At 41.5% G+C, this 63,308-nt stretch overlaps 2 protein-coding genes across 2 annotated transcripts; both read left to right on the plus strand.

Annotated features, from left to right (window-relative positions):
- Positions 1-18,615: 18,615 nt before the first annotated feature.
- Positions 18,616-38,229, plus strand: LOC307267025 (uncharacterized protein). The gene is made up of 12 exons (XM_080049205.1): positions 18,616-18,784; positions 19,563-20,407; positions 20,624-20,804; positions 25,377-25,516; positions 28,130-28,695; positions 29,329-29,602; positions 29,722-29,917; positions 31,889-32,073; positions 32,593-32,688; positions 33,770-33,934; positions 34,863-34,956; positions 36,107-38,229. Exons 2-12 carry the CDS (start codon positions 19,588-19,590, stop codon positions 36,168-36,170), a joined length of 2,781 nt encoding a protein of 926 aa, XP_079905331.1. The 5' UTR covers positions 18,616-18,784; positions 19,563-19,587; the 3' UTR covers positions 36,171-38,229.
- A 275-nt stretch (positions 38,230-38,504) lies between these two features.
- nlrc3 (NLR family, CARD domain containing 3) lies at positions 38,505-54,202 on the plus strand. Its single transcript, XM_080048712.1, has 19 exons — positions 38,505-39,032; positions 42,766-42,933; positions 44,956-45,219; positions 45,325-47,071; positions 47,164-47,250; positions 47,545-47,628; positions 48,169-48,252; positions 48,363-48,446; positions 48,573-48,656; positions 48,796-48,879; positions 49,000-49,089; positions 49,568-49,651; positions 50,077-50,160; positions 50,662-50,745; positions 51,261-51,344; positions 51,485-51,568; positions 52,445-52,528; positions 53,291-53,374; positions 53,811-54,202. The coding sequence occupies exons 2-19, from the start codon at positions 42,810-42,812 to the stop codon at positions 53,899-53,901; spliced, it is 3,411 nt and encodes a 1,136-aa protein (XP_079904838.1). The 5' UTR covers positions 38,505-39,032; positions 42,766-42,809; the 3' UTR covers positions 53,902-54,202.
- The last annotated feature ends 9,106 nt before the right edge of the window (positions 54,203-63,308 follow it).

Below are 63,308 nucleotides of genomic sequence, written 5' to 3' on the forward strand. Positions count from 1 at the left end.
GTGCACTGGAAAGCGAACAAACAAAGGGTACGTGGACCGGGCTTTAAATAGCAGATCTGACCCAAAAGTTTCTGGTCGGGCATGTCCTTGTGGTAACATTCACAGTTTGATTCCAGATGTGGATCTGGAAAATTATTCTTTATTAATTATGAGAGTAAATGTAATGAGATATAGGATAATGTACTTACTTGTTAGTATTTTAGCATAATGTTCTATTTGCATCATGAGTGATACCTACAATGATTAATACAATATAATGCGTATAGCTTCTGTTGCCCCCACGAGGAATTCTGAGTAATTACAACTTTCTGCGCATCTACATGAGGTAATCCTTAAGTGATCGTGAATGGATCATTATTCCTTCTGCTGTACGTCCAGGTGTTTGCAGTAAGATCAACAACTGAAACTTTACGTGGATGCTTCTTGAACTCCTACACCAGTGTCGGGGTGTGACACCAGTTTGTAAATGCTGCAATACTGAGAAATACAGAGAGGGTTTTGTGGAGCTGATAGGCTTTATCAACTTTGTGTCAACTAATTTGGCAATGGCTTGAATGTAACCAACATGCATTTATATGAAGAAGTTACGCACTCTAGCTTTAAATCTGATCCAAATGAAATTCCAAGTACAGGCCAAAGATGGTCTTAGACATTGAGTTCCCGTGACAGCCTGTGCAAAGATTTCACTTATCCGAAAGATAATTTTCCTTTTGCACTCTCTGCGACTTAATGTGATGCTGTCCTAATCCTTTTCACAGGCCGCCAAACGTTACACAAATCCTGGAAGTCGACAGCATTAGAAGGACATCAAATGAGCAGCATTTTGTGGAGAGGAGGCAGGGCTCTGATGTTCAAAGCTGGTCTATTGCTCTGGAACTTATCTCTCATTAATCGGCTCTCTCTTATCTTCAGGGGGGACAATGAGCGTCCAGAAATGGAAGTGGGTGAGAAAGCAGTGACACCATTGCCTCTGAATGCTTGGATAATTACCTTATGATAATTTGCAGACCTCACAGAAAGACATGCTGTTTTGAATGTATTCTTGACAATTCATTTCTGCGTTGAAATGGCTGACAGCATTATCGTTTTAAATAGGGCTCACACATTTAGCTTGAAGGAAGTGTTGTGGCTTGCATTCCTGTCTCTCCCTAAATGCCCATATGATGGGTCTGTCACAGTCACAGCCCGCTGAAGCTCTTACATCACCATCAGCGTCAGAGATTCCCCAGTCTGGATCGCTGAAGATGGATCACAGCTAAACTGGCAGTTATTAAAAGAAGACCAAAAATACTCTACCTCGCACTCTTGTAAGGGGAATCGGAAATTCAGTCATTAAACATGGTTGAAAGAGGGACTCAGGGTGGTATATTTGTCAGCTTAATATGATCTCAAACCTCTGTGGAAAGCTTTTTCCTCATTTTTATATATATATATATATATATATATATATATATATATATATATATATATATATATATATATATACAATCATATGAAAAAGTTTGGGAACCCCTCTCAGCCGGCATTATAATTGACTCTGCTTTCACAAAAAAAATATAAAAGTGTTATGTCTTTAATTTACCAGGAACAGCTAACTACTGGGATGTTTTCCAAACAAAGATTTTTTGAAAAGCAGTATTTGGTTGTATGAAATAAAATAAAATGTGAAAAACTGGCTGTGCAAAAATATGGGTACCCTTGTGGTTTTGTTGATTTTAATGCCTGTAACAGCATGTAAAACTGATGACTTTAAACACAAAGTTGGTTGGATTATGTTGTTAAGCCTTGAACCTCATAGAAATGTCTGTTTAATCATGAGAAAATGTATTTTAGGTGCCTAAATGCAAGTTGCACTTCTCTTTGACTCTCTGCTGAAGTGAGACAGGATGGGATCATCAAGACTGCTCCCAAAAGATCTTTAAAACAAAGATTATTCATTATCATGGTTTAGGGGAAGGCTACAAGAAGCTTTCCCAAAGGTTTCAATTGTCAATTTCTACTGTAAGGAACGTTGTCAGGGAATGGAAGGACACAGGCACAGTTGCAGTTAAACCCAGGTCTAGCAGACCAAGAAAAGTACAAGAGCGGCATATGCGGCGGATTGTGAGAATGGTTGCACACAACCCAAAGATCACCTCCAAAGACCTGCAAGAACATCTGGCTGCAGATTGTGTATCTGTACATGGTTCAATAAATCAGTGCAATGTTGAGAGGGGTTCCCAAACTTTTTCATATGACTGTACACACACAGTGTATTTTTTGGTGGTTGGATACACCATTTACAATATCCATCTAGTGTTTTTTTCAGTCTTGTTTATTTCTCCCTAAGTGTGTACTGTTTATGCCATGCTCTTTATTAAAAAGCCATGGCTTACCAGGGAAGTGCCATCTGTCGTTGGCACACTTGATCTTGGCATCGGTTCTGACGAGCTACTATAAATATAATCAGGGCATATGTGGTGGAAACGCACACGTCTGCAGGGATTAAATAGGAACGATGTGACTGTCCTACGTGTAATTTCAAATGTGGGAATGTCAATATTGACACCACGTTTGAGAGTCTGTATGCAAATGAAGCTTGTGTGCAAAAATCCTAATCGATGATGCCCGTTTAAAGGTGGATTCAGTGATTCTGGAGAAGGCTTGTCATCGTTCACTTTTTGTCCAAATCAGTGAATATCTCCTCATGATCCCCTTCCTTACTGTGTGTGAGCTAAAAAATCCTGTGTTGATACACAGCCTAGGCTCTGTTAACTGGTATATTAACAAAGGCCTCAGTGCGCAAGGACAGTTAGTGGAGCATGAGGAGATATTCACGGATTTTGACAAAAGGTGATATTGACAACAAGCCTTCTTCGGAATTGCCAACTCCACCTTTAAGTACAAAAGAGGACGATGACTGCAGAGAAAGCATAAGGTGAGAAAGTACTATCGCTGCTCCTCTGTGTACAAATGAAACACAAAGCACCCCCCCTCCCCTTCCAACATTCACAAACAGACAGTCCCCTATTGCTGCTTAGGAAGACCACATCTTAATCTGCATATCAATTGTATTCTTCTGGACGATTGATTTCCCAGGCTCATGCCTCAGCGCAGGGGTCTGTGTGTCCGTGCGTCTGCATGTTGGAGAGGCAAGCTGAAGACAGATTTGTGTTCCTGGACCTCGGCCCCTCTTAACTATCCTTGTCTGACCCATTTTCCTTGGCACACGGATGCCGTTGGGACAGCAGACAGACAACATGTGGAGGGGAGAGTGATGATCCGTGGGAAGAACGTAAGTGGTTTAGGGGGGAAAGCTGACCGTGTACAGTATGTATCATACACATTAACAATCATTTTGCAGTAAGTAGTAACACAGATATTCAGTACAGCTTTAGTGTTAGGTTCAGAATGGGACCAGGACAAGTCTGTTTGGGATTGTCTCCCACAGCAAGACCTACATTTGCCAAACCACTTTGTCCTTCAAAGTTTGTCTTCGAGTGTCACATGGGCTCATTGTTGCTCTTTGTGGCAGTTGGAAAAAAACGTACACTACAATTGCAATTTTCACCAACTGTAGTTGTGTTGTTATGTATGTAATCACCAGAATGAGAAGACACTGCACTTGAAAAATGTGCTTTGACGAGCAACAACAAAGGGAGATTCATACAGGAAGAGTTTTCAATATTATAATAGTATTAAGGATAGTATTTTTGCACAAAGGTTGTTTAAAGCTTTCTGTCATATTTATATAGATATTTTACATAACATTTTAGTTTTTTCTATTGTTACAAACTTGTCTCCAGACAGAGGTTGGGTCAACTGGTCAGCTTGTTTAACACTAATGTCCATACCACCTGTGACCAGGGTAATACAGGAGATTGTACAAGTCCAGGTGACACAAAAAAGTGTCAGAGCAGGATTTCTTCAACATGTTTGATTCTTCTAAAGTCTAAACTCCGGCCCTCATTCCGAACCTCCTCTATTGGAACAAACTGGTAAGTGTGCCTGGTGAGGACATACTGGTGAGCATCGTCCTGGGAGACATTAGGAAGGACCCCTTGGACACGCTGGGGGGCTGCATGTTCCACGTGACCTGGGAACATTTGGGATCTCTCAGGAGAAGCTGAGCAACATTCCTAGGGAAAAGGACGCATCAGTGTCTCTGATCATTTGCCAGGGCAACCCCATATTGAGATAAGCGGTGAAGAAATGGACGGATTGATGGATGGATATGTAGAAGGTTTTAGCATACAATAATTTTCAACGAAAAGGATGAAAATTGTGGCAAAAAATGTAACACACCTAAACCGATGCATGAGAATCATCTCTCTAGCAAGCAGAAATGAACAGATTAAGCAGCCCGTGTTCCCTGAAGAAGTTTGCCTTTTTTGCTAAGCCTTGAATAAATAAACAGCTACACCGTGCAGCAATACATGTTAGAATACCTGCAGGCAGTGATATAAGGAGAGTTCATGTTCTATGCCTTGAGACAAATATAGAAACAGCGACATAAAAATGGCCGTCACAGCACTGAAAGGAGCGCAGAGTGAAATGGACTAAAAATATTGTTAAAAGATCAGCATGACTAACACAGAATTATCAAAACGTTGTATGTGCCCATGAGATTAACAACCACACATACACACCACTGAGACACCAGAGAATACACATTGTTAGGACTTTCTGATGTTGGGTTAGAGTTTTGTGTCTTCCTGGATAAGACTTGTGTGGCTGATGGTGAAGAAACAAGACCCTGTCGCTCTCACAATCTAATGAGCACCTGGTGGTGAACTCAACAACCTTCTACATGATTACATTTGTACAACTCATTAGGCAGCCATAACTAAATGTGCAGGCGTGTAAGAGGCGACGCTATTTTGCCTGTGACCTTGCAGACTGCGAAAGCACAAACGGGCTCTGAGCATTCAGAAGCAGCCTTAGGCATTATTTTCAAATCTGCTATGATCATTCTCAGCACAGCTGGCGGCGGCCAATCCTGGCCTCCGCTGTGAAAACTATTCCCAGCATAGTGACCAATCAGGACTCCCGTCATCAGAGCAGGAGAGTTAGATTTAACAATCGATTCATTTCTGCTGACAGCCTGATGCCTAGGGCAAAAGTGGCAAAGAGGGAAAAGTGCTCTAACCTTCAGGTTTCCATGAAAAAAGATAGAAGAAAAAGAGACTTTGGTCGTTGTGGGTAAATGAAGATGCTGAAATAGAATCAAGTATTTTCAGTCTACATTTGTTATGAGACATACTTTCATGATACGCAGCTTTTCAGAAAATACAATTTTATAAGTTCACTTTATAAACACTTAGTATTCTCCTCAGAGCAGAAGACGCTGACATTCATGCTTGCAGTTACCTACACAAGAGAAGGTTGGAAACATGCTGTATGGAGTTTTTAGTTCTCACAAATGTTGTAAAGGAAGAACTGTGATACAGGACTGCATGTGCCGTTGAAACACACTGCACAATGAACACTCTCTCCAAAACAGCATACATGTAGAGTATATGCCTAAATATGTATGTGTTGTCATGCATGAGGATTGTTATGTTTGCATAAAAAACAATATTCAATAAAAATTGTTTATGCATGAGGATTGTTACTACTATTTCTCTGAAAATGGAAATCACTAATTATGCATGCAGAAATGCACTGCAAGCCAATTAAATGACTTTCAAGTGAGCTTCAACTGCTGAAATGTCTGACATTTAAACGTGAATAATACGGATGCCAAGTCCACCAGGTCGCCTTCAGCTCAGGGCAAAAACAGAAAAGGCTTCCAAACAAAGAAATATCTTGATTAGTTCTTTTTCTGTAGCAACTCTTCACTAGTGAGGAAGTCAAAAATAGATTTCCCACGTTGCAAATAGAGAGATGAAAGGGTGGCGAAGAAAGCCACTTTGGGGAGAGAAGGCTTTCCAGGCCAATTGTAGAAGCTTCTGTCACATCAGCACGCATGGTGCAGTGTCTGTAGACTTTGTGCCAGAAGAAACAGTCTCCTGTGGGCAGCAGTGAGGAAATGAAGTGTGTCTGAGATGAAAACATTGGAGAATTTGAATTTCTTTCAAATTGTACATTGTACAATGTATATTACATGTACATTTGGAGCAAGATCTCAAAGTGGACTCACTCACTGACAAAGTGACACCAAACATTGTTTGAAGCTATGTGAAGTTCCAAAGTGTAACGCATTATCTTACATAATTTCCCCCCATTCCCTTTCTGGAAAGCCATTAAAAATTAATGAACCCTTAGAAATGGTTGCTCTCCAGACTATAAATTCAATTTTTAATTATTATGATGCATTCAGGCGGGTAACCTTCCAAGGACCGCATGCAGCTGAACCGCACAAGATATGAAAGCAGTTCCTGGAAGAGGATATAGCAAAGGTGAATATGTGCAATTGAAGCCAGAAGCACTTTCTATGCGTAAGTGCATATACAGTATGTAATTTATGTTCCATGTGGGAAGGTGCATTATGGCAAGATGGGTTTTTTTGTCATGCAGTGGCTTGGAATCCAAGACAAATTTTCCTTTACAGGACAATTAAGTATATCTAATCTTATCTTAAGCCACAGCGATACTCATTTATGGCGGTTCATGCTGTGGGGGGCTTGGTCTCATCGTCTGTGTAAAGTAGGATTTTTCATGATTCTTAGGCAACTTTTGGATAAATTGCTTTATATAAGTGTCCAAAGCACTAAAAAATTATAAATGCTATATGATTTGTCACATTTGTCTCAAGAAATATCTCTATTATCGTGCACTTTGATACATTTTTTTTCCTCATGCCTTATTTTGGCTTGGCCTTGATTTAGTAGAGTAAGCCCTCAGCAAACAAAACGCAGACACATTTTTTACCTACAGCTACTGTGCTTTGCAGATAACTGTGAGAAAACTGCTGAAGAAAACAAATGCATGTGTTCTCCTGTTTTGGAAAAAAGTGGAGTGTACTGCTCTGTAGCTTTTACATAACTCAATCTGACAAGGCCCAAGTGCGCTTCCTCTCCCATATAAATTTCAAATAAGTTCGACAACATTTTTGACACAACCAAGCGATATAGTTTTCTAAATGAGCTCATGTTAACGCTACACATATAATCCTGCTTTCTCACAAATCCATGTGGAAAACCTGATCATGACAGGGCTTCATTTTCCTGGCCTAATTTTCAGCCGCCAAGAAATGTTGATCTCAGTCGTGTATTTTTTTCAATGTATTTTGTCTGAGGAGGCATACACTGGGCACTCTATTGCCTTCTTCTCTTAATAAACAGAAATGAGATGGAATGTGACATTTTAAATGCATTATGTATTGTATAGCCCAATCCCCAAGCAGGGGTACTTCTTGGCATGACTTATTCTGCAGTTGCCAGAGGGACTAGCTGAAGTCATTTGAAAGAAATGGGGGGTGGGAGGGGGGGGTTGTTTTTTAAATATAGCCACATATTGAATAAGCCATAACCCAAGCCCCACATTTAAATGTGCATGTGGAAACTAATTAGCAAGCGAGCAGAGACAGCAGTTAGCTAAAAGTATTGGATAAACAAAGGTATGTAAGTATTCAATAAACAGTAGAAATAGAAGTGAAAGGGTGAAATGGCTCAAAAAGTAATGGTAAGATTTTTCAAATAGTTGGCAAAAGTAATGTAAAAATGGTTCAAAAGTATAGCTTCTGCCCAAAAAAAAGTGTGAATGCAAATTTAACCCAACCTAAATCTTGACAGTATTGAATTAAAGAAATGTTGTGACAATATACTTGATTATTGTGACATATGTCAGTGTTAAAATAGATCCAGTTTAAATCAAATGCACACACTAGGAATATGACAGGAGGTGTGGATGAAAGGACTTAGGGTGGCTCTGGGGGATGTCTGAAAAAACTGTTTTAAAGCCAGTGATCTATATTTGATACATATTTTATATTCAACTGACATTCACGTTTGCAGCAGTCAAGGACTTTTCTGTGAAAAAGGGAACAAGTTTTGCAAAAGGAAATTATACTTTAAACATTATTGTCATGCTGTGACAGAGTTCACTTGGTAGCACTGATCTAATTAGATAAAATATCTACAGTAGCTGGCTTTAAGCAAAAACACACTTGTTCAGGTCCACCTCCATGCTACTTTTTCGGCCCACTTTCCTCCATTTTGAGGATATATTTGTCTGGCTGAAAACTGGGCCAGAACCTTCCCATGAGCCTCCACATGTAGACAGGAATAAGATTTATTACCCAGAATCCCCCACCGGGGAACACTGTCCCCTGCCCTGTCTAGGCAGAATCGATGAAACATGGATGGGAGAGGAGAGGAGAGGAGAGGAGAGGAGAGGAGAGGAGAGGAGAGGAGAGGAGGAGAGGAGAGGAGAGGAGTGGAAAAGAGCAAGACAAGGAGGGGAAGTAACAGCTATTTTGGATTATGGCATACACCCAGGAGAGAGAGAGAGAGAACTTATTGAAAATAAAAGAAGCTGCAGAGATAAAGAAAAAATAGGTAAGCAAGATGGCAAAGTTTTTTTAGACATAAAGCTATAGGCTACACATAACAAGATTAATCTCTGAACACAGTGTTTCTCCTACCACTTTTTGTGCAATTTTACACAAGTTTTGTGCGAAATAACAACAGAAGTCATTTATCTAAAATCTATTTTCCTATTTATCAGGTGCTATTTGATTAAATAAATGAAACATTTTATTTATCTAATTTAGGCCTATGTGAACGAGACGAGGATGCTAACGTTAGCTCTGCTGCTAGACATCTTATCTGGATTTCAAACAATGGACAACCAGGTGTCTAACCAGGAGGCAGTTGAAACGCTTGAAAGTAGGCATCTAGAAAAGTGCTCAAAACAGCCTGTCCTATGCCAAATAGGTGAGATTTGATTGACTTTGTTCGTTTGTTTTTTAATCAAAGAGAGATCGTTGTAAAATAATTTTTAGTTGTAAAGAGAAACTTCTGTAAATAAAAAAAACAGTTGTACAGCATTGCTGTTGTACCAAAAATAATGGGGAAAAATGTGTGGGCCTACAGCTAACGTTTCACGGTCTGTAAATGCTTCAAAATAGAGAGGAGGACATATATGCATGCGTTTTGAAGGACTTGTTTCTTTTACCGCAAGCCTTTTCACAATTTCTTTTTTTAAAGTAATGTTACGTTGATGTTTGCACTAAAAAGTAACCGACAAGAAAAGCGGCTAATCAAATGTCTTGTTTAGTGCTTGCTTCTATTAGTTGAAATACAGTCATATGAAAAAGTTTGGGAACCCCTCTCAGCCGGCATTATAATTGACTCTGCTTTCACAAAAAAAAATATAAAAGTGGTATGTCTTTAATTTACCAGGAACAGTTAAGTACTGGGATGTTTTCCAAACAAAGATTTTTTGAAAAGCAGTATTTGGTTGTATGAAATAAAATAAAATGTGAAAAACTGGCTGTGCAAAAATATGGGTACCCTTGTGGTTTTGTTGATTTTAATGCCTGTAACAGCATGTAAAACTGATGACTTTAAACACAAAGTTGGTTGGATTATGTTGTTAAGCCTTGAACCTCATAGAATTGTCTGTTTAATCATGAAAAAATTTATTTTAGGTGCCTAAATGCAAGTTGCACTTCTCTTTGACTCTCTGCAGAAGTGAAACAGAATGGGATCATCAAAACAGCTCCCAAAAGATCTGAAAAACAAAGATTGTTCATTGTCATGGTTTAGGGGAAGGCTACAAGAAGCTTTCCCAAAGGTTTCAATTTTTCGACTGTAGGGAACGTTGTCAGGAAATGGAAGGACACAGGCATAGTGGCAGTTAAACCCAGGCATGGAAGACCAAGAAAAAAACAGGAGCGGCATAGGTGGAGGATTGTGAGAATGGTTGCACACAACCCACAGATCACCTCCAAAGACCTGCAAGAACATCTGGCTGCAGATTGTGCATCTGTACATCGTTCAACAATTCAGCGCAATTTGCACCAAAACATCTGCTTTTTATAAAGACCAAATAACTTAATTTGTGTCTCATCAGTCCAAAGCATTTTCTTCCAATATGAAGCTGGCTTGTCTAAATGAGCTTTTGCATACTCCATGCAACTGTATCTGTGGCGTGGGCGCAGAAAGGGCTTCCTTCTCATCACCCGGCCATACAGATGTTTTGGTGCAAGTTGCACTGAATTGTAGAACCATGTACAGATACACAATCTGCAGCCAGATGTTCTTGCAGGTCTTTGGAGGTGATCTTTGGGTTGTGTGCAACCATTCTCACAATCCGCCGCATATGCCGCTCTTGTACTTTTCTTGGTCTGCTAGACCTGGGTTTAACTGCAACTGTGCCTGTGTCCTTCCATTCCCTGACAACGTTCCTTACAGTAGAAATTGACAATTGAAACCTTTGGGAAAGCTTCTTGTAGCCTTCCCCTAAACCATGACAATGAATAATCTTTGTTTTTAAGATCTTTTGGGAGCTGTTTTGATGATCCCATTCTGTCTCACTTCAGCAGAGAGTCAAAGAGAAGTGCAACTTGCATTTAGGCACCTAAAATACATTTTCTCATGATTAAACAGACAATTATATGAGGTTCAAGGCTTAACAACATAATCCAACCAACTTTGTGTTTAAAGTCATCAGTTTTACATGCTGTTACAGGCATTAAAATCAACAAAACCACAAGGGTACCCATATTTTTGCACAGCCAGTTTTTCACATTTTATTTTATTTCATACAACCAAATACTGCTTTTCAAAAAATCTTTGTTTGGAAAACATCCCAGTACTTAGCTGTTCCTGGTAAATTAAAGACATACCACTTTTATATTTTTTTTGTGAAAGCAGAGTCAATTATAATGCCGGCTGAGAGGGGTTCCCAAACTTTTTCATATGATTGTATATTACAATATATAGCAGTGGTGTAAGTAGTACTTAGCTCTTGTTCTTAAAATCAGGGTTAACATTAAATATACTTAATGTACCATTACAAGATTATAATTATTGATACATTTATTCATCACGTGTTGCATTTTGTAAATGTATAAACTGCCAGACACCATAATCCCTCATACTACATTTAAATGTATTTGTGGATTAACTTTTAATTGTATAACTATAGCTGTCATATAAATCTAATAGAGTAAAATAGTATAATATATGCCTCTAATGTAGTGGAGTCGAAGCATTAAGTAGCATAAAGTAGGCTACCCCACAATTGCACTTAAAGTGGACCTATTATACTTTATGACCTATAAACGTTGTTATAATGATTTATAGTCATATTTAACCATACTAAAGTATAAAATAATGACTTACATGCATTTAGACGTATTCCCTGCTGACTGTCTGGGGTGGCTGTGCAGAGCGCTATACACTAGGGCAGCCGGTCGAGAAATCACGTGTTCAAATCGGTTCAAATTTCCTGGATTTGTGTCGTCACGAATGCGGATTTTTCCATGTATGGTAATGCTGCAACGTGGGCTCCGGCCATGCCCCCACCTTCCTGCTCTCAAATCTGCCCGTGTGCTGCTGAAAGTGTTCCGGAAGGAAGGTAACCAATCACAACGGAGTGGGGTTTGCAGGAGGGGGGGGGGGGGGGGGGCGGAGAAGCACAAAGCCGAGTGTGGACCAGGCCCCCATGACTCTGCCTTCTCCGAGCAGCCAGCATGGACATGTGGCCAAGCCATTGTACTGCATGCTATGAATGGGGCTGTGGGAGGAGCTTATTTTCATGCAGTCCGTAGGCAGATTTCCCCGTCCACACAATACAAGCGACAAACAAGATTGTGTCTCCGCAAAAAAATTCTGAATATCAATCATAGGCTCATACTAATCTTTAGACCATATACTAGTAAAATGGAAGTATTCTCATTTCAAAACGCCACGTCAAGCGTTTTAACGGCTTTCAGTTTGTTTTCGAGGGAGGAGGAGGGGTGGGCAGCCGTGGGCAGCTGAACAGAGTCATAGTGAAACAAAGGTTTCGGTTTCGGCCCGGCCTCACGGCAGGAAAATAAAACTAATTCTTACTCATTCTGATAAGGTAATTGCGTTCACAGCTACAACAATGGTCTTATAGGAAAACTTTAAACAGCTAACTTAAGCATTTGAAACTTTGTTTGGTTGATTTCAATAGTTAACTTAAGCACCATGGACCTATAAAGATGTAACACACGCTATCAAAACAGCGCTAGCCCACTAGTTTGGTGTAGATGGCTGAAGGAATCTTCGTTTAGAACTTGTTAACCACTGTATTACTTTACAAAAACGCAGTGTTTAAAGATCACATACAGCGATCACATATAGCAAATCATCGGGGGTTAGTGACTTATACGCCTATGGTCGGTAAACAATGCAACTGTGCTCGCTAAGACCTTTAGCTTACAATGCTACAGAACGAGAATGATTCTACATCCGCTACCAGTCCGCTACGCTTGCCGCCCTCTTTCTTGATAGGTCCATAATGCCTCTACGTCCATGCTACGTCATGCTTCCGGGCCGCATGAATTTCCGCATTAATGCTTCCTTGTTGCTTCTCTGCGCCAATGAGCAGCTTTCATAGGAATGAATGGGCGCCGTGTTTCAGTCCGGTATCATTTCTTTATATGTCCATGGTGTGGACAAAGACTGCTGTGCGCGCTCAGATGAGAGGAAGAGTTTCCCGAAAATCTACATGTTTTTTTGTGCTGTGATTTGTGTCAGGTTGCTCCATAGGAGTCATTAATGAGACATTAAGACCAGAAAAGTAGTATAATAGGAGATCTTTAAGTAATTTACTTAAGTAAATGTACTTAAGTGCTTACTTTCCACTTTCTTTACTTTCCACCACATCAATATAGTACAACAGCCTTAAAGTCAGTTTGGTATCAAAGCACTGAACTTTCAGTTAAATTGTTAAGTGTATTTTGACAAATGATACTACTACTTGATGATGGCTACTTATGATACCCTCAGTTTTACAGTACCGTTTGTAAACACAGACAGACAAAAGCTTGTCTTCAAAAGCGACTTCCAGCCATTGTTGACACAACTCATTAACATATTCTCAAAATACAGAGGAAGCAGTTCCTGGCTCCTCTGTTTGTTTTTATGCTATCTATTACACCACTCATTCACCAGCCACTCAAAGTCCTCATGCAACGCGGCATTAACAGATGGTTAGCGCATGTTTGTGTACATAACGCACATATGTAGGTCAGTTACACCACAGTCGCCCGTTGTCATGGGAACTGGGTATCAAAACATGAATGCAATCTCTCGGAGAAATCGACTCACTCGTCGAGCTCCTCCTGCTCTCACGTCTCAGTGGTTAACCCTTTTGGATTACCCCGCTGATTAAGGTGGTGGAAAGTTAACATCGTCGAAACGAGCTAAAACTGCGAGGGGTTCTCTCAGGCTGGTGGCGAGAAGGGAGATGGAGCATGACTTTGGATCAATAATCCAACACACATCTGGCCAGCCTTAGAAGCACATTGGCGATGCTTTTTGCTGCCGTTAACCTAAATCCACTGCACAAAAATCCTAATCCCCCACTTTGACCTGGAATATACCACCAGCACCTCACACTCTGTGCATCTCTCGGATTTGTTCGCGAGCGCCTGTACATGACCTTGGGGATTCACAGGGGAACACAAAGGGATTCTCCCTGCCTGTCTCCCTTCCTCCATCTCCACACACACACACACACACACACACACACACACACACACACACACACACTCAGTATATGGTGAGTGCACGTACTTGGATGCACCGAGCCGGTGATGCATGTTGAATGATGATGAGGTGTCTTTGGGTGCTTTCTTGAGAAAAAAAAGAGAAGCGGTAGAAAGCTTCCTCTGTGCCTGCAAGACACAGAGGAAGGAAAGGACAGAATGAGAGGGAGGGAGAGAGGGGGGAACAGACCATCCCACATTATCCATGAAAGGTTCAACCACGCACATGTTTCTAATCACGTATCGACACATATAGGTGGAGGGAACACTTCTACGCAGTTGCATGTGGCACTCCTGTGATGCATTCATCACATACATCACTGTCATTACGCCCTCGAAATGTGTAGTGTACAAACACTCCAATTAACATGGCCTCCCTCCTCGCCGCTGCATCGTCCCATGCTTCCCTGCGGTACCACATAAACAAACCTGCTTTGTCCTCGCACCGTCCTAGTTTTTTATTTATGTCTGTCCGGGCTAATGAGGTGAAAAATGTGCTTGAAGCACACCATGGAAGCTTTAAGGGTCAGCGGCAAGCAAACCAATTTCTTTGTTGCAAGATACAGTAGCTGCAGAAATTGCTTTGTGTATTCATACACTGGATGAACAGAAGATGATACAAAAGGCCATCGACGGCGCCACTTATGTCGGGCCAAGTTGCCAAGGCCAAGGTCGTCCATTAAAAGACCAAAACCAGCAAATAATTGATCTAACTCACAAATAGCTCCCTTGTTCCCAAAAGCCAGACACTGTAGACTTCTATTGTTGTCCAGAACTATTAAAAACAGACGTATCAACGAGCCACATTGTTGCACCAGGCGACAACTTCCCTCATTACACTAAACATGCAAGGCACTGGAGATGGTTTGAATCATTAGCACAAGTCTCCTGCTGCTGCTGTAAATGCTCACCAATGCACCAAATGTGTATTAATACACTGCTGAAAACAGTCCCCATAAAATGCTCCGTTTCCTCCTGTTTGAGCTACGTTTTGCTTGACATCTATAAGGAAAAAATTAACCCTTCAGAAACCCTCAAGGAAATGTGTCATGTTTAAATGAAGATATAAAAGCCACCAGAGATAGAGGGACAAGGTTTTCCAACCAGTCGTTTGTGTTCTGAATTTGTAGCGCATGCTTGAAAAGGGGGTACATTTCTGCTTTCAAGCGGAACGTAATTCAACAATGTTAGTGGAGATATAACAATATTGCATTACTGCAATGTTATATTGATAGATTTTAGACTGTAGGTGGTCTTCCATGTGGAGTCTGGTGCAAGGTGTCCTGTGGTTTTATTTGATCGTGTCCGCGCCCATGTCTGATCCGTCTGGAAGTCGACCCAGCGTTCCCAGTGGACAAGAAAATGTCCTCCTCAAGGCCACTACTGCTGCATGTGAAATTCATCTGATGATCGAGTCAAGGTCAGGGACGCCGTCACCACTTCCAAAAAACTGAGTCCACTCTTAACATCCAATATTGTCACACTCTGCACTGCAATCCAAACAAGTGACACAAAGCACATTTTGTCTGAGTTGAAATGGACCTCCTGTAGTATTTTGCACCACCAGCTTTAAAGGTTGATGCACTAAAGTAAAGAAAAACAGTTGGTCCAGACTGTTAAGGTAGACAGAAACCTCTTTGCAATTATCACAGACTGTTCATTTGTGAACTAAGATTCACTTCATGAGATGTGTTACACTGATTTTGCATAAAAAAAGCTGTGTCACTGTTGATGAATAGTCAGTCAGCAAAGTTTGATTTAAAGGTGTAGTCAGAGATTCTGGAGAACACATGTTGTCAAAATCACTTTTGTCAAAATCAGTGGAAAATCTCCTCATGATCCGCTACCTTTTTAAGCACACACACAGTACGGACCAGTAGTTGATTGTGAAGAGATATTCACTGATGTTGACAAAAAGTGATTCTGACAACAAGCATCCTCCAGAATTGCTGGCTCCACCTTTAATTTGCTTTCTTCTCAGGTACTTAGTAGTATTAGATTAAACTACAATTGACTTACTGTTGATTCTTGTGGACGGAGAGCCTATATTGAATCTAATCAATTAAGTTGATCTCCTATGTTACACTGAGCACATCATCTTTCCTTATTATCTGCCAGGAAGGGTATGTCAAGCAGAGATGAATCAGATGCAACGACATCTAAAGTAGTGAGTCATCAAAACAAACCAGCCAAATTAATTAGATCAACCCTGTCAGTGGTTGGTAAGTTGAGTCTTTATTTAGTCAATTAACGCATGCAAGGTGAGTCACACTAGGTAATCAAAATTACGTGTTTTCCTATCACACACATGCATTGTTGACATTGTTGGAAAGCTATTGCAGCCTTTGGACAGAAAATTGCACTGCATTGCCACCTTCGCGCACGCGCCATAGACAAAAAGCGTACCTCATTAACATTTCAACTGACCTTTTTTCTGTGTCAAAATATACCAAGTCATGTCAAATAACACCACGCAGACACAAGGAACACACACACATTCAATGGAATAGCAGAGAAAGACCTTCCTGAACATGCAGAATCACCTAGAAGCAGTTTCATCTCAGGGTGAGTCTCACTTATTATAGGCATTTTTCGCTTGTTTTCCCCAGCTTACAATTTCATTTTGGGAGCCATACAGTCCATTAAGCATACCTCCAAGCCAATAGGGCCATCTTGTGGTGTTAAGAGGCATTGAAGTCACTCACACAACATTTGAAAATAAGTGGTATTACAAAGACTTGAAAAAGTAGAAGTAGATAATATCAGATAATATATATATCAGAGTTTAGCTGTAAATGATGAAGAAGCTAAATAACAGAGGCCTTTTTTTCCAAAATGGGCTCAAGCTGATACCTCCATTGCATAGAGAACTGCAGGCACTTCTTATTTGTCATGCACCACAACTTCTCAAAGCGGCTATTTTTTCTCTTCATAAATATTGTGTTAGAACTATGGAGTGTGAAAAAGATAAGCATGGTGCACTGCCTCTTAGTAGCTTACATGATGATAGTTAAGATTAGAGACTGCAGACATAAAATACATAGAATACAACATAAGGATTGAATAAAAATCTAAAATTAAAATATGTTAAAGATGAATGATAATAAGAGTAATGTAAAAAACATGAAACAAACACCAAAAGCGTATAGGTTGAATCATAAAAAGAGTGGGTGAGTTCATGCACTTCTTTTTATCAACATATCGCAACGCCCTGGCCACCAATGACTAATGTGGCCATATTTCTTCAGACTGGTTACACAGAGAGCAGAAATTAAACTTGGCGCTGAGCAATTCAATACAAAAGTGTCCCTGAAATCTAATTTGCTGTGCTAAAGTGTGTAAGTCAATTTCAAATGAAACAGTTGCATTCAAAACAAAAGGGCAACACTTTGTTAGATGAAGCTGACCAAAGGCCTGCAGGAGAAAACAGAATAAAAAAAATTCACAGTAACCCTGCTGTGCTTTAGGTGCGTTCAAGTGTGGCAACACATGGAAACGTTTGTTACACATTCTTCTAATTCATGAGGGAGGCATAAAACGAGGCGCTCAAGCCAGTAACCCTCTTCAAGAAAATGTGTCGGAGGCTCTAAATAGCCAATTAACTGTTAATAGGTAGTAATAGTCAAAGGTATATTGATGTCAATTTAGATTACTCCTAAGCCTGTTAACATGCCTTAATGAAAAATCTGAACATTCTGAAGCAGTGATGCTGCTGCTCACTCACATTATATAATTAATGGAACTTTCTTTCTTTATATCACTATTACCTTTTGTCTACTATTTGTAATTTCTCATATAAAAGCAGTGGTACTGTGGTACTTGGATGAATTGCTAATATAATTACCTTTTATATTGTTTTTCTTAGGGTTTCACATGGCTCATATTCCCATATATACAGTATATATTAGTATATACTGTATGTAGCCTATATACATAGGGATAGGGCCTATAGTATATACAATATATCATAGGCAAATCTGTACTCCACTTTTCTGATAAATTTAGCTAGCCTAGGCCTACTAGTTAAATTAAAGATTCAGCCTAATGACAGGCTATAATATATATATATATATATATATATATATATATATATATATATATATATATATATATATATATATATATATATATATATATATATATATATATATATATATATATATATATATATATATATATATATATATATATATATATATATATATATGATGAATCATTATGCATAGAGCTGATACTTTATTAATATTTTTGTTGGAATGCAGATACCTGGCAGTTTAAAATGACTACATTGTAGCTTAGCCTACTTTTACATTCTAATGATTTTGTAGGCCTACTATTCTTTACTGAATTGACTGCATAACTTTTACAGGTGCAATAGGCTAGGGTATTTTGCAGCACTTCTTCCACCACTGAATAAAGTTTTGGAGAGTCAGATGAAAGAAATCTTCACAAAAATTTAAATAATTGTTTATTTTTCTCTAAATCAGAAAACACCCAAAAAAACGGTGAGGTGGAAGCTAACCTGATAGTGGGCGGGACTTGTCTGGTTAGTGACAATCCCGCTCTCCCCTGTTTCTCAAAGTAGGGTCAGGGGCCCCCTTCAGGTCCCTCCCGAGGCTTCTCGGGATGAACTCAAGGCCACTTGCTACATTAGTTTTCTCTAAAAAGATTTAAAAACAAACCCAGTTTTCTAGTGTAAATAAAATATGTAGCCTACATTAGCCACAAGTGGTTAGACGTTATCCGCTTTGTTATTCCAAAAGCACTCATTTTCTCTGGCTTTAGTGCTATCTTCAGCTGTGGCTCAATGGTTTACTGAGCCGAAGGAAAAAAAACAAGAGAGAGAGAGAGAGAGAGAGAGAGAGAGAGAGAGAGAGAGAGAGAGAGAGAGAGAGAGAGAGCTTTCCCTGGCAAGCATCATCCCCCTCAGTCAGTCTGACCGCCCACAGTCCGGGGGGAGAAAGTGCTGCTTTGTGAATGAAGGGAGCGGCGGAGGGCAGCAAACAAAACTTTACCAAAATTATTTCCGCCGGGGGACTATTGTATCGTTCAACCCAGAGGTTTCGACGGGTCAGCTCGCGACACCTGGCCAACGACAAGGCACGAGGAAACACAGTAAGTCGCGAGCCTTTTAGGACCTTGTGTGGCACCACTGATAGAAAGCATATTGACAGCCTTTTTTTTTCTTCCTTTTTTTTCTCGACGGAAAGATGCCTAACCGTGACCGGAATAAGTGTCGGGAGATGGGGAAATAATTTCAGGGCAGAATTTAACTCTTTCTTCATCTTAAAGACGCCTTTTTTGTTCTCCCAACGTAGTTTTTTTTTTCAAGAAAGTCACTATCGTGCAAAACTGATGTAGCATTTTAAGATACTAATTTGTTTTTAGGCTAGCTAACGTTAAAACTGGGGCGACTTTGAAAACAGAAATGGGTTGAACAATCCGCCTCATATGATTCAAATTCAACCCTGAAATATGACACACGTGCAGTTTATTTTGTGATGATCTGCCCATTTGTTGCCTTAATCCGAACGTGTGCGCAGTGTTTCACCGTTCCATGCAAAGTTTCCATCTGCTTGCCAGTGTTTCGCAACATTACATGACTCATGCAGAAGACGTGCATTCCCAATGTCACCATGAACAATAAATAGACTCATAGAAGACTCATTCATGATATCATGAGGTTTGCTCCTCCGAGGGTGTCTGTTCTGTCAGTAGTATACTGTATACATACAATTTGATCATAGAACTTTGAACGAATACAGAAGCCAGTCCTTTTTCTGTGGCTCAGATTTAGTGTCAGCTGTGTTTTCCTTGAGGTCAGTGAGACACGCTATTAACACTCACTTTATTTCACTGAGAAATGCAACTGATGGCCTTTTATTTTTTGCAGAATTTAGAGGTGAAGCTGTTAAATCATGGTGCTTAGTTTGGCCTGTGCATCCTGCCTCTGCCTGGTGGTGGTGATTGTCAGTGGTGACCCCTGCCTCATCATCAGTGAGATCAACGCCGACAACCCGAGACTGGACACCACCGAGTTTGTGGAGTTGTATCACACCAGTGGTAAACGGGCCTCGCTGGACGGCTACACCCTTGTGTTCTACAATGGCAACGGAAACATAGCCTACAAGGTGCTGGACCTTAAAGGCCACAGCACAGATGACAGAGGGTTCTTCCTGGTGGGCTCGGTGGACATGCTGCCCAAACCGTCCATCCCCCTGCCTCCCAACACAGTCCAGAACGGCCCAGATGCCATTGTGCTCTACCACACGTCTGCCGCACGCTACGGCGAGAAGATGAACGTCACGGCCATGGGGCTGGTGGACGCCGTAGTGTACATGACTAGGCGCACTGGGGGCGCGGAGTTCCTCGCGGAGACCCTGACCCCCGGGGAACCTGCCTTCGTGGAGGATGAGACAGCGCTTGAAGGGGACGAGTCCATTGAGAGGTGTCTGCTGTCCGAGGACCGCTGGGGCTTTCAGGTGTCCTCGCCCTCCCCGGGTCAGAGGAATAACTGCACCCCGCCGGCCGCCCTACCAACCATGCCCGTCATCAGCGAGCTGAAGCTGGGAGGAGGGCAGGTGGAGGGGTTTGTGGAGCTGACTGACGCCTCGGCTGCAGGGCCTCTGGTGCTGGTTGTGTTGGACGGGAAGACAGACAGGGTCAGCGTGAGTAAGGACGTGAACACCTCCAGTCATGGGTTGATCCACATCACCATAGAGAACACCTACATGAAAGGTCAGTGTGCTGTGTGGGTTGTTACAATGTTGCTTGTAATGTTGCAATTTACCACCCAGACTAAAAGGTCATTGTTGTATGATAGCCGGACTGTTTCAGCTATTTATTTCATGGGGAAGCAGAGCGGCGCTCCTCTAGGTTTGGGGCAATTTTCCTTTCATTCATAAACTTTCTTTTCATTGTAAATCTTTTGTTCCTCTTACCATTTCTTTTCAGGAGATGAGTCTGGGGCAGTGGCTATTTACAGTGGCAGAGCGTCAGACTTCCCCGTGGGCAGTCCACTGAGTCAGATACAGCCTATAGATGCATTTGTGTTTGCTGGACCTGGAAACAAGCCTAGTGCCAACCTAACAGAGACTCTCATCCCGGGCAGACAGCCCTACCAGCTCAGCAACAGGCAAGACACTATGAGTGTTTAGACTTACCCCAATCCTTTTACTTTGGTGAAACTGATGTGTTTTGATGTTTCACCTAGGGCTGTTAATGCAGGGTGATTAATTTCTGGAATTAACGCGTTAATTTTTTTATCGCAATTAACGCATGTGCAGAATGATCCGCCCCTTGCATCCCACCGGCTCTGTACTACAGTCACTCTAACGTTATGGCTGACCCAGGATCAGTAGCTGCGCGCAGCCAAACATAGCAGCACGTTAGCCCTTGCCGTGTTTTAATCTGCTAACGGTCACGTCTGTGTCGGGGGCATAGATAGTTTATAAAATCAACTGCCGCGGGTGACAGTTGATGTCGGGAGCAACAGGAGGAGAAACATTGTCCACTCTGTTCAGAGCCCGCGAGGGTGTGTGTGTGTGTGTGTGTGTGTGTGTGTGTGTGTGTGTGTGTGTGTGTGTGTGTGTGTGTGTGTGTGTGTGTGTGTGTGTGTGTGTGTGTGTGTGTGTGTGTGTGTGTGTGTGTGTGTGTGTGTGTGTGTGTGTGTGTGTGTGTGTGTGTGTGTGTGTGTGTGTGGGTGTGGACATCAACATAACGCCGGCTTCCTGGCACAAATGAACATGTTCGCACACACACAGGACTGTAATCAAGTTGTATTCAAGAATGCACAACCTATTTTATAATATAACCTTATTTTCAGTAATAAAACCATAATTTGGATTTTCAATTAATAAAAATACTAAATTTAAATGTACATATCCACCTTCTGTCCGTTATCTTCCCGTTCATACAACAATATATAGAGAAAATTTGAATTTTTCGGGCATATTTCGAATGGTAAAATTAATTGTGATTAATCCACAGAATCCTGTGATTAATCTGATTAAAAATGTTAATCGTTTGACAGCCCTAGTTTCACCATAATATGTTTGTAACAATCTTTTATTTTAGAAGCCATACTGTGGTTTCAAGTGTTGTGAAACACATTCTGTTATTTGTGTTTCGCTGGATCAGGGAAAGGGTCAACTTGTTACCACTGTTCCTCTTTGCTGATGCATGCACCTTCTCGGCATGTGTCATCACTGTGGAAGAGTAGTCACACAAACTCACACTGACTCAAATGCGCTTAAATGGACAAGTTGCCTAACAATACTTTTATAGGCTACAAGAAGGTTGAGAGTCTACAACGGTTCAAAGCTGTACTTCAGCGTGATAGTCCTTTTTAAAGGGAATTTTTTACCCTGTTTCTACCGCAGGAACTATGACCAGGAACTAAGAACCTTTGGAGGAACTCTGTGTGTTTCCACCGCATGACCCAGGGTCTAAACCATAGTTCCTGGAACTATGATTACCCAAGAAAAAGACCCTGCTCTAGGGCTAGTTCTTTACCAAGGTTCAGGAACCTTTGGGGCGGGGCTGCAGTTTTGAAGAATTCTATCAGTTTTCTCTCCCCACATGACGTCATGAGAGGATAAGCCACACCCCCTATAACCAATCTACCTTAGCACTACCTCCACCTGTGATAACCACTCCCAGATACCCCTGAATCGAACTGGCGTTTGATTCAGAGCCAATCAGAGCAGACTGGGTTATTTTGAAGGTGGTGCTTAAAGAGACAGGCTCTAAAACGGAGCACTTCAGACAGAGGCTAAAAAGAGCAGAGTCAGCAATAGTACTTTGAGAAATAAGTTATTTTTGGGGGGAACATAACTAAATTTAAACAATTTCTAGAAACCCAAATTACAATTTAAAACCTGAATATAAGTATAAAATGTGACATTTAAGCAAAAGATGCTAACATGCTTACAATATCAGTGTTAATGTTTGCCATACGATTTACTAACGCTTTCTAGTATGGTTACACGCTTACATCTGCTTATTACCATTAAACACATTGTACAGCTGAGCATAGACGTCGATTACGGGGGGTATGGGGGGTACATGTACCCCCCACTTTTCGTCAAGACTCATTTTGTCCCCCCCACTTTTTAAGCCGGACATGGAGTGCGTCCAGCCGTATTAAAACACAGCGTGTCTCTCTCTCTCTCTCTCTCTCTCTCTCTCTCTCTCTCTCTCTCTCTCTCTCTCTCTCTCTCTCTCTCTCTCTCTCTCTCTCTCTCTCTCTCTCTCTCTCTCTCTCTCTCTCTCTCTCTCTCTCTCTCTCTCTGTGCGCGCGCTGAACTGTCGGCTCATGGTGTGAGCCTCTCGCCTCTCTTTTTCGCCTTCTCTCTGTTTAAACCTAAACAGATAAGCGTAGAAGCGGCACTAGTAGGCTTAGACCTTAAACTTTTTTTAAATAGCACAACAGCAGTGGATAGCCTACCAACGACAAAACAGTGAACATGCTCCGAAGTCTCCGCTAGTTTGCACACCAGAGAAGACTGATGCATTTCAATCAGCAGCAGAGAGACAACGGCGAGTGGCTTTAAACAGGGTAGCCAAGTCTCACTCTTTGGCCGTGAGACACACGCAAATCAACCCGTTCACACTCTCACACGCCACACCTCAAATTTCTCACGCGGAGAAATTAATCCCCAAAATAACATTTGTTTTGCGGACTTTTATTTTCAAATTCTTATTTTGAAAAGCTAACAGACATGAGTGCCGTGACTTCCTCTTTCTGAACGCGCATTAACGTTATGTTTGATGTGCACTGTGCATTAGAAGCGGGACAGGCGAGCCCCCTACCTGAGGGGTATACTACGAAGCGAGATTAAGGGCTGAGCGAGGTCTGTCGAGTCTAAAGCCAGAGTTTTCAGTATCACGAAAGGTGGCTCTCTTTTTACCTGGCTAGATTACCGTGGTAACAGAGGCTGCACGGCTAACCTGCTCAGAGCAGTTTTTGTTTCAGAGTTTGAGCTTAAATTCGGCTCTTAGAGCGCTGCCCTTTAAGGAAACTACACATTTTGAAATCCCGCGGACCTGACTATAGGCCTATTGTCTGAGCAATATATTCTCACTGAGGAAACTCGTTAAATAAGTAAATTTATTGATCAGTAAGTTAATGAACGAAACGAAGCCGTAACATAAGGCTTACAGCAGAGTGAACTGTAACATCGCGCTGGGGCTTTTTGCCACATGCATAGTTATTGATGCAGAAAATGTTAAATTTTTTTTTTCAGCGCTACTCTATGCTCTCACCTCAAATGGTTTTACCTGGCGATCTACACACACTGGCTCTTAATAAAGCGTTCTATAAAATCACAGTTTGCAACATTATTTCACTGTGGGCTTCTTTCTTTTCATCAGTAGCGATTACAGTTGGGACGTGACAGGTGACAGCTGTCACAGTTCGGACATCGCTGCAGACTCGCAGTTTAAGCTTCTCACAGTAGATTCATATTTGTCCGAAAAATCCAGACTACAGGTTTTTTAATGTAGGCCTATTGGTATTTGTAAGATTCAAATAAAAGGCTAATAGTCTAAATCAAATTGTATTCATTATGATGTGGCCCAAAACTAAAGTGATTTTCCATAGGCTATTCATTTGGGGACAGTGTCAGACTTAAATTACATTCTTAAGTGTGGGACTATAGGCGTAGTGCTATAAATATAGCAAAGTAGCCTATATATATATATTAGGCTAAATGGTATAGTGTTTAAATCCGAGTTCAACGTTTCATTGTTTTATAATGTCACGTTACGCACTGCGAGAACGATCGGCAAGATAAATAAATAATTTCCATGCTGGCAGCATTCCACTCTCCTTAGCCTATTTGCAGTAAGAGTTTTTTTCGGCTCTCTGATTTCTGCTGTAATAATTCAGACTGACAAACTCTTCCTCTTGAATGAAGTTGGCGACACACTTTTGTTTTACTCAGCTGCGCACAATCAGTCCGTTTGTGTAAAGTTAGCGGCACAAGATCAGTCCATTTTGTGCGGATGCAGAGTCAAATGACGGGTCAAACGCCCCCTTTCATGGGGACGCGCACAGAGCCTGAAGCCGAAACCCTCGTTCAACATAAGAGGTTGATAACTTCCTTCGTGATACCGGTTAGCTCTGAGCGAGGGTGTGTGTTATGTTGAACCAGATCAAAAAAAGAGAGCCGGGCTCTGTTGAGTTTGTTTCGTAGTATACCCCTCTGCACCTTCTCTTCTGAGGTGTGTGTTGATAGCCTGTCAAGATACCGCTGATAAGAATTGTCTCCCCGCCGGCCGGTGAGCGCGCGTCCATCAAACATATTAACCCTTCCCAAGCTCCTTTTGTTTACGTCATGTTTGGTTGGGCAGCTAGTGGCTCATATGTCCGCTGCTTTTTGAAAATGCTTTTTTCATCAAATGTGTCAGACATCAGTGTTTTGTATACATTGTATTCATTAGTGAGCGGGTATGCCGTCTTTCAGAACCGTTCATTACCTGCACTAAAGAGAAAAAAAGATGTTTCCTCATTGTCCCCCCCACTTTTGAAAATGCACTCCAGAATGCCTGTTTGTCCCCCCCACTTGTTTAGCCAAATCGACGTCCATGCAGCTGAGGCCGATGGGAATGTTATCCACCAAAATATGAATATGTCATCCACTAACAAATTGCAATATAACCCTTTAAATTATTATTTTTTGTAATGAGATCAAATTTTTCCCAGTTTGAGAGAAGGAGGCTTCGATCTCAGTCGCTGTGGTGTGGCCACGTGGACCAGAGATCCTGGTGCCTTCTGGGAGGCCCCGCAAACTCCTGGGCAGCCCAACCAGTGCCCCTGGCCAAAGATCTGCCCTTATAGTATCGGTGAGTGTTTGAATGTGCCTCAGTTTATGAGATTCAGTCTACTCAATCCCACTTTTTAGCTGGATACATTTTTGCTTTTGGTCTGCTGTTCACAGGTAATGAGGGAGGGAATAGTGTATGCATGCATTACTGACAGGCAGTGAAGAGTCCCACCTGAGCTCCTCACAAATATTCAATCGATGGCACTTCTTATGCATGAGATTCTGAACTCACCTAAATATAATGAATGTGCCCATCCTTCAAAGAAGTTATAAACCTGCCTTCATTCCACAGATTCTGTTTTAAAACCCAGGTGAGATTAGAATAAGAAGATGTCATTTTAAATGTTATCAAATGCAGCTTAACTGTAATGTCTTCAAATAGGTGTATGCATTACATTTTCCTCTGGTGAGTATGAATTGCCCACTAAGAGAAGAAGATACTAACTCAACAAAATCATTTAGGCAAAGCCATGGCTAGGTAACGTAAGAGCAAGATAATGTGTTGCTGTGAGACTATGTGGATGAGTCATCTGCACAAGGTGACTGTCGTTAATTGTTGCAAACTTGGCACATAAAGAGCTACATGTGTATACATGCAAACATGGATACTTTTCAGATTGATCTCTTTTTTTCCAACTTGGGAACCAGAGAGTAATTATCAGAAAGTGATTTGCAATCCAGCTACTCAAAAAATTGCACATGCTCAGAAGCAGACAGTATGCTGACATCAGGGAAGTCACATATTTCATAATTACCACCTAAGGAACTGGTTAAGAAGCTAATACTAGCTCTCAGTGGGACAAGTGTTGAAAATTAAAGAACTGAGAGTGGGTGCAGGCCGGGTTTGCTGCTCCAAGAAGGAAATGAAAGATAAGGTCCTCTTTGTTAGTGGAATAATTTGGGCTTTCACAAATATTGAAAGCCTTTTAGTTTACTTTGTGGACTCCTTTACCAGTTACCTTGTAACAGATTACAAACAAAGTATTTGATAAGATATGTATTGTAGTGAGGTCACATAAATAAGGATACACTTTTGTACTTTCCAGCAGCAACAACGGATACTAAATGGACCTTGTGGTATGATTGTTTTCTCAACCGTTTTCTTTCCAAGGTCGAAAAAGATGTTTGTACCTCAATACAAGATCCTTATAATCAGCCGATCTTCATTGCAGTATCAAACATGTCCTAGGTTCAGCTCTTTGAAGTAAAAAGTCAACATTATCAATCCTTCAGTTGCATGAGTAGTGTTAGGATTAGGAGCATGATTTATACACAAGTAGGAGGTTGCGAAGGTGGAGGGAGCTGTGGCAGGCATGTAGGAATCAGAGTAACGGTGAGAAGTAACTTTTTTTTTAAAGCCCCCTCAGTGCACTTGTATGATTGTGATTGGATATTTTCTGACAGTTGGCTGCCAAAAAAGATGCATTAATAAGCATATGATATTGTGCATGAAATAGGGGAGAACGGGGTAATTTGTCACATGGGTAGGTTGTCACAATCGTTATATCTCGGATCCAGAAGGCGCTGTCTGTTAAATTTTGGTATGTAAATATCAACAACTGGGATCAGAGGTCACCTCCATAGTCTTCCTTGGAGTTAGACTGCTGCATTTGAGGTGAAAGGACTGTTAGTGTTTTTCATGTCAAATTGAAAATATTTAGCTCCTCAGTATTTTTCTTCTAGGCTTTTACACAATGGGTTTATAACAAAACACTTGTTACCCTAAAAAGTGTGAAGGGTAAGCTATAGTTTAGATTGTTTTGAGCAAGCTAATTAGTTGTCAGATGGTTGTCGGCCTTGATGCTAGCAATAAATTCCAGTTGGGGTTGGTCGTCACATTTTTTGGGAGGTTGGTTGTCACATGTTATCCAAAGGGTGCAGCCAGGAAAGGAACCCAATAACAAAATAAAATGTCAAGCTGTATCCTCACTGACACCCCAGAGAAGGAGAGAATTGAGCAGGAAAGGCAACTAGCATGCAAAAGAGAAAAAGGGCAACAAAATCAAAACGACCCAGTGCATCCCAAACTAGACCAGTTGCCAAGGCTACTGCAACCAATGCACTCCACCCCAGCTGGGGAAGAAGAAACAGAAGAGAAAGAGACAGGAGATGAAGAGGATAGTTTGTGTTTGGTTTGTATGGAAACGTTCTCCAGCACCCGTTCAGGGAAGTGTTGTATGTGCAACCAGTGGGCACACAATCTCTGCTTAGTTAGAGTGAGCAGACCCTACATTTGCCATCACTGTAACTCAGATAGTGAATGTGTGATCCTAGTTGAGTAGGCTATTATTGTTAGACCTATTTGTTTTGTTCTTTATGTTGTTACAGTAGGTTGGTCTTAATATGGATTTCCTTTTTGTTAATTCCTTGCTCATTTTGTGTTAAGATGCATAAAGTTATGTGGGCCTATTTTTCAACTTGACAATGAAATTAAACTTTCAAATGTAGTTCTGCTTTCTTGCCTTCTTTTATTTTTCTGCGCTCACACTGTACGCACAGGTAGCAGATCACAAAGAGATGTTCAATGATTTTGACAAAATGTGATTTTTACAAGTATTCTCCAGGATCACTATGACCAGAATGAAGTCAAGTCAAACTCTTTATTTAACCTTAACCTTCCTTTGTGCTTTAGTGATTCCAGGAGGTACAGATTGGCCGTCTCACCTCCCACCCTGGGGAAACAGTGACTTCCTGATCAATGAGCTGAACACTGACACACCTGGGGCGGCCGAGGACGGAGAGTACATCGAGCTGTGGCACCCATCGGGACGCCGCGTCTCCCTGCAGGGCATCTGGATACTACTGTTCAGTGCACACAACAACAAACCCTACAGGGAGATCAGTCTGAGTGGACACTTCACCACTGCTAAGGGCTACTTCCTGCTGGGCAGTGACAGGCTAGTGCCAGCTCCGTCACTCCGCCTGCCCCCCAATACCATCCAGAACGGGCCAGATGCAGTGGCTCTCTACCGCAGCCCCTTTGGCCCACCGTCGGTCACACAAAGGGGGATCCCCACCAAAGGCCTGCTGGATGCAGTGGTGTACCGGCAGCGAGGCTCAGACAGAGAGGCGCAGGAGCTGAGTAAAGCTCTGACGCCAGGGCAGCTGCCTCTCCTAGAGGACCCAGAGGTTCTGCCTGGTGACGAGGCCCTCAGCCGCTGTCGAGGCCTTTACCCCTACGACCTGTCTGCTTTTTCAGTGAGTACAAAGGGCGAAGGGATCACCTGAATAACTGCAGTGCTTTAACACAACAATTTAATCAAAACAAATAACTCTAACTAAAGGAAAAGTTCTCCATTTTGTGAAATGTTCTGATTTGTTTTCTTCCCGAGTAAGATTGGAATATTGATACCACTCTTATGTCTCTACACTAAGTATGAAGCTACAACTAAGAGCTGCAAAGCTTAGCTTAGCTTAGCATGAAGACCGAAACAGAGGAAACGAATAGTTTGGCCCTGTCTTAAAGTAAGAAACTAATTTGTACACAAAGTGAAGACACCCATTATGGTTGTAGGGTTACAACATATTTATATATTCCATAAAATACTTTGGCAGTTTTAGAGCACTTGTTTTCTTATTACACTAATGTATAATTAAATGTGTCCTTATTGGATAATACATCAAATCTCCACTTAAAATCATGTCCCCCCCTCCCCCTCCCCTCTGAGGCCCAGTCCTCCTCGTAGCGACCCGCTTCGAGTCCGACCCATGTTCAGTCTCTACATGTCATTCGCCTCTCTACCCCATTTCATCTATGTCTCTTTTCACTATCATAAAGTCTTTGAAAAAAATCTTGTTTGTATGAAATGTATCGATCACTATTCACTACAGGTGGCCCCACCCACTCCTCTGAGGGAGAACACCTGCCCCCGCCCCCCTCCAGCCCCCATGGGTGTGGTCATCAGTGAGGTGGCCAGTGGCCATTGGACCAATCACAGCCAGCAGAGGGCCTTTTTGGAGCTGAAGGGGCCGCCCATGACAGACCTGCTGGGCCTGGTGCTCACTGTGTTCGACCAGGAGCATAGTGGGACAGTCATCGCCCTCCCTCTGACCGGATCTATCGACCAGGAAGGATTTTATATTGTCGGAAATGTCACTAGTGCAGGTGAGGGCAGTAGTAGACAACGTCGTTCAGGGATAGAGTTCTTAATATCAAACCCTCTTTGTGTCCCTCTTTGTATTGCTTTATAACCAACTCCTTCACCTCCCCTCTCTCCTGCATAGATCAGACGTTTCCAGAGGGGTCCACGGTGCCGTCACGAGGAGCAGTGGTCCTTTGCTACGACCTGTTCAGTGTCTGTAGAGCAGGCATCGCTCTGACCAATTCCAGTCTCAGAGATGTACTGGTGTTCAGTGAAAGCCAGCAGCTGCTCTCCTCTCTGTCCACCACCAGAGGGAGACAAGTCATTCCAGCTCTCAGGTAAACACAGGATCAACTCAACAGCATGTTACGTGTTTGGACTTTTGATCTAAAGCTGCGAACACACTGCACTCGCCCCCTGCGGCGGTTGGCCGCGTGAACGCAAGTTGCTCGCCGCATGATCATATTAGGCCATATATTCCTGACGCAGACGCCGTTTCTGAGATCAGACCCGTCACACTTACGGTGCAACAACAACAACAACATGGTCCAGCTGTGCCAAAAAATACAGATGTAGGTAGGCCTACACTGTGTAACCAGCGGCAGTCATGTCACAAATAGCATTAAAACAGCATGAAGACGCACCCCGATCGCAAATACACACACATTAACAGCAATTCAGCAACATACTAAACACATTAAAAACAGCAGTGTGTGCTCAGTGGCAAAAATAAAGGCAGACATCAGCCTACCTGAAAGTGAAAGTGCGTGGTCTGGCGGAGGACAACACCGGTGCTTCGCTGTAGGCTACTATATTGGAATTCCACACGGACACTACCGTCAAGTTTGGGTTCATATTATCCTCCGGAACAGTACACAGCTGGGTGAGTTTCACTATGCTAACCGGCGCTACCTTGGCTAAAGTACAACCAACTGCTAAACAGATGCAAAATACACATATTTGCAGAATGTATTGGAAGCACAATGTCCTCACTCCACACACCCACCTCGTCTTGCAGACCACCGGGCAATCTCAACGCTGATTGGCTATCGCAGCGCAGCAACGCCAAAAAGATAAATATTTTCATCTTCTGTGTTCGCCGCATATGTTGGCCGCGCCGCAAATGGTCGCGCCTTTGATTCACGCGCTTCGATGAGGCACGGCCACGCGCCGCGGAAACGCCCGCCGCTGGACGCCAATTATTGGGTGGACGCGCGGCCACGCGCTAGTACATTGACTTTGTATGTAATCTGCAGTGTGTTCGCAGCTTTAGTGTTAAACACAACTAAGGCTAAAATATGACTGTTAAAAATGTCATGTGAAGGCCTTCATCTTAAAATATAGGGTCATTAGTGATCTTATTTAACCTAAGACTATTTTTTACCAAATAGCAACCTGCTTTGTTTTACGGCCATTAATACTACAGCAGGAAACGGATTGTGTGTGACCATAACTGACAGTGTGTTGTATGCTTAAAAGCCTTTTTCACATGATAAAAAGTTAATAAATCCATAGAAACACTCAGTCAGGCTCTGTCAAACTCACTGTCTCATTTCATGTGTGCTTCACTTTATCTAATTAAAGCGGCATGAAGAGTCAGGGAAAGGTGTTCTAAGTAAACCCTCTTTTTAAACAATCAGCTGGGGTTACTAACCCATTTCCTGGGGGAAACCCTCTATTTCTGGCAATTGACTCAGTGTAGCTTGTTTACAGCAGCACTCATATTCAATGAGTCTAATTTAGGACAACATGAGGAGGCTTTGTGAAGAGTCAATTAAAAGGTGCAGAAAAAAAACACTGAGAATAAACTCCCAAAAAATGAAAGACTACATACATCATTTTGGTCAGATATTCAAACATAAATCAATGACTGCATTTGTTAGATAGGATAAATAATTGTATTGAAGTCATTTGAGATCCTGCTGGCCCATTTAAACAGACCTCATCCCTTAAAGGTCAATAAGTAAATCCAGGTTTCCAGAGCCACTTCATAATTGGGAACTTTCGACTGATTATTTATATCATTGGATTGTATGTTTGCGAAACAGGCTCCAACTATTCCATTTAGCATAGCTTAGTGCAGTTGAGTGGCAATCATGTTTGTGTATTAATAGACTCCATATTATCTTGTTGTATAAGACCAGTACTGCAACCATAACCATGTAAATGCAAAATACGTTTCGGTATACATACTTTAATAATAATAATAATTGATAGGATTTATATAGCGCTTTTTTTTGGAGGTCACTGAAAGACTACTATTCTACGTCTGTGTGAATTTATACATGTTTTTGTGCGTTCATGTGCAGGTCAGTTGAAGATGGTCCTGTTTCTCTCAGCCGTTGTTCCTGTTGTGAAGTGAGGAGCCCCTCCTCCTGGACAAGCTCCTCCCCGACACCTCGCAGCACCAACCTCTGTCCCAGCGCCGCCTTCTCCAGTAACATTGACCTGTGCCTCGGCCCACTGTCCAGCGACCGGCAAGAGCAGCCAGGAGGTCAGGGCTCTTTTTTAAAAAAATACGTTCTAAGGAGGATAGATACGTTTAGATGGTGCACAGATTGCAAAGGTCAAACAGGCAAATTTGTGATGCCTGATTTTGGGCGCTAAAAAAGAATTAGATGCACTCTGTTATTAAAACCACTATGTGTAGAATTAGACATGTTTTTTACTTTTAGCACCCTCCCCAGTAGTGGCACGGTGTAACAGACGCACCCATAGCCCACAGAGTTGACTCTGAGACTCAAAGATGAATTTATAGTTGTATGCTATAACCAAAAACAACTACACTACATAGTGCACCAAATATGCTTGAGGTGCATTAAAGTTTGCATTCATAACTTTTTAAAAAACAGCATTGAGGAGGATGTATACAACTACATGGTTTTATCCACACTTGGTATTGTTGCATGTCTTCCCCATCTCTCTCCCCCCATGCTTCCTATATGCAAAGGTAATGGATTATTTGTGGATTTTATCATAACTAGGTTAACATTTTGGTCTCTATATGTCCCAGACTGCAGCGGTCTAATCCAAGGGAGGAGGGTTGCTGAGGTGGCCGACTACCTGGAGCAAAGGTGTCACTGTGGCATTTCTGCCATGTATCTCCAAGGTGAGGCACTCTAACTCATTTTAAAATCGTAACGTTTGGCTGATTTTAAATGTAAGAAATTCTCAAGCGTTGACAAATTGTGTTATTTGAAAAAAAAAATATTATTATTTTTATAGCGAGACTCCCGTGGCTCTATAGGTGAAATTTGACACAAACAAATCAATACAGCGTTATAGGTCGCTGTTACCATGGAGTTTTATTTGACTATGATTATGATGCAGGAACATTGCAGCGGATTGTGCGTTTATTCTTACTGTGAGAATTATAGTGTTCAAAGGTATATTTGGATATAATCAAAAGCAGCACGGCTAAACAGATGCAAAATACACATATTTGCAGAATGTATTGGAAGCACAATGTCCTCACTGCACACGCCCACCTCATCTTGCAGACCACCGGGCAATCTCAACGCTGATTGGCTATCGCGACGCCAAAAAGATAAATATTTTCATCTTCTGCGTTCACCGCAAATGGTCGCACCTTCGATTCACGCGCTTCGATGAGCCACGCGCCGCGGAAAAACCCCCCGCTGGACGCCAATCCTTGGGTGGACGTGCGGCCACGCGCTAGTACATTGACTTTGTATGTAATCTCGCCACACGGCCAGTGCGGTGTGCTCGCAGCTTTATGGTATGGTGTTTGCTTCACCACACTTATCATGTAGCAACTCACAGGAGATGAGTAGCACTCTGCTCTCTCAACCTTTCTAACGGTCTCATAGAAGAGGGATTTATTTACAGATAAAAAGGCTCAGCTGGTTATTTTCTGTCATTTTCATCCGCCAATATGCCGGCTTTGCCTTGTCCTGTGTAAATGAGCAATACATGGGCCTTCTTTCTGGCAATATGCCAAAATCGCTGTCTAATTGTCATGAATTATGTCTTCAGATATAGACTCCCATCTCCTGTTTCCTGTATATGTAATGTGAAAATATATCAGGGTTTTCCCTTCATAGAGAATTACGAAAAAAAGAAAAAATCACCACCTCTGCCTTGTTCTTAGCCAGGAGAATCCCTGCATATACAGCTACACATTTGTATATGTATATACTTAACATTTTGTGTCTGTCATCTTGTTCAAGGAGCCAATTTTTCCTGTGTGTCCGGGTGGCTGCGAGTGTGGGGAAACATCCAGGCGCTGTCGGACCATCAGAAGGCCCTCATAATCCAGACATCACACATGAATCCTTCATATGCTCAGGGAGACGTCTGCTCTGTCCCGTCCACAGACCGTTACACTGGCACAGGTTAGCACCCTCTTTATAACATAATACCAGCCACCAGGCGCAAAAAAACATACCCAAACAGACTGTTTCTGCACAAAACACTGGGCCGTTTTGGTAAGTAATCATTACTTAAACTGTAAGATCGCAACCAAAGTGGGTGCAGTTCGCTGTTTTATCTGGTGTAGTGTGTCCTAGTGGAAGACAGTCAACAGCTGGGGTGAGTCACCACGACATCCTGACAAAAAGACAAGGATGTTAGTATTTATATTATTTGCCTTTTGAAATGATTGGTCTGTCAAGTCTCTCAGCAAAGTCCCGACCAGAATGAATGACTATTAGCACCTAATCTTAGCGTCAGACTGCTAAGTGTGAGTAAAATAACAGACGTCTCTCACAATCGTTATACACAATTAACCAAATCTCCAGGGATTCTCATGTGTTCATGTATAATCTTGTAAATGCTGCTCAGTCTGTCCTCGGTGCAAGCACTTTAGCAATCTATTGCATATGCTTATCACTCTCTACAGTGCCTATTGAAAAGAAAATGTGCTCTATATTTACTGGACGCCCCTGAAGCTCTTGAAAGCAGTCATTCTGTAAAGAATACATTTAAATCCGAAGAATGAGCGGAAATAAAGTCCTTGCTCTCCAATAGAAAGTCTGTGTTTCTATTAATGCTCACTGTTCACTCTGAGTCTGCTACACGTGGTAATAGCCTGTGTTTCCAGCTGAAGTGATCTGTAACATAAACTGTAATCAGTTAGTTCTATTTTGCAAAGAGGACTGGCTTTCTATACGAGTCTTTCATGGTCTTGTAAAATCTGAAGAAAACTAATTTGCTTTCTAGTTTTAAAGTTTCATCTGGAATTTTTAATCACATGTTTTTTTTAAACTCATCAACATGTTCAGTACGTGTATCAAATGTTTATTTTATTTTTAAATCTCCTAGCGTCCGCCCTGGGGTTACAGATAGGGCTGGTAGTAGCAGTGCTTCTGCTGCTGGGACTAGGAGCTGCTCTGTTCACATATTTCTACAGGAGGAGGTAAGGACTCTCATTATCCCTTTCTTCTCTGCTGGATGTGCTCACTGCTCACTCATCACAACGTGACACTATGTAAACAGCATTTCATTTTTCTGTTTTGCTGGGAACAAATCATTATTTAATTATTTGACTTGCAATACATATTTCTATTACACAGTGATTGATTGTTGTGAATAGAATATTAAGCAACACATTGAGTAAGTGATGCTGATTTAGCTTCATTGTTGTTTATTTTGTTGTTTTTTCATTTACATAACATGATGTCCTTCATTCTTTTCTGATCAACACTGTCAGTCCTCAATCACTTCTTGGAGGAAATGGAAAAAGTAGCAGCCTGTGGTGGGATTGAAGTATTCGGTCATTATTTGAACAACAGCCATGTGGAATTAGATTAGAGCTGTCATTGAAGAAATGTACTCTATATTGGAGGAAAATTGCAATAGGGAGCTTTCAAAATGTTATCAATGCAGTTATTTAAAGTTTCCTTTTAAACATTAGTTTTTTCTTCTCCTTTTTTTCTTTATTTCACTGTTCCGGTCTTGCAGAATGGCTTCCCAAAGTCTAAAATGTCAGGAGGAAATGTCAGGTTTCAGTGTCAGACTCAAGCTCAGAATTAAAGACCAAGAACTTCTTTCTTGTCAGAACATTTAAAAGTGATCTAGAATAGGAAGTCATCGAAAGAGGAAGTTCAACATTGAGATACATATTTCTCCATTGATCATAACATCTTACTCCCACACTCCACAATAATTTTTCATGGTGGTTAAAAGTTGCTCTACAGATCAAATCCCTCTCTCTACACTTGTGCAGGTTAAGATATAAATAAAAATACAGCCAATCACAAACGGATGTAGTGGTAGATTGCATAGGTTGAGGGCAGAGTGAGTGCTATGAAACAGGAAATTATGAACTACTATGTGTTCTGAAGGGGGGGGTGCGTGCGTGCGTGCGTTTCAGGTATCCTCTGGACCATTACACTAAGATTTATAAGATATAAATAAAAATACAGCCAATCACGAACTGATGTAGTGGTAGATTGCATAGGTTGAGGGCAGAGTGGGTGCTATGAAACAGGAAATTACTACTATGTGTACTGAAGGTGTGTGTGTGTGTGTGTGTGTGTGTGTGTGTGTGTGTGTGTTTTTTTCAGGCGTCCTCTGGACTATTACACTATGGAGCTGAGTGAACACGCGGAGGGACTGTCGGATCTATAATTGAGGCTTGGAATCACTGCATTTACATCTGGAAGTGTTGGTGGAAGGACTGCAGCAGAGAGGCGGGGGTAATCAGAGGCTCATTTGACCAGTACTTCACTGTGTGTGCGGCTCTTTTCAAGACCAATGCCACCAACAAGTCTCCTTCTCTGTGTCTTAAGCGACTCTTAGGACATCAAATCATCTGGCATACAAGATAAACCTAACATTACATAAAAAACATATATATATTTTTACAAAGGTCAGTGTCCAACCTTTCCTTGTGGACAGTGCTGGTTGAGTCTTCTAAAAAGGAAAAGGATTGGCGCCCCCGGTGGTCACCGGATAGAGTGCGTACTATCACTCAAAGTGCTTGTTGCAGCGGCCCGGTTCAGACTCCAGCCTGGGCCTTTCGCTGCATGCCTTCCCCCTCTCATCCCTGCTTCCTGACAGTTTTTACTATACTATCTTATAAAGAACGAAAATTATGAAAAAATAGTTTAAAAAAAGTAAGGGATGATGTTTTTAAATACTTGAGTCCTAAATGGTCAACTTAGTTGACTTTTTCATGTTACTGTGGAAAAAGCCTTGTTAAAAAAAAAAAAAAAAAAAAAAAGTCTAAACCACCATGTGCAGGAATCTTCATCACATTCTCAGCTGGTATTACCGTGATTTAACGAGACGTTATCACCAAGATAATATCTGTTAAGCTCACATTTATTCTTCAATATGGTTGACTTCCTGCTTTGGTTTCCTGCTACATGCTGTAATAGTCCAATTTTAGACTAGTCATTCAAGGGCTTGATTGTCTTTCTAAATGTGAATGTTTTTAGCTAACTTCTGATGTGTCTGTAACCACTTTTGTATGCTTACTTGAAGCAAACTGTTTACATTTTCTGGATTTGAACATAAGGGAAAGGGGGTGCGAGGGACTGATGTTGAAATAATGTAGAAGTAATTTCTTGAATGACGTGTCTTTAGAAAATCTGAGCTATTTGATGTTTCGCTTGTATTTTTTAATTTTTTAGTAGCTCCGAAAGCTCTTACTTGCCACTGTTTATTGTGTGGTATTGGATTAGCTGACCCCTCATTTATTAGAGGGAATGTACAGCCATGTCTGCCACAGCCATAAGTGTAAATACTATAGATGATGTTAGTAATCTCAGGAGGGGGGGGGGCAGTAATCGGCTATTTTAATTTATTTATTTTTAACTCTCTGGTTTGATTCCTTATAGAAGATTCTAAAAATCAAGGCTCGAAATTTAAAAAAAATAACTTAAGTGCCAAAACAAAGTGCCATGAAATAACCGTGTATACAGTAGGTGATGTTCTGTTTACCTTGTTATGTCGCCTTAATCATCTGCTGTGCTGCACAGGATTTTTTGAAGTGTGTGCTTTAATTCCTCAGTTCTAATTTCTGAATATTGACCTTTATTAAAGCTCCTGTGTCAGGCGAAATAAATCCCTTAACAATCAGATATGATTTACAGTTATTCAACTATTTAAATTAAGAAAACACTAAATGGATCCCAAGAAAAATGATTTAAATGAAGGCTCTTTTTTATCTTTCAAAGTCAGCAAATGTTTCCCCCTCTAAAAATTTTTGTTCATAAAAGTATTTTATTGTAAACATCTTTTATTTTAAGGTTTTGTGTAAAATGGCACATTTTGAGTATGACATTTTTCAACAAAAAGCAAAAGGAGGCAATTGCACCTGGAGGTTATACCCAAAATAATTTATTGACATGCAAATAGAAAATAAGATGTGTTCTTCCTGAAGAAGCTAAAAAATGCAGAGAACTATTCACACTGGTCTGGACTGAGAAACCCATTCATGCACTTACAATTGTTTCTAAGAGGTGGAAAATCAAAGTAAACAAGATACTGCAAACTTTTTTTTAAAATCTGTGTTCATGCAGAAAATGAATTGTGACTTACAGCAGAGATGTCACAACAGTGGAAACTTGGAATATTATCTGCATCCCAGAGTGATCATTTAAAAGCATTCCTTCTGGTGGCTAGCCTATCTTCCGGTTTATTTCCTGCAGATTTGTGTTGTGAAATAAAATGCTTCCACATATGTACGGGTTTTGTGTGTGTGTGTGTGTGTGTGTGTGTGTGTGTGTGTGTGTGTGTGTGTGTGTGTGTGTGTGTGTGTGTGTGTGTGTGTGTGTGTGTGTGTGTGTGTGTGTGTGTGTGTGTGTGTGTGTGTGTGTGTGTGTGTGTGTGTGTGTGTGTGTGTGTGTGTGTGTGTGTGTGTGTGTGTGTGTGTGTGTGTGTGTGTGTGTGTGTGTGTGTGTGTGTGTGTGTGTGTGTGTGTGTGTGTGTGTGCTTATGCACCACTTTCTTGCCAGAAACACTGCAGTGCTACCTCCTGGTGCATTTGAAACCTGAAGCTCTCTTTGCTTCCCTTCAGCAAAGCCTCAATACCAGTAATCATTGCGTCTCCTGTCTTATTTGAGTGTCAGCATCAATGGCATAGTTGAGCAGCAGTCTGAGCAGAGACGGCCTGAAACGTGGTCGAAACTTCAAAATGCTGCATTGAGTTCACTAGAACAAAGATGTTTTTATTTTTTACTGTTTAAACTTGCTAACCACAACACAGGAAGGCAGATTAGACAGGCAGGAAGGAGCTGCAGTATGAAACTATCTCCAGGAGCAGCAGCAGTACTGAATTAAGCTGATTTAAGCTGCTGTGCACTTGTGACTTGTTTCAATTGCTTGCTCGTCCTCAACTAGATCTCACGCCTCAGAGATTCCCTCCAATTCATGCTTGATAATCGCCCTGAACCTGTTCTCGTGAGAACGATGGCGTTACCGTACCAGACATCTGTGTCCGCAGCATTTTTCATACTTTGACACCTACAGATGCTAAACTTCATGGTGAGTTGACTTGAGTTTTGTGTGTAATGCATGCACACTGCACTTTCTATCATGGCCTTGATTCTGCATCTTTTCTAGGCCGAGGAAAATAAGATATAACAGTCTGGAATTTTTTTTTCTTTTATTGTAAATCTATAAGTTTTCAAGGTTTTAATTTGTTTTAATACATTCATGGTCATGTTATTGAAATGTACGATCACAATGTATTCTTTCCCATTTTATTTTCAATATTTTAATACTGTAATAGATAATGGATTTGAAGGTACTTCTTAAAATTGGATTTTTGGAAATCTAAGTGTTTTTCTTCAATAGTTTTATAAATGTATTGTCAATATACATGATATTTAAAGCTTTGAGTGTTTGAAAGTAAATTATATCTTACATCAGCAACAATGTATTTCTGAAATGCACTGGCACCTTGTAAGGAACATGTCCTATTTATCTGCACCGCATCAGGCTGGCGTTTATCTTTGCTTACATCATGCATACGACTGAGTGATGATTGTTGTGTAAGTAGTGGGCACTTTTAATATACTTTTATAGAGACAGTTTGACATCATCCCTAGTTATTTTTTTCACAAATACAACAAAGTTATTAAGTGGCTTTGAGACCGAATGAGCTGGCAAACTGTCTTCAGCTCATTGACTGTAGTCAGTTCTTTTTTGTTCAACTTCCTTTCTGAGAAGTTACGTGTTCAGCTACAAACCACACAGGAAGGCGCTTGCCATTTCCCGTTTGTCTCAGTGAAACCTCAAGCATCATTCAAAGTCATGTTTGCAGTACTTTCACTGCAGCTTTACTAAAATGCAAGAACTGAAATTATCCTATTAAATAAGCCGTATATCGCATATTCCATACAAATAGATGCAATTTAAATATTCAATAGACTAACATTTTTTTGTTGTGAAAATAGATGCAAAATCCGTAGGTTATTTTCTTTTTAAAAGCTTAACACAAGTGCACAGTCTGTTCCACTACTGATTACAGCATCAGTGCAAGCCGAAGGAAAAGCTAGACTGAGGTCAGCTCAACACTGTGACCTGTACCAAACTGACACAGTGGGAGCTGTGTAGAGGCTCATTATTGTCATTTTAATCAAGGCCGGGAAATAGTTTGAAAAAAACTGGAAGCACTTGTAAAGGACCTGCACATTCATGGTCAACCCCCCACCCCTAGTCAGGTTGTTCTCCCTTGTTTGACTTGACCTCTTCTCTCTGAATGGGTGTCAAAAGCCCCTTTTACACAGCCAGTGAAAGCCGGGAATATATCGGCCCTCCGCCCTGCTGTTTAAATGCGACCGTTGCGGAACGAGGGAAGAAAGGTGCGAGAGATTGTTACGGGAATGTTACTACCTGGGGGGGTAGTAAGATTCCCGACACAATCAGTTCCGCCTCTCTGTTTAAATGCTCCAGCTTGTTGTTGCGGAACAGGGGGGCGTTTGACGTTCCATAGCCTACGTTCTAAACATGCGACAATGTTAGCAGTTGAAGGACATGTGTTTAACATTAATCACGGCGGCCTGATGTCCCGTAAAAATCACCAAATAAAAGGAAAGGCGTATAATCTAGCTGGTCATAAGGTCCGCTGCTCAATCCAAACCCCCACGCTGCATTTTGCAGAGTGTATGTGTCTATTTCTGCCCAGGAGAAGTTGTACAATGGGAAAGCTAGACTAGCCTAAACTAGGCTAAGCTTGGCTGTGACAGGATCGCCGCCGCTATTATTATCCTAAATCTGAGCGTATATCCACACCTAAGTCTGAGCGTATATCCACACTTTATTTCTGCCTACAGTAATGTGACTTCACACACTGTGTGATCTCTGCTCTCACAAAGAGACTCGCTCACAACCAACCTGTCACACAAACACACACACACAGACACAGAGGTGAAGCGGATTGATTTTGTCAGTTTGGTTAACAGTCCCAGTGATGTTGGACTCAGCGCGTAGCGAGATCAACTGGCACATCGTGGGCACAGTAAAATACGGCCCTCTTACTGCAAGCTCCAGCACTTCTGCTCTCAATTCACTGGCCAGTGTTGTTGTTGTAAAGCAGCTGACCGGCGCGGCGCTAAATGTTTACGTCACACCTGACGCTGTTTACAAGCACCTCTTTCATTCCGGAACGCTGGGTAACAGGAGCTCCTGATGCACCAGCAGGCCGGCGTTGCTTGGTTCTGTGTAAATAACACAGAAGCAAGCAAAGCCGGCATTTTGGAGTGATGTTGTTCCGTCAATATGCCGCAATCTCTGTGTAAAAGGGGCTTATAGGCCTAGCTAGTATATAAAAGGTGTGGATCCATTGTGCGTGATTGAGGCTCCCTTCAGACACTGTATCTCTCAAGCTATAATGAAATGTGATGCATTTGCGAGTGGAGCAGAATATGAGGGGGGATTAAGAAGTTGTTAACTAGTATACAAACGCACACCTACGATCTTGCTCTACTTGTTTAGCATAAGGTAAAGTGACAGGTAATCAATGGAAGGTAGTCAACCCAATACGTTTCATTGGAGGAATTTAAGCAACTACAGCATTTTGATACACTTATTTGCATATAACATGTTGTAGGTTAACTATTAATGTAATTTTCATTTTCCTTCGTCATTAAAAAAACATAGTTTACAGGCAACCAATTACCAGATGTTGGGGCATGTGGTGATACAGTGTGTGGTTTTGGAATATTCCTAGCTGGTGAACACTTATTCCAAATCAGGGTTTCAGGACGTAACCAGTGTGTTTGCGTAGAATACAGTACATTTGAAAGCTTGAATTACAGACTGATAGCCAGGCCGCGGTAACAAGCTGAGTGCAACTGAAAACGACTTAAGTGGTGTGCCCAATGTGCCTTAAAGCTACAATGAATGAGGTCCTCTCTTTTTGGAAATGATAATTCTGTTTTGTAAAATAAAAGAAGGTGAACCTGAAAGAATTAGGTACAGCCGCAAGTGACGTTGAGGAGTGGCAGATAAAGATGTTTTCTCTGGCTTCCAGGTCTGTTTAGATATAATGTGATGCTTTCAGCTGTGCCCTGTTATTACTGTTTGCCAAGGAAGCCAGATTCACTAGAGCCATCACAATTTAACATAAACTCTCAAGTAATTTAAGTCGTTTTCCTAAAGACATCAAGATGGTTTGCCTGAGGTACATCATGTTACAGGGCTTTTGACTGTTGTCTGTAGTCTTTGATTTCTTTCATAAAAACACTGTGTGTTATGTGTCTCGTTGGTACCAGCTCTGTAAGGTGAACTCAGACAGAGCCCCTTAGGGATGTCAGTTGTTCCTCCAAGGCAACGATATGTTAACCGATGTAGCCGCAGCACAACCAAAATCAAGTAAATGATGAAGAGGAGAGTGGTGAGGGTGCTGGCCTCTCTCTCAACCATCAGGGATTTGGCCTTATCAGTCAGATTCCAAACCCACCATCCACCTGATACTGACAGCCCCTCTGAGGATGAGCTATCACTCTGTTGCATATGTAGGCTCCTGAAAGCCTACATATGCAACAGTTACAGCCTCTCTTTTTGGTTTGTACAGAGGCCTTGAAAGTGCCATTGTGACCTGAAAAAAAGTTTGACTGTATGACATTAAGACCAGGGAAACTGTTTAGAATCAATTCTTCTCTACACTGTATTTTAATTTTGATTGTATTCCCACAGAAAAGTATGACTTAATTCACACAATATAGTGTCACAAGTGCACATTGTCTTAGTAATGCTGTATTCTCGTGCACAGACACAAGCAGGAAAATCTGGGAGCAGAAATAATCTAGCGCTCTCATGGAGAGAAAGGCTCATTATGATTCTATCCTGGACCGAAGCAAACGCATTACGTGGCAGGACGACTGTTATGTGGATCTCCAGTCTACCACTTGCTCCGTCTCTTCACAAGCAGAAGCGGAGGGTAAGGAGCTTCTTTCACAGATTTGTCACGTCTTTCACGCACTTGTGGCCTGGGCTGGGTCATGTTGTCAGGAGTAGCTTTTCCTGTCAGCCAAAACTCTCCTACCCTTTTAAATCCCTATTTTAATTAATTTTAAAGCAAAGAAGCCTGTGGGAACGCAAGCAGATACCACTGAAAAACAATTCATTACAAACTAAAACACATGCCTACTGCAACAGCAGCCAGCCCCACCTCTAGAGGGTAGATGGCAATGGTAAAGACAGCTTTTTTTCCTGACAATCATTGGTAATAATGATAGTTATAAAGGTATTGTAATAAGAAATATTGCATATTGTATGTCTCCTGCATAATACGAATATAACCTCCTTTATTACACTAAGTGAGATTAGGAGCTGTATCAGTAGAGCAACAGGACCTGGGATAAATGAAATCGGATGAAAGGACTACCTTTTCTTTGTGATTGAACTTTGGAAAGCAATGGGTAATACTGTCTGAAAACCCCTGAAAAACAGCAGGGGGATAAGGGGGTTAAGATTGTAAAATTATTAAATCAAAAGGGAGACAGGTGTCATGTTTTGATGAGACCAAACTGGGTGGAATATATTTCACTATTAAATGTTTGCTGACAATTTAAGACTTTGTAGATTTAAAATAAATGTCGACTCGACAGTTTAATTAGTTTTCTTTTCAGATAATTAAATTAGGGCCATGTCAAGTTTCTTGCGGTGGTTCACTCCCATTTAATTATTCTCCACAACATAGAAAATGTACTGTGTATATACTAAGTCAAAAGCTTCTATCACACACAAAGTATACCATAAATGCAATGAGTGTGGCTATTATTTTGACTGACTGTCGCCTAGTGAGTAAATATTAATCACAAACAATGACAACGGCTCACCACATCCGCTTACCAGTTTTCTAGGGGAAGCCCTGTAACTGTTCAGAAAGCTAACAAGTATTGTAAATTATATTAATCTTTCACAATACAGTGCCAACATTTTTTGCAATGTGACGTATTCCAGTTTATATTGCAGGGAGAGCTTTTTGTATACTCAAACAAGATGGAGACTATCTTTTCTGAATGTCCCAAGGATATTTTATTTATATTTACTCACCTTCAACAAAACTAATGCTCCTGGAAGATTCCCGTTTTGCAGCTTTGAATAGCTTTGAATTCAAACATTTGAATCCGTGTTTGATTTCAGTTGAATTATATGTGAAGCAAGTCAACAATCTGTGAAATCGTTGTTCTATTCTCTCCTGATAATGTTTGAAACCTCTTACTTCTGATATGATGAAATGCCACCTGGATGTTTTTTGATTGGTTTATTAAAAAAACCATCTTAAAAATATAATTGTCTAATACTGTGATGAGAAGATGTGTACTGTCAAGTTTTTAAAAGACATAGGGAGAGATATGGGTACTTCAGGGTGGTGCCATCCATCACCATATGTTTCCCAAGCACTGATGATAATTGCAGATCATAGTGAATGCTGCAAAAGGCTTAAGGCAAGATATCATTGATGATCTGACATAACTTTGCCAGGGTGGTATATTAAGGCCTCTAACACTGAATAATAATTAATATTTGGAGTTTGACATTAGAACATTATTCTATAAAACAAAACTGAAATTGAGAAAAATATTTTAAATTCCACTGCAAGAATACTGGGTTCTGGTAGTTTTTGTTTAAGCAGGGGTGTCTGTTTGGTATTTTGGATTAATAAAATAGAAATTATGCTATTAATGTTGACTCATGTTAAAGCTTTGACACTGTAAAAAAAGAAATTATAATACAGAAAAGGCCATGCTAGCAAAACATCGAGCTGAATACTAACATGCTCACAAGAGCAATGCTGACACACTAGCAGTTATGTTTCTCATGTTTGTCATCTTATCTTAGCACGCTATCATTTTCAAATCGGCTCAACATAATGTACAGCTGAGGTGACAGAAGATTGTTCCAGTGCTCTGTAAAAATGTCTTACCGGTTTTCTCTGCACTTTGTTTTGGTTTAGAATCTGGCTGGATCCAAAAGCATCAAGACCTGCTTCAACGCTTCAGTACGACCTCCTTCCTTGAGGGGGTGTTATCCCATCTGAGAGAGGTGGACGTGCTGAGTTCCGTTGAGGAGACCAAGATCAAGGAAGTGGGCCAGTTGCAGGACCGGATTAACATGCTCACAACTATTGTCACTAGCAAGGATATTCAAGGGTCTGACGCCCTCCGGGGCTTTATAGAAAGCTCAGAATCTCAGGAGGCCCGGCTCATCATAAACCATGGTATGTGGCTTGAAATTGGATTTACTCTTTGGGCACATTTTTTTTAGTGAATGAAGAAAAAATGTATTTGCTGACAATGACCTGAGCCCAATTTCTTTTCTGCAGATGCCATGGTGAAGGAACATAAAGAGGTGCTGTCACTGCGATATGAGCAGTACAGAGACAGAGATTCGGTCAGCTGCCCAGAATTGAACATCTCCTCTAGAAGCTTACTTCTAGTCGATGGACTTTCTGACCTCCAGCAAAAGGAACATGACTTAATGCAAGTGGGGGTGACTCGAGGAAGGAAAAGAAATCATCTCAGACAGCTTGGGCTGGCCAAACTCCTGGAGCCCCTGACCCGGGTCAGTTTACCTCCCAGGGTCTCCCTCACAGTCGGGGTGGCTGGTATCGGCAAGACAACCTGGGTCCGACACTTCATCAGACAGTGGAGCCAAGGAGCTGTCTGTACAGATGTGAGCTTTGTCTTGCCTTTCAGTTTTTGCGAGCTGAACTCATTGGAGAAACTTTCTGCTGAGAGGCTGGTGAAAATGGCTTTTCCTCATTTAACAGACCTCAGTCTGGTCCTGAGCAGCTCCTGCCGCACTCTGCTCATACTTGATGGTTTGGATGAGTTCCGCTGCAGTTTAAATTTCTCTGATGCAGCTCCTTGCAATGACCCAAAGAAAGAAGTGCCCATTGATGACTTGGTCACTAACATCATCCGTGGCAATCTGCTTCCTGACATCGCTGTGTGGGTGACCTCCAGGCCAAGAGTGGCCTCACTCATCCCTGGGGGATTGGTTGACAGGGTGACGGAAATCCCTGGATTTAGCCCAAAGGACATCCAGCTCTTTTTAAACCACCACTTCTCTGAGAGGGATTTTGCCAGTAAAATATTGGCACATTTGAAGTCCCATAAGATCTTAATGGTAATGTGCTATGTACCATGTATTTGCTGGATAGTAGCTGATACTCTGACATACATCATGCAGAGTGGAACACAAGAGAGCCTTCCAAGGACTTGCACTGAGATGTACACTCACTTTTGTTCCATGAAGGCAGAAGTAGGTGAGCCAAGAGGCAGGGAGCCTTTAAGAACGGAGCAGCTCCATGGGAGCAATCGTAAACTGCTGGGGAATCTTGGAAGACTGGCGTTTTATGGGCTCCTCAAACAAAAGTACACCTTCAGTGAGCAGGACCTCAGGGCTTATGGGATAGATCTACTGTTGACTCAGTGCAGTCTTGGTGCAGGAGTTCTCATTCGGGACGAATCGGTCATCTACGCAACCTACCGGTTCACTCATTTGACTGTGCAGGAGTTTCTTGCAGCTACTTTCTACCATGTCTCCTCCAAACGGGCCATCTTTGACTTATTCTCAGAGAGCACCATGTCTTGGCCAAAGATCGGTTTCCAGAACCACTTTAAAAGTGCCTTTCAGCACTCGCAACAAGCTGAAGATGGTCACTTGGATGTGTTTGTGCGCTTCCTGACAGGTTTGCTGTCTCCAGTAGCACTGAAACCTCTCACGGGGCTCCTGGCCCTGGGGAAAGAGGACGGCAATCAAAAAGCATGGGCAGCTGGGTTTCTACAAGGCCTGTTGGTCAGTGGGGGTGCTGTGGTGTCTCTGCGTGCAGTCAACCTGGCTTACTGTTTACAGGAACTGCAACATACCGAGCTTTTGCGTAGTGTAGAGGAAGATTTGCAGCTTGGCAGCCTAGCAGGGAAGCTAACACGGGCTCACTGTGTTGTGCTAGGCTACCTGCTGCATGTGTCCCCCGAGTGCAGTGAACAGACCAACCTCACAGGATTGCTGAGCTACACAACAGTGAAGTGTTTGCTCCCACAGCTGCTGTACTGCAGCCATCTCAGGTCAGCTACCCAAAGCACCGTCTCCCAATCAACTCAAATTCAGTAGATATATTACAGTAAAGTCTGAAATGTATAACTTATCTACTCTACAGGTTAGAGAATAATCACTTTAAAGATGATGTCATGGAATTATTGGGGAGCCTCTTGAGTGCCAAAGACTGCCATATCCAGAAATTAAGGTGCATCACCTACTTTTCAAATCTCTATTGAGGGAAGGAAGCATATCAACATACTGTATAATTTGGTGTGCAATAGCTCTGAACCTTTGCATCAGATAAACTTGCCTGATCCGTCAGATGAATGGGGAAACTTTGTAATTATGAGTTAGGTTCTGTCTTGTTGATTACAATGGTATAAGAGAAACCCAGTGATTATCAAGCTGTTGTAGGATTGGTTGCTGCGAAGATGATGACTGTGATTACCGTTAATCATTTGTACGACATGAGTGTAACCTTTCTCATTCATCCCCTCAGTTTGGCAGAGAACGCCATCGGCAACAAAGGTGCCAAAGCCTTGAGTCGAGCCCTCTTGGTGAACCGGACGCTAACCTCTCTCAAGTGAGATCTTCTTTGTTGCCTTTGAATGATTACAACTAAATGAAGTGAACTACCTTTTGGGTTTATAAGCGGAAACGGTTTTGCTTCTCCTGAACTTCGTGCTCTGCCGGAAAATACATTTAATAAATGTAATCAAAACTGCAATGTCAATGTAGCAAGAAAAAAAGAGGGGTGCTCAAGAGGTCAAAACAGGAAGTTGTGTGTTATGCATAATACATTACAACATATTCATGGCTGCCATTGGTTAATCACAATATCTGTAAATAACATTACTCAATTCATGTACCAGCCGCTGATACTCATGTATATTTCATAGAAACTAGTGCAAGCTTAAAGGTTACATGAGGCATATTTGCTTGCTGGAAGCTATTTTGGAGAAACATTGATTGATTTTGACCTCCGGAGTACAGTGGTCTTTAAATATTGATTCTCAAATTTGTAGTCTCAGTTTGTTATCGCCAAGTCCCTTCAATTCTTCTGGTATGTGTCTCTGTTTCTTTACATTACTCTATGTCATCTAAGTACCTATTTATGATTTAGTCTCCGGAACAACAACATCGGATCTAAAGGCGCAAAGTTCCTGGCAGAGGCTTTGAAAATGAACCAAGTACTGGTATCAGTTAAGTGAGTATAATGACCATAGACTTTGGTATATGCACACAGTGATCCTCAAAAATGCCAGTGTACCACTTGTAGTTGGTGTAAATGTGTACATTAATATAAATGCCCATCAGCTTCCAGAACAACGCCATTGAAGAGGAAGGTGCTCAGGCCCTTGCAGAAGTACTGCAGTGTAAAAACAAACTGGTGTCCCTGAAGTGAGTTCTGTTCAGCTTCCCACTGATGTCCATTGCATGTCCTATATACGTATTTTATGTGTGTTTGTTCATGATTATGATGTTGAGGAATCAATACTTTTTTCTTTCATGCTTGTAATGATTCAGCCTACAGAAAAACACGATTGGAGTGGGGGGCGCTAAAAGGATTGCAGATGCGCTGAAAACAAACCGGACTCTCACAAAGCTGAAGTAATATTAAATCAATATATCAATTCACTCTACTAACATTGACAATATCATACTGTGTTTTGTAATACACTTGTTTGCCACAGAGACTGTAATATGGTCACATACAGATTGAGATTACTACTTTTCTACCTGTCTGCAGTCTTTGTAGCAACCAGCTTGGGGACAAGGGAACAATCGCACTGGCCGAAGCTTTGACAGTCAACCACAATCTGCTTTCACTTCAGTCAGTATTTTTTGCACATGTTCCATGATCTTATATTCCATAGTGCCATGTTTTTGTACACTTTTGTTCATGGTCTGCAGCAATGATTGACAATAATGGCCATGTTCTCTATTTTTACAGACTTCAGAGTAATTCCATCAGCAACAAGGGGATGACCGCTTTGACCAAAGCACTCAGGCTGAGGCTGAACCGTGGACTTGTCTCCTTAAAGTCAGTATTAAACCTGAAGCTTCTCTCTGTTTTACCAGCAAGATTTCCTAAATGACTTAAGGTCTAATGTAATTCAGGACCTCGGCAACAAAGTATCTTTTATCAAACTTAATGGCGTAATACTTTGTGTCCTCCATAACTTTTGTTCACAAACATAATATCCACCAACACACTTCTAATGTCATTTTTTAGCTGTAATCTCTTGGCCCTCTCTGTCAACTGTTATAGACATGTTCAAACTAGCTTTAGGGCCCAGTGTCTGAACTTGTTCCTGTCACCTTGTCTTGAACCTGAGAGTGAGGTGACAAGCTAAAAATAAAAAATGTGGAGTCAGTGATCATGGAGAACCCTTGTTGTCGAAATCACCTTTTGCTGCCTAGTTTTAAAAACACGTCAAATATTATGCATTGAGATTATTGGGGAAAATGTTGTTTCTTATCCCTTTTTTCCCTTCTATGTATTTCTTTTACCTGGTTAGTTTAAGGGAGAACTCAATCGGAGTGGAGGGAGCAAAGAACATGGCCCACGCCCTGCACGAGAACAACTCTCTACAAGAACTGGAGTGAGTCACCTCATTAATAGAAGAGTACAGTGTAATGCCCCACAGTGGCGATGACATATCTGGCCTTCAGTGAATGTCACTCCCCCTTACTGTGGTATGATAATTAAGGCTATTATGTAAAATCTGAAAATGCTTTATTTTATTATACGAATTCTATGGTTGATGGTGACATTCACAACATTTGGTGTCATTATTTGTCTTTGATTTTTATGATAATTTTATCACGGAAAAACATGGGGTTTTCAAACTGGAAAGCCAGGTTTTTCATCAGCCTGTAAGCAAATTGTGAAAGCAATGATAGACTTTGAATTATACATATTCTAATAATCTAATGAACATATGATGAAGTCTATGACACTCTCTGTTATCGTTTGTACAGTGTGTGCCTACTGTGTGTATGCTTTGACCTTGTATGTGAATCTCAGTCTCACAGCCAACCTGTTGCACGACGAAGGGGTTCAGGCTATAGCTGGCGCAATCAAGGTCAATCGAGGCCTCACGTCTTTGCAGTAAGTGAGACTTGTGATGCACACTCAAGCACACACATTGACAAACACATGAAGCTGTGAGTAGGTTAGACATCACCGTATTTGCTGTCCCTGCAAATCATGATATCAGGTCCATGAATAAAATTAATAAGGGATATCGACCACAAGCATCAGGATAAACTTGATTTAAGATTCTCAAAACTAATGTAGCAGTTTCAGATACTTTTTTGTTAGAAACCCCAAGATCGGAATGCACTTTCCTGAACACTCTCATGAGCGTTGTTTTTTCAGCCACCTCAGGTAGCTGCACATTTAAAACCTGCCTGATTTGTAAATAGGCCGCTATTTGCTGATACATTCACCATGTTGTTGTTTACAGCTTGTTGTGCTGACCCCTACGGTTCAAAAGTGAATACAGGTTTAAATCTGTATATGTGTAAGAGAAAATCATGCCTGTGAAAAATATAAATGTGATATTTTCCTCACAGTTGACCTGAAATGCCTCTCTTCCTCTTTTTACAGTCTTCAGTGGAATTTCATCAAGTCGTCTGCCACGAAAGCTCTGGCCCATGCACTCCGCTCCAATGCCACAATGCAGCTCTTGGAGTAAGACTAATAGTTCAGAGGCCTGCACATTGTCTGCCTCATTTCACCTCGTGGTCTGTAATTAAATCGATCCCACTCATTTCAAAAGCTGTATTCTGCCAAGGAAGTCTGGGTTAACATTAGTTTGGGAAAATGACAGTCTGCAGGATTTTATTGACTGGTCATGGTCTTTTCAGCCACTGGACAGTTATGTGAAGTTTCAGTCACCGGGCTGTATAATAGTAATTGTGTGTGTGTGTGTGTGTGTGTGTGTGTGTGTGTGTGTGTGTGTGTGTGTGTGTGTGTGTGTGTGTGTGTGTGTGTGTGTGTGTGTGTGTGTGTGTGTGTGTGTGTGTGTGTGTGTGTGTGTGTGTGTGTGTGTGTGTGTGTGTGTGTGTGTGTGTGTGTGTGTGTGTGTGTGTGTGTGTGTGTGTGTGTGTGTGTGTGTGTGTGTGTGTGTGTGTGTGTGTGTGTGTGTGTGTGTGTGTGTGTGTGTGTGTGTGTGTGTGTGTGTGTGTGTGTCTCTTCTGATGCAGTCTACAGGAGAACGCTATTGGGAATGAAGGCGTAATTTTTCTTGCTGAAGCCCTGAAAATCAACACATCGCTGCTCACATTATGGTTAGCATTGCAATCGTGAACCATCATCTATCGATATGTATTTCTGCTTTTTCAGTCAATAAGAACTGACGGCAGACGTAGGTTTTTATCCACGTACATGTTTTTCCATTTATTCACTGCACTGTGTGCTGTCTCTTAAGTCTCCAGGGGGTCTCTGCGGGCACAAGTGGCGCCATTGTGATGGCGGAGGCTCTAATGACCAACCAAACCCTGCAAACCTTAGAGTGAGTACACTACACACTCTCTTCCCTCCGCCAAACTGTTCCATTGTTTCACATCCAGCCACATACTACAGAATATAAAAAGCAAACCATTTAAATCCAGCAGAGCTCATTCTTCCTCCTCAGTGGTTTTGCTGCTCATCCAGTTGTAGCTGATTGTAGCACGCTGAGCACTTACACCCTGTAATACTCACATTTCAAAAGATGATAGCGTTGTCTTTTTAAGCCTGACAATGCCTTGTTGGGATCCATTGACTCAGTGAATGTTTGATTGACTGTCAATTAATCTTTTTAACATTTCTGGGTGTATCTGAACACTATGGGCAGATCTGTTTTATAGTTGTATTTATTATTTTATTTTATTTAAGATTTCTAATCTGGAAACAACCAGGGGAAAAATACAAAACTACTTTATAAATGAAAAGCAAAGTGGAAAGAATAAATAACCCAATTGCACTATTTAAAAGGAATAGGCTTAAAATGTGCCTATTATAATACACATGTTGAACTGAAGGATGGTGTAACAGCCAGAAGTTGGCTGGCAGCCTTCAGCTCTTTGCAAGCCTCGCCAATTTTGACAACACAAAGGGGGATCATTATGAAACTGTCAATTTACGCAGTCCTGGTGAAGAACAGATGAAACAAACAAAAGAAACAAACAAAAGAAAAAAAAGACAACCGAGAAGTGACACAAAGGGAGGGAAAGATATTGTAAAACAAGAATCATCATCCTAAATCAGTTGTGTCTTTGGCACATTCGATTTTCCATACCCCCTGAAAAACACTCTCTGGATTTATGTACAACTGTGTTTTGTTCTCCCTGTTAGCACATTTTGTTGTGGTTAGTTCAAACTGTAAGCACATTTCCAACTTTTTCAGTCTACGTGGGAACACTGTAGGTATGGAGGGAGCCAAGGCTCTGGCAAACGCATTGAAAAGCAACAGAAGCCTCAAGTCGTTGAAGTAAGTCCTGACTTGGAGCTGATCATGATCCATGTGAACCCTAATTTCAATAGTTACCCCGTTTAGGCAGCATAAGCACTGTCATTGCCATGTAGACAGTAGGCACTACTTATTATTTGTTTAACAACATTCTAGTTTACTTGCTTTACCATGGAAAACACATTTAAAAAAAGTTCAATCTGAAATAATACACTGAATTTGATACAGACAATTCATGCTGAATGCACTGGTTTATTTAGGTGGCATTTTTAATTTATTCTTTTTGTAAGAGTAAAGCCTATTAATTCAAAAGTATTTATCTTAATTAAGATTCAGTTCTTTCATATAGTGTAGCAGCAATCTAACCTTGTGTCTCACTATACCCAACTATGGATATTGATGTTCTCTGTCAGAGGGTTCTGTAAAATCAATTGCTGTTGCCATGGATTCGTCGTTAGATTAATCCACACCTACATAGTCCTGTCAAATGGTCTCAAAAGCTGTCTTTTTAGCTATGTTTTATAATATGTATGTAAAAGCTTATTGAGACACCCATATTTTGATGATACGGATTTCTACTTTTTTAGACCAGGTTTCCAAAGGCTTTAAGTGAACTCTTCGTCCAGTTAGTTACAAGGAAGCTCCTAGGGATTTATGTACTAGCTTTCCTGTTGGTGTCTTGGGAAAAAAAATGTAATTCCTTTGAGAACTTAAAGCACTATACTTATATTACTGGACATTTGAGGAAAAATTATAAGGATTTATCTCTGTGTCAATCATCAGCCTGCAGGAGAACTCTTTGGGTATGGACGGAGCTATATTCATCGCAACAGCCTTGAAGGGGAACCACCAACTCACATACATCAAGTTAGTTCTTTCTCCCGCCCCACTCCCACTTACTCACCTTTCTCTCACGTGTGTGTGTGTGTGTGTGTGTGTGTGTGTGTGTGTGTGTGTGTGTGTGTGTGTGTGTGTGTGTGTGTGTGTGTGTGTGTGTGTGTGTGTGTGTGTGTGTGTGTGTGTGTGTGTGTGTGTGTGTGTGTGTGTGTGTGTGTGTGTGTGTGTGTGTGTGTGTGTGTGTGTGTGTGTGTGTGTGTGTGTGTGTGTGTGTGTGTGTGTGTGTGTGTGTGTGTGTGTGTGTGTGTGTGTGCGTGTGTGCGTGTGTGCGTGTGTGCGTGTGTGCGTGTGTGCGTGCGTGCGTGTGTGTGTGTGTGTGTGTGTTTGAGGTATAGAAAGTAGCAACACAATTATGTTGTCATTCTGCTCATACTAAAAATAAGAAATAAACTCTGTGTTTCTGCAGTTTGCAGGGAAATGGTATAGGGGAATCTGGAGCAAAGGTTATATCTGATGCCATACGATCCAATGCTCCGGGCTGTGTGGTTGACATCTGACCAGGGAAAGAACAGCTTCTACTGAGGAAGTTCCTGCAGTACATATAGCACAGAATAAGCAGTAGCCAGTGTTACCGAAAGTAGGTGTAAAATATGTAATTCATGTTTGTACTTGAACATCATTCTATAACTGATATCCTCATTTCAATGTATTTTTTGATTGATATTTGCATATTTATTATTATTATTGAAATAGCAGTTGTCTTTAGAGATTTAAAAAAAAAGACTTGACCGTCATGAAGCTATTTACAGTGGCACCATATTGTTTAGCAAAATTTGTCATTCTGTACATTTGCTCTATTTGCACAAATGAATCTGGTGAATAAAATAAAATAGAAATAAAATGTAGAATTGCCATTGACACATTTATTGCACACTCCAGTTGTACTCCAGAATACTCAATGGACAAAAAGCATGGATGGGATAGAGTGTCTGCTTTAAAACTTGTTGCAGTGGTCCATATTTCTTTTCAGAATCTTCGGCTTCACGCTTGAAAAGGATAATAGTCTTTTTGAATTTGTTTGTGTGTTATACAGTATATACAAAAAACATATGGTTTAGCATCATGAATATATATGAAAACAAAACAATGTTAAATCGATCCCAACAAGCAAATTAATGTAAATGTTTACTCTCACCCTATACGTTTTCAATATTCAATAAAAATAACATAAAGGAAAAATACAGAGATTGTGGTGTGGAGTTGAGGTGGCGTAGGCCTAGTTAGGTAAACAAGAAAATAATTGAGGCTTCGATTGGTATTCATAGCAACCCTCATTATCCCAGCAAAGGAGATGTGGTATAGCCTATGGTAAAGTATATCAGGCAATGATTCCTGTTTAAGTTTAGACTGTGTTAAAGAACACGGTATTAGGCAGGATAGTTCAGCGCCCTACAGTAAATGAAGTGACCCTACTCAATAGTAATTTCACTCCCTAATTTGTTGATAGCAATGCACACACACGCACATTATTATTAAGGCTGGTCTTTGGAACATGCTAAATGCACTTTTTAAATGTGTTCTAATATATCCATGGGTCCACGGTGTGCCTAGAGACACGGGGGGCCGCGGCCCCGTGCCAAACCTGGGAGAGGTGTGCCGTGGCCAAAGTACAGATGCTAATGAGATGACACGCGCACAGGCGGAGTTCCTGACGTGAATTTATTAATGCATATAGTCCTTTAACGCCCGCTGCCTTACTAGTCGGCACCAGAATTGCCCACCACTTGGACTTGTAGCTACATAAAATGTGTGAGAATTAACGTGTGTGTAGGCCTAGGTGTGGGCTAATAAAAGAGGGAGAGAGCTAAATAGGTGAGCGCAGAAAGCAAAGCAAAAAGGTTTTCGTGTTTACTCACGTTCGTCAGATGATTTTTTTCTTTTTCCTCCCGTCAGCTGTCATAATACTGCCTTTACGCATGGCGGTGGAGACGAACACAAAACAACACACAACGGGACTCCGCGACCCGGTGATAAGGAAACAGTAGCCTACACTAAGGTTTAACAAGAAACTTTATAAAGACACTTAAAAAACGATCTCTGCCCATACAAAAAGTTCTGACTTGGATTTGATGGAGCGATCGATGTGTATAAAAACCATCCGGTACGTATGGTCTGATGACGGGCCGTTATATTAATAATAAACAGCGTGCTGCACAAATATGAGACTGTCCACCGCGACCTATTACGTCAAGGCTACATTTAAAAAAAACAATAGCTTAAGGATTCTCGTTGCTCTAATGTGGAAGTGGAATATATGATGCAAATTTGGCCGGATGAAAATATTCACAAACAGTCGTATAGCCTACAAGACTACGCTCCAAATCCTAAACGCACACGGTGACGTAGGCAAGGTGCAAACGTGCCCAGGCCACGAGCAGTGTGAGCACGGGCCAGTGGAGGGAGTGGGGAGGGGGGGAATCGTGCTGAATCTTCCTGCAGCACGGAACAGGCAAACGGCCCTAGTGTGAGTGGGCCCTAAGGTACGGCCACACCAAACGCGTTGGGTGCGGTAGAGGCGTAAAAAATCCTCATTTTTGCATAGTGAGCCAGGAGAATTCCGCCTTGCAATTTTACTAGTCTAATTTTGTCTGGAAAATTCCTTAATATTAGTGTTTCTGCCATAAATAGTGGATTTTTAATAACGAGATAGTGTGATATTTCAGTTCTGAGGTGTCTTTGTGAAGGTGTTATTCAAATGATTCGGTATATTTTAGAAGAAAAATTGAAAATTAAATATTTCGCTTTTCAGAGAAGGTGGAAGATGGTTGTTATACTGATGAGAAATTTTGCATCTTCGGTGTCTCTGCCCACCTACTATTTCCATCAGACCACCTTAATCTGACTGGCTATAACAGGCCCCGGCACTCACTCTTTTCCTGCTGTATTCCATTCAACTGATACAAAACAATGGGATTGCATTGACATCTCCATAATTGAGGTGGCAGCATGAATTCTCAATGAGGTTTGTTTTGGTCAACTCACCTCAAAAAATGGAAAGTTTATACAAACTGTAGATTCACTTGAACTGCCACATATCCAGCAATTAGTTTGAAGATATTTTGTTATCTGAAAGAAAAACTCATCACCAGACAACTGACCACGAATAGGGTAGGCCTATTTTATACAAAGAAACAGCTAAACAAAAGATAAGAAAAGGGAATCAACACTTTAGAATCACAACCATCTGTCTAACATTTTTACCTGAGTGTCAGCATCAAGTTGTGCTCTGCTTTCAAAGAGATGGGACATTTTAGGTAAACACAGAGCAAAGGCAACCACAAGGGGACTTTAGAGAAGCTTTAGACAGGAACACACAGGGAGTGAGAGAGATTAGCGTGGATTATCTCTGTAGTGCTTGAGGTAAAGACGGTGTCGCAGAAGATTGCCCTTCTTATTTAGACATTCATTTCTGACACATCTGATATGACTGGGATGACAGCTGAGACAGTGGGGACCCCGTTTTGCTTTTTTTTGTGGTTTAAAAGACCCGACCACTACAGAAGAAAAAAACTCCTGTAGAGTGACAGCACTGAGGCTAGAGTGGGTGCTGTGAGCCCTATGTTGTGACCCATGAGTGGCAAACAGCAGCTAAAGGCCATAACTGCAAGGACCCAGAGTCTTAATTCCAGTATCTGTAGTATTCTTATTAAGTTTGTATGTTTTATAGAGTCTATGGTTTGCATAAGACATGGGCCTAGGTCCCACATTTTCAAAGTTGATGAAAAGGTCTGTCTGCATGCTGTCATGTCTGAAGTTCTCAATATTTTTATGTGCAATCAAAAGCAGCAGGCAAGACTCAGCGAGTGTTCTCACTGCATGTGGCAACTGCTGTCGCTCTGTCTGCACTTCTCATAACTTCTGGGTCACAATGTTGGATCAGAACACACAGGGTAAGCATTCTGCAGGTAGGAACTGCAATTATATACTGACTTCATAGAGTCAATAATGTTTAATTTTGAAATACACTCTGGCCAAGAAGTGCCTGCAACTACATTTACGGCCACTAGGGAGCCGGATTACAACTTTAAAACAGCAGTAAAATGTGTTTATGTTAATATACCCTACTTGTTAAATCGCTCTATATTCTTACAGTGATCACTTCATAACACGGGTCTCTCAGTAACTCCGCATCTAATCGCTACTGGTATCCCACAACCTTCAATACAATAACAAGAGAGAACGCTACAAAAGGCACATCTCTCTGCCTGTGCACAAGGGGTGAATGTCACAGCCCGGCTCAAGGGAATGACAATGAAGAAACCACACAAGAGATTAAGTTCAACCAAATAATAATTTATTTAAACAAAGTGTGGTGCGTGAATGTCAGTAATCAGTAATGAGTGCTGTGTCTGTGCGAGTGAAGAGTGTAATGTATGTGCAAAGCAAAACTAACTAAGCAAAACCAAAGCAAACCATACATCAAGTAAGGGAGACCAAAGTGGCTGATTCCTTCAGCTTATATAGCTGAGGAGATCAGCCAGCATGGGTGTTTGTAATTAGTAATCATCTCCTGGAAGCCTGCCAATCAGGAGGTGCCAGGAGCTGTCACACCCCCCTCCATAGAAACGAGGTTCACCACATAACCTGCAAGACAACAACAGTTACATGCATGGAACCATAATTATTAACCAAAAACAAACTTGGGATACATTTTATGCTGAGGTATGACAACCAATCTTACACATGTTGACCAATATCTACTCGTTTTGTCCTCCCATTTCATCTTCCGGCATCCCTGAGACCCAGCAACCCTATGACTCTGGAGCACGCCACAGGAATGAATGTTAACAGGTCTTTATACAAGTAGATATATCCTATTTCATACAAGGCCAGAAAAAGTGTTGAAGGACCCGCCCATATGTTCTCCTCAATCCCCCTTGACCAGCTACATGCAACATTTTGATACCGGCTGTCTATATTTCACAGGAAGCACAATCTTCCCCACTGATCCCCCAATCATATTTCTCCCATGAGGGACCCACCTCCTCATCAGCAGGCCATGATAGAGAAAGTAAGCTCCAGAATGGTTTCTGAATTTACCAGCACAATCAAATAGTTCAACTAAAGAAAGGTCATCTATCTGGTCCTTCACCAATTCTGCATGAGAAACAGACCCAAGATCAGATATTTGTACGTCAACTCTTGGCAGCACACTGAGAGAACGGGTCACTGCACACACTGACTGCTCAGGTACCTCAGACCTCGCTTTAGCAGGAGACAATACACACAACCCATCAGAGGTGGACACATCAGGCCACATACGTGCTCCTGCCAAATCATTGCCCAGAATAATGTCAACCCCTTTCATTGACAAATCTGGACGCACACCCACCTCTACATCCCCCTGTATCATGCCACAAGACAAATGCACAGTATGGACAGGCACACCAATGGTGTTTGAACCCATTCCTCTGATTGGAACACACCTTCCTGTGTCAGAGTCTGGTGAAAATGTAAGGCTGACTCCCTAATGAAGCTATTTAGAGCCTCAGAATCTCTAAAAATTGACAGGCACCTTCTTACCATTGTCAACTAAGGATACAAAACCCTCCGATATAAATGGAGCGTATCTTAAAGCAATATCAGCTGCACTCAACATTCTGGGTTGAGTCTGAAAAGGAGGGACAATTTTGTCAGTAATTCATTCTGAGCTACTAAACGGAACAGCTAACCAAACAGATTGAGCAGGCCCTGTACTAAAAGCAGGCCCTGTACTAAAACCCTTTTTTGATTTTAGCAAAGGGCACTCTTTTTCCAGTGCCCATGTCGCTGACAATAATTACAAGTTGTAATAGGATCATTGTTCCCAACTGTGCCTTGCTCTCCCTTTGAAGAACCCAGACTGCAATCTGAGTCACCTTTCTCTCCGCTGTCTTTGAGTCCAAACTGTTGTTGACTTTGCTCCCCAAAGGTACGTTTGTTTGTCAAACCATATTCATCAGTGAGTACAGCGGCTTCTTTAGGAGTTTTAACCTTTCACTCATTGATACAAGTAGATATGAAGTTAGGCACATACTGCTTAAATTGTTCCAGCACAACAAGCTTACGCAGTTCTTCAAATGACAACACTGGATGCAGAACACCACTGATCAAAATGTATATCCAGCTCCCTTTCAAAATCCACATGCGTTTGCTTCTCCCCTTTTTTCCAATTTCTGAAGAGCTGCCTGTAAGCTTCAGGAACTAATTCGTAAGCTTTTAAAATGACTTCTTTAACCATTTTATACTCTTTGCATTGTTCTGCTGTTAACGCTGCATATGGCTTTTGGGCTTTACCTCTAAAAACGCATTGAAGCAATAATGTACGTTCACTATCAGGCCAATCCCGTGCATCGGTGAGATGCTCAAACAAAGAAAAAAAAGTATCTGGGTCTTCCTCATCAAATTTAGGCAGAAATCTGAGATTCTTAGTACAATCCACCCTAGATGAAGCAGCAGACCTAGTTATATCAGTTACTGCCATTGTACCTTCTTTAACTAGATCCAGTTTACATTGTTCAATGTCCAGTTTTGCCTGCTCTGTTTTTTGTTTCATTGCTTCAAGCGCCAACTCCTTATCCATTTGTTCGTTCGAGGGCCACTTTATCCATTTTTGTTTTTTCAAGAGCCAATTCTTTATCTATTCTAATTTTTTTCCTAGTTCCATTTGTATTAACATCAGTTCTTAATGTTGATCAAAGGTGAGACTCCCCCCTGGTGAAACCATCATACTTGGTAAACCCTTACCTTCATCAGAAGCCAAACCCCTTCTTCCATCAAAGTCGCCGTCAGGATACGTTTGATTGTGTCCTTCAGACGTGTGGCTGCAATTTCAATTTTGAAATGATCAGCAATTTTCAACAGTTGGTCCTTGTACAGGTGGCCAGCAAGGTTTCAGAAGGACTGAATAAACGCTTCTACCAAAGAAGCCATACTACCAAAAAAATTAAATAAAATAAAATGGGGCGGCAGTGGCGAAGTGGGTAAGGAGTTCGCCTCTGGTGTGCAGGGTCGGAGGTTCGATCCCCCGTCTCCCCGCCACATGTCGAAGTGTCCCTGGGCAAGACACTGAACCCCGAATTGCTCCCGATAGTTAGCTTAGTTAGCTTAGCACCCTAGTGCTAAGCCTACCCTGCGTGGTAGCTGCTGCTATCGGTGTATGAATGTGTGTGTGACTGGGTGAATGTGTACAAAAACAATGTAAAGCGCTTTGAGTCTGTGATAAACGGAGATATAGCGCTATACAAGTCCATTTACCATTACCATTACCATTACCACTTAATAGCAGGGTCTAATAACTTTAGAAATAAATCACTGCTGAGCACAGTGAGCAAGCCTCCAAGTGCAAATGATAATCTAAGCAAACCCCCCGGTACCTGCCTACCTTTAAACTAAACCTAACTGGCTTCTGAGGCGTACCGGGCTCGAGGCTTCTTTAAAGCAAAGCTCAGTTAACCTCAGCCCTGTGGCCAATTCTCTGATACGCTCGCCCCCACCAGAGACTAGTCTCCACTCAGGATATCCTCGAAAATAAAAAAGGCAAAATAACAAATGTGCACTGATGGAAGGACAGATTGCTCTGCCCAGCTGGCACACTCCCCAACTAACCAGGGAGATAGATACCAACTTTAACTCAAAAGCACTCAGATACTATACCCCCCATGAAAAGAAGCTGCTCCCAAACAAACTACCAACCTGTCCTGTGTGATATTCCTCAAATGTTCAATTACTCAATCCAACCACTTATTGACAAGCCCCCATGTCACAGCCCAGCTCCAGGGAAGGACTCTTCCCAATGTCTGTTTGTATGGTTTTTATTTCACTTATGGATCTGAGATGATCCTAGATAACTCCCTGCTTGAAGACCGCTGGCTTTAATGTGGTGGTTTTTGAACAGAGTTAGATTTTTCTAAGCCGTCGCTTTTGGTAGTCAGACACGTCAAAATTCACATTCCGAATGATTTGCATCTTCTTGCCGTTTATTCGCGACGTGTCCGGTGTGCATCGGCTTCAAGTTGTATTCTGTGCTTACAAATAGGCCTATGGTAGAAATATATTTAAAAAAATACTAATACCGTGTGTACAGGTGATTTAATGGGACATAAATAATACAGAAGAGCTAAAATGTTAGATTACCTAAGCGTTCACTGCTGTTCATTTACTGAGCAGTATGTACTGAAACTCCTGAATATTCACCTGCTCACCCTCCTGATCGGCTCAACATTGATGGATTTCTCAAGGTGGTAAGTGCTATGTTTATTGAGCTCCGAGTCTTTCAGCCTCATGGCCATGAAAGTGATCGGTAAATAGGTCTTGAATTAAACTCAATATGCATTAATGCATCATACATCCACAACAAAACAGTTAAGCAGTTAAACAGATAAAGAAGTTATCATATTTATATCATGCTGGCGAATAGTAGCTTACGTGCGCACAGAGCCGACTAAACCCCGCCTCCCTCTGACGAGCGGGACACACACACACACAGCAGACCGACACAGCCTTACTTCCTCAACAACTCCTCATCAACTCCTCATCTGCTCCACCTGTCCGCTTTAGTGGTGACTGCACTTCACGCTATTTTCACTGTAATAATACAGCACGGTCTCGGATGCTTCCACAAAATGTTTTATATCCGTCTAAACTCTAAACTGAAAGCCCGAGCGCGACCGCTCGCACACAAGTCCGCTCCCACACACCGAGCGCGCGTGCGCGCACACCGAGCGCGCGTGCGCGCACACGAGCCCCCCCACACACACACACACACACACACTGCTGCCTGCTACTGACACGTTAACGTTAATCGACAGCACGGTCTCGGATGCGGATGCCCGCGCGCGGACACAAGTCCCCCCCCCCCCCCCCCCCCCCCACACACACACACACACACACACACACACACACAGCTGACTGCTACTGACACTGTAACGTTAATTGACAGTTATCCAAACTCTGTCTTATCTTTCAAATACCTAACAGTAGCCTAATGGTAATGGGGTTGACAATGTTGTCATGGCGTGCAGCATAGACTCCTTTTATACACAGTGCAGCCATTAACTATATAGGCAACTGATTGTAAGTTTGAGTGCATTGTGCAGTATGGATGGCAGTTTGCAAGGTACCATAATATCAGATTGTATAGGTAACACCTGTACAGCTCGATTCTTCTTTAGGATTCAACACTTAATTAACACATTTTCTGTTTCATTTCACTGAACAAAACACATGGAATTAGTTTGTGGTTATCTTTACACAATACACTAAGGAATGTTGCCCTACTCTATAGCCAACTTCTACAAAGTAACTTACTGAGTAACTTACTGATAATAACCTTTAACAGTGTAAAATTAGCCATCACTGATAGCAGCAAAATGTACTGTCTAATATGTTTCTTTGTTTACCTGCTTCCTACGGGCACTGCACTAGTTACCTTTAACAGCAAACGAGACCATCGGTGCAAAGAAAGACGTTTTTATATAGTTTTTATTACTGCTTTTGGTCTGGTCGCACACCCAGTCCGATTTTCGGTTCGCTCGTGCAGGCTCTATGGTCACATATCCGTAGGCTATTGGTTGCAGATTTCAGTGTGGCGCTGCAACGCGATTTGAGAAGCCTAGCCCTCCAGGTGAGGGAAGGGCAGCGGGAGCCTTGTTTGAGACAGTTATTTGTCGTCATAATGACTGATAAAGGGGCTGAACCATCAAAGAAAAAAAAGAGAATGCAATGAAGAAAAGCTAAAAGGGAGAGTGATACAGGCTACGGGCAGGACGAGGGCGTTGCCAAGCAACGTGTTTACAATTTCACGAGAGCGAAACTAGACTGCAGTGTTTACTCCTAAATGAATGAGCGGTTGGTACTAACACAAAGTTTGCTTTGCTTCACCATCATCAGATAACCATTATCTGAAATAGTCATTATTTACATC

The sequence above is a fragment of the Ammodytes marinus genome (genome assembly GCF_949987685.1).
Source record: "Ammodytes marinus genome assembly, chromosome: 20".
Taxonomy (NCBI): Eukaryota; Metazoa; Chordata; class Actinopteri; order Uranoscopiformes; family Ammodytidae; genus Ammodytes; species Ammodytes marinus.

Excerpts from the sequence above, each read along its gene's own strand:
- LOC307267025 (XM_080049205.1), top strand. The coding sequence starts at position 19,588 with ATGGTGCTTAGTTTGGCCTGTGCATCCTGCCTCTGCCTGGTGGTGGTG. Across the intron at positions 33,935-34,862 it reads AGACCGTTACACTGGCACAG|CGTCCGCCCTGGGGTTACAG; the intron begins GTTAGCACCCTC and ends TAAATCTCCTAG. Across the intron at positions 34,957-36,106 it reads ACATATTTCTACAGGAGGAG|GCGTCCTCTGGACTATTACA; the intron begins GTAAGGACTCTC and ends TGTTTTTTTCAG.
- nlrc3 (XM_080048712.1), top strand. The coding sequence starts at position 42,810 with ATGGAGAGAAAGGCTCATTATGATTCTATCCTGGACCGAAGCAAACGC. Across the intron at positions 49,090-49,567 it reads CGTGGACTTGTCTCCTTAAA|TTTAAGGGAGAACTCAATCG; the intron begins GTCAGTATTAAA and ends TTACCTGGTTAG. Across the intron at positions 51,569-52,444 it reads CAAACCCTGCAAACCTTAGA|TCTACGTGGGAACACTGTAG; the intron begins GTGAGTACACTA and ends CAACTTTTTCAG.